Source organism: Lagopus muta, chromosome 5 (assembly GCF_023343835.1).
Source record: "Lagopus muta isolate bLagMut1 chromosome 5, bLagMut1 primary, whole genome shotgun sequence".
In the NCBI taxonomy this organism is placed as follows: Eukaryota; Metazoa; Chordata; class Aves; order Galliformes; family Phasianidae; genus Lagopus; species Lagopus muta.
In genome coordinates, this window is record NC_064437.1 from 11,713,922 (window position 1) to 11,786,010 (window position 72,089).

Genomic DNA, 72,089 nt, shown 5'->3' on the forward strand with positions numbered 1-72,089 from the left:
AATATATTTGACAGAAACCAGCAAAAAAAATGAGAAACATGTTTAAGACAAGACACAGAAAACCCTCACAAATGTCCCAGGTCAACAAGACAGCTCAGATCCTCTCAGACAGAATTCAGCTTGACTTCCTCATAGTAAAAGAACTAGCATTATCACATTTGTGGGAAACATCTAATGCTGCATTAAACTGGAACTAAGTTTATTAAGGCCATAACTAGGTAAATCTTTTCCATTAAATAATGCACTAATCTTCAGTAGCATAATAGAAAAGCACACATTCACTGTTCATAGCAAACACCACTCTAATTACAACTTTTTTTCCTAATATATAGAACTGTGATGATGGTCTACGTATAGTAGTGATGAATGTGGTATCTGTTTTGTGAACTATAATTCACAAGTGTTCAATAACCTCCTACACTAAAACAATAAAAAGACTTGAAGAGATAACAAGATTTTTTATTTTTTTTTTTTAACCTAGGTGGAGCCAAAGAAATGTTAGATGAAAGACAAAATTTTAATTTAAGGAAATAATTGAATGACCTCTGCCTGGAAAACTGTACCATAAATTATCTTTGCACTCAGTGGAAACATTCTCCTTTGTCTTTAGAGTAAATCAGACAATTTTCAGGCCAAACCAATTTTCTAAATCATAATTAGACAAGAGGCTAAAATAGGTCTTTGTAACAGAAGTGGGTTATAATTTTAACATGATATCCATAACTCATCCCTAAAGAAAGATCCTTTATGTTCCAAAAGCTTGGATAATATAACTTAAAAAACTGGCCTGCTGAATGGTGTAACAGTCTATCTTGCTTAGTTTACTTCAGAACTTTGATTCATTCTGTGCTCAGTCCTTTTCCCAGTGGGAAAGCTAGATTCTTAAATCTCTTTCTCACACTTATTAAAATAATTCCCTCCTCACCAGGACATCAGCCTTGGGCATACTCAGAATTTTTAGCTAATAAATTTGTCTTTTTCAGTCGTTAGGTGAGTTCTGAATTATAACTGACCAATAAAAATCTTAATTTTTTTGTACATGCACATACAGATGCTTAAAGTCCTTTGCTAACATATGAAGAAAATGCCCACTGCCATTCAATAAACACATTAGGCACTGATAATGCGAAAAGAAGTAGGAAATAACAGTTTTCATGGTGACAACAGATGTGGCAGTAGGCAAGTATAAGCTTGGCAAAAGCTTTTTCTTAAAAAACGTGAGCAGTAATATATGTAATTTACATAGCAAAATGAGAAATGCTTGATATTTCACAAAGTAAACAAATGAATTTCAAACATTTTCAATATCAGGTAAACTTCTCATCAATTAACAGGAAAAACACAACTTTTTATTTTCTTATTACAGTTTCATTAGTTTTTCAAGCCAGAAAAGAAAAGAAAGTTCACCATAAACAGTTATCATGAATATTTTCCAAGAATTTTGGGAAAGAATGTTGTCTCTGATTGAGCCACGCTTTCTATCACAGTACAGAATTTTATTTTCCCCAGCACTGCTTCAGGTACCAAAGCTCCTACAGTGCAGATCATAGACAGTTATCATGAACTAAATCTACAAACTGTTGTTCAAGGCAAATTTAGTTGCATTTGTGAAATTACATAGGTACTGAAGTTACAAAGAGTCTCTTTCACAGTAAACTTCACAGCTACCATTTAGGCAAATTTTGCACTAGTCCTAAATAGGAAATAATTATGCTCTCTAACACTCTAATACTACTGTACCATCAAACAATCTGCTCATAGGATCTCTGATGATATGTCATGTTTAAAACATTTGGCCAAAACCACTGACCGCTTGCTTTGCTCTGCTCTCAAAATGAGTTTCCTAAGTCCATTCCTGCTTTGACCTCATTTTCAGAAACTTTTTCATCATTTTGGTGTGATACTTGGCCACAAGGAAGTGTGGCCTCCTGCCAGCATTGTTTGTCTCACTCAGAGCTGATCTGAAAACACTGAATCAACATCTAATTGAGCAGACAAGCTGTCTCTATTTGCCCCTTTGTATCCATTTGTGGTTTTCCACTCCTTTGTTGAGACTTTCTCATAAGGAGCTTCTCATTAGATTGCAAGTTCTTTAAGTCATATATTGTCTTTCTATTAACTGTGTGTACAGATGAACTTTAAAAAGGTCTCGAAACTTGTTTGGTCAGTTCTGTGATGGCAACAGATAAGTTTATCCAGCTCCTGATTTTCAGTACTCCTGTTTTCTGTCTGCAACATACTACTGCTGCATTTCTTTCTTTCTGCTGTAATTGCTTTCTCTTGCTTATATACTAATGAATAATATATGTTCACATTAGAGCGTTTGTCCCCACGGGAGGACCTTCCAGTCACCTCAGTGTTTTTTCGAACGTGTGACTGTATGTGACACTATGAGATAAAGAAAGTAAACAACCAGATTGCAGCCTGAATGGGTGCCACAGCTCAGATCTAAAAAACACCTAAATAGAATAAAATATCCTTTCTGGTTAGCACTGTATGCATGATAATTGGAGCAGCAACTAGCACTTACTTTGAGTCTTTTGATTTAAAGAATTCATAAGATAATAAAATGAGGAATATTAATGTTCTCTGGGTATTTTGCCTATGAGCAAAGCAAGATCCTCTGAGGTAAGATGACTCATTCAAGGTCACATAACAGAACTGCAGTACAATAGGATTGCATTGCTATCTAGAACTAACTATACAATACAGATGAATTTCAGTGAAGTCAACAGCACCAAGATTTTACTTGCAGAGCAGGTCACAAAACATTAGCCACTTTGTCAAGGCATAATACCTGTTAAAAAAAAAAAAAGTTATGTGATTACATGCTGCCTATGAAGGAAGGAATGCGTGCTTAGGCCTAGAAGAATGGAGACTCATGATTACTAATACCCAGAACACAATGTAGAATGTGGCACATAAGTAAACAACCTTCCCTTATGTCATGCACTGTATTTGCCCCATCACTGGAGGAAATACACCCAAGGACAAAGAGAGCAATGAGTAAGCCACTTGGAAATCTTATCATGTAGCTTCTGCAAAGTATTTCCTGCAGTGTAGGATTGTTCAAAGTTACACATGCTGAGTGCTGCTTGCTGAGTGAGAAAACTAGCTGCTGCTCACTGAGATAGATAGAAAGGAGAATGAAACTTGGTGACCTGCTAACGATGTGCTGTGTGTGGTCTCTCCTGGCTGTAAGTCCACATATTAGTGATCAAATGTATCCTTTTCAAACAAGATGCTATTTACATTTTTACCGATTAGTGCCATGGTTTTTAAATGTTTCCCAGTAGCAAATGACTCCTGCAGGTATCAACATGAATAGTTTTCTTCCTGCTTTATTCCCTCTTTTCATTCTTCACACTGAAGGTACATACGCATTCAGACAATTAAACCAAACACTGCACTCCAGCCAGTTTTTTTCCTCCAATGCTATAAACTATGAAACTAAAATATGAATTTAAGATTATTTTTGTAAGCTATACAATACCTTGTATCTCATAAACAGCCTAGATTTTTTATAGTACTGAAAAATATTTCCACTAAAACCAGGCTGGATACAGTAGAACTGTGCTTTCTCAACATCTTCTAAAAATAGAAAATCATGAACTTCCAGGGAAAAAAAATAGAAAACAAAACAAAAAACCATAGAGCTGGTATTTTACACAGGCACACACTCTGAGACCATCCAAGAGAATTACAAAGGATCACAAGAAATATCCACCTGTAGACCTGTTATTAGGACCTCAACTTTCTAGAGCTTGGTTTTCTTACCAGTCTGAAAGGCTATCAGAGAATACAGTGATGTGTGCAAAGTGCTGTTGGCTACACCACAGAAATATCTTCAGATTAATAGGTGGAGAAAATACTTCACTGCCTCAAAGAGATCTGTTTTGGTCCTTTTTTTTTCCATTCAGTTTGGATGGTTGTTTAGGTGGGAAAATAAACTAAATTTTAAAATGGTAATATAAAAAATAACTAACTGGAAAATTGTAGATTGACTAAAAAAGATTTTTTAGAAATAGATTAAATGCATTTTTACACTAATGCACTTTTAAATTCTTAAAACATATAGTTCAGTGAACATAGGGAAAAGAATGGATTAAAGGGTACATTTTGAACAGAAAATATATCACTGTCTATTTTTTTGTATACAAAGAAGTCACATAAAATACCTGGCAATACGTCACAGAAGTGTCAGCTACAACTGTACAAAAGGACCAAGAAAAGCACAAATGAAACTGCTTTTTGATATATGACATCAGTACAAAAACTTATTTAGAGCCATCTGTCTTTCCTCTCCAAATTATAAGGATCTCAAGCTTTAAATAATCTTAATATTTTTTATGGAAGAAGCAACTCTGGTTGCTTGGGGAAGACAGCACAGCACAGTGTGAAAAATAACATCCTGTGACACGCTAATAGAGAGTAAAATTTAGTGTTTATACCTTTTTTAATGAGCCATAGTCATTTCCTGTTTTGCTCATTTCAATGTCGCATCATAGAATTTTATTATGTTTTTCATAAAATAATGTGGGGCATTTTTGATATTTTTAATAATAGTGTGCTGAATTTGGATAGTTTCATTTGCAATTTAAGTAATGCTTTGTTCTGATGAGATCTCTGGAGGTGGTTTTGACATTTAAAAGTGATGTGAAGAGATTCAAAGTGATTAAAGCTGTCAAATGTTACCCTAATTGTGTAACTGCAATCTTTTCAGCTTCTTTCAATGAGTGTATACATTATACACGCTGCACAGCACTTCTGTTTAGATTGAGGTTTTTTTTATTAATACCATCCTGATTGACAGAAATTATTGCAAGATCACAAGTGGAACTAAATTAGTTTGCCACTACATTCAAGCAACATGCATAGCCATGAACTTTCAAGATGCAGTTATCTACTTCACATAGTCCTTCTTCCTTCTTTCACCCCTGCATCCCCTCCTCAGTAAATGCTATGGGGGTGGCAGATTATCATATTTCACATTTGTACAAAGTCATATTTGCTTATAAGAATAAGAAGGTTTTGCCCATATTAGAAATATTATGATGTTCAGTTTATGTTTAAAATTGTGCTTGACAGGTCATTTTTTTTTGTTTGGTTTTAGCTAAGAAAAAGTACAAATTAATGGTGAATAAATGAATGTTTTGCTATTTATCCATAGAAGCTATAACACTTATTGATACCTTCTCTATTAGAAACAAGAAAGCTTCTAAATCATGAGAGTCCTCATACTCATGTCATAGTTATTTGGATAGGAGAAATGGGAGTGGAAGTATTCCTAATATTTGAGAGTTGTTTAGTGTTGAATATCGGTTGGACTGGATGATCTTTTAGGTCTTTTCCAACCTTGGTGATTCTGTGATCATTTGTTTTTTTGTTTTGTTTTGTTTGTTTATAGTTTTCTTAGAGCAACCTTGTCCAAATCCAGTGCTGCCTTCATAGATTTGTCTCCACGCACTTACAGGAATAAAGGATAAAAATCTGCCCTCAAATGAAAATGTTTAATGATTTTTTTTTTCTCTTGTTGAACAATTAATTATATTATTGGTGTGACTTTAAAAAGAACATGTCAATTGGAACAAACAATAAAATGCATTGTAATTGCATATATCAAAATGGTCTGCAACATAGAGCAAAACTTAGATGGGTATAACTATAATTAGAAGTTCTGTTGGAAGATTAACTGCAGTGATAGTTATGTTTATAACGATAGGTCTGTTTAGACAAGAGATTCTTTAGACAAGAAATGAAACATCTGCTAGCTTCCAGATTCCAAATGACCACACAAATAGTGGAAGCCCAGATTTCATATAGCTTGATTAGTCATGCTGCTAGAAGAACTAAGCAAACATGTAGATTCAAAAAGAAATCAAATTGAACCTCAATACTGATGATGACAGCAGCAATTACTGTGACAAGATTATATCAACTGAAAATACAGTAGAAAGTGCAGCAAGAACATTTTAATGACCTCCAAACTCTAGATCAAAAATTCTTACAGCAAGGAAACAGCATTGTTTGTTAATATCATAAAAAAGTAGCAAATTAAATATGAGAACAAGTTTGCGGGAAAAAAGCTGTAAAGATGCAAATACAACTACCCTAGATAGATACTCAGTTTAACTTATGAAGAGTTAGAAAAGATTAGGCTGTATTTTAAGTGAGCATTTTCTGGTAGGTAGGATGACCATAATGAACACATGAAAAGGTTACAATCTCTTTTATTTTTAAAAAATTATTTCTATTTTCATTTAAAAAGCCCAGATAGATAGTTATGTAGTGTAATCCTCAGTAGTACTAATTCATAAGGTAAATAATGTTTTAAAACTTGCTCAACAACTGCTACAAAGAGATAGGAGGTAAATTCTCCAAAGGAACTGTTTTTCCCTTGTGCTGCCCAGTTAGATTTGCTTGCAGCTTTCTCAAGCTACATGAATCATTGTTATCAGGGCTGTGGAGAATAAATGAATTAACATTTGAAATGTTAATTGTTTTAGTAGCAAATTACTATATTTCTTACCCATTGTCAACGATTTATTTTTGGCCTATTTTAAAGCCATGTTTTGCATTGAGGGAATTATTTGTGTCATTGGTACCTTTGGAATATTGCACACTTTTCTGTCATGTTGCAGTCTCTTGACAACAGTGTTAAGAATTAATTATAATTCATAATTATAACGGTTAACAATAAAGCTCAAGTTTTGATGGCTTTAATGCCTGATGAGGCTAAGTAATAGAGTTGGGTGAATAATTCATAGTCAATAATTTATTCAGTGAATTTGCCAAATCATGTCTGCAAATAATTTGTCAGCTTGTTTGCAAGCAGTTCACTGTGAGTATTCCCACATTTGAAATCTGAGCTCATTAAAATGGACACATGGTCTTTATTATGTTCTTCTGCTCACTGCCCAGATTACAATTCTCATTTATAGAATTCATCATTTGTTTTTTATAAAAAGTTCCCCCATATTTTCTTTAATTTGACCAATGACAAAAACATCAAGGGATAGCAAACATTAATATCACATTACTTCTCTTTCAATGTAATTAATATTTTCAGAATTAATTATTTTTAGAATTTCCTTAATTGTTAGAGAATTACTCTGGGTTTTTCAAAGCACAGTTTTCTCACACACGTTACTTTACAGTAGACGATACAGTTGTTTTTGGCTGCATTTAACTTCAACTATGGTGGCAACTGATATCAGAAAATTTTCAAAATTCATCATTCAACTGTTAGATTTTGTTGCATTGTATGGAACAGAACAGTAATCCAGTGTGATCCAGCTAAACTCACACAAGTGGCGACTTTGATCAATATTTAAATAACATTTTCACTCAGCTACATGTTATGGTGGACATACTTTCACATTATTTCACGCTATTGTAGTAAATAACTTGTGTTACCACTGCATATGTTAATTTATTTCTGTCTCAGCCTGCAGCACTGGCATTATGTTATTTACTCTACAGTGACTTTTGAAAACAGCTCATATGCAGTTGGTGGATGCTGCACACAAATGAAGCTGTACACAGCTCTCCTGAGGAAGAAGCTGCCTAGCTGTTTCATAGCAGAAGCTTATGTTTGGTGGCCAGGGGCAGGAGTGAGAGAGAGACAGAGAGAGATCCTTGGATTTCCCGTTTTCTTTTAAATGAACATATATCCACAGTGAAATTCATGTAACTCCACAGTGACAGAGCTTGCATTTACCAGCCATATAAAATGTAAGAACTACACTGTGTCATACCAAAAGTCCACCTTGCTTAATATTCTCTCCTCACCAACATTAATAGCAGATATTCAGGGAGGAATATAAAAAACAGATAATTACAAACAGATTAATCGCATTTCTTATAAATCTAGCTGCCACAATTTCCTGAGCTGAAATTCCATTGAAAACTGGTACTGGTGATTTTATTAAATAATTACCCAGTCTGCCAAACAACATATTTATGCAGTGACAACTGTTCAGTGTTCAATGAAATTACACCCTCCCCACTCTCAAGTTTACAAATCACTTAAATTTATTAAGCATTTTTCACTCATATACCTGTTGCAGATCACAGAATCATAAAATCATAGAATCACAGAATGGCTTGGATTGTAAGGGACCTTAAGGGTCAGCTTATTCCAAGCCCCTGCCGTGGGCAGGGTTGACAACCAATAAATCAGGCTCTAGATTAGGTTGCCCAAGGCCTCATCCAGCCTGGCCCTGAACACCTCCAGGAACTGGGCACCACAACTTCTCCATGGATTTTACAATGCAGTTACTTGGAATGTGAAGACATTGAACATGGAACAAACTCATGGGATTTTCCTCAAGTAGCATCAGAATGTTTAGGTTTTGGGCACTATACATTTGAAAAGGTACTTGCTCAACTTTCTTAACAAAGCTGGTCTCTTACTATCAAACTCGTTAACTGCCAAAATTGCCATCCTGAAATAAAAGTCTGAGAAAAAAAAAGTGCATCCTTCAAATGATATTTGAGAACATTAAGAGTTCAACTTTCGTCAGTCATTGAGAGATTTCCAGATTTTAGCATTGTCCATCACACAGAAGTTTAACATATTGCATATCCTGCTTTATGGAAGAAAAGATCCCTCAAATAAAATGCTAGGTTGGGCTGAAATCTGACTTGGAAAAAAAAAAAAAAAAAAGAGTCTATGTGCTTGAAAGCATAATTCCTTAGAAAAGGGGGCAACTGGACAATGATCAATGAAGTCCTTTTAATCTATCCACAATTATATAGAAAATTTGATTTTTTTCTAATAGGGAACTAGCATAGCCCCTTGTCACTCACAGCACAAATCGCTTCAAGAATGTGAAATCTATTAATTTGTCCATTTAAAGCAAATTCACTTCTTTATAATCATGCTGCAGAAAAAAGGAAGAAAGCCTTTACTGCATATTAAACTCACTTTCTCAGAAATATTGTTTCTCTGTTAAATATAGCCGGTTAAGTTTGAACATCTCAGATTATCAGAATGCTTTGACAATCTTTAAATTTTAGCTTGTTTCAAAATGATAGCATTTTTGTGCATCTCAGATCTTCTCTTGGCTCTTCGATTACAGTGAAACAGCCCTTTCCAAAATCTTTGCAGAGAAGAATTTCCTTTAAGCTAGAATCTAACATTTGGGAGCAGTGAATTGCTCCCAAATTTACTTCAATGATTAAGGTTTTTTTAACATGAAATATCCTCTGTGACTCTGAACTATCAAGATGTGCAATTTAAATAAATAGCATTTTGCTTAGACTCAGCTTGACACATGAATTTGCTGGCTGGAGGCTACACAAGGCCTTAGCCTTTATTAGCACCTCTGACTTCTCCATGTTTTGTCAAATTCCTTTTGTCACCTGTGCCTTTCTTCAGCTCTACTCCTCACATCACTCTCAGCTACTGCAGCTCACTCCTTCTGACACTTAACAGAATTATTCTCTCCAGAGTGGACTGGGAAGTGGCTGAGAATGCTGCTCTCCATCTCTCAGTTTTCTTTAGATTCTAGTCACAAGAGAAAGACCTGAACAGGAAAAACAGGATGATGGGTATAAAGAGTAAGACAGAGAGTCTCAGAATCTCTTGAGATACGGTTTTCAAGATATTCTTGCAGATAGAGAAGAGGTGATGGTGTTAGGCTCTTTCTTTTCAAGGAAGGAGATTGTAGCCTCTCATGATAAAGATCATGAAGAGAGTGAATGGAATCTAAAAAGCAAAGATTTTCCATGTGTGCCCTAGTTCAGTAACTCTGAGGAAGGATCCAGCTTGAATGTAGCAGGTTTTTTCTGCTTATTTAGTAGCAGAAAATCAGTCTATTGGCATGGGATATAAAGCCATGCTCTTAGGTAATAATGAGTCAGTCCTGCAGTACAGAGTAGATTAGCTAGTGTCTCAAATATTTCTCTGATTAATTTTGTGATAGTGGGAAGGAAAGCTTTGGAAAGAAATTTTTTTTAGGATTAATTATAAATTTCAGATAAATATTTCTCAAAACAATGGATCTTGCATCTTGTCAGAAGTAAATTCCCTGCAGCTGGGAATCCAGGTATGCTGTCCAGATATGTCCCAAATACATGCTCCAGTGTTACAGTAATACCAACAAAGAAGAAAATAAAGATAGCCTATAAGGCTGGAGTAGGACAGTGAGTCTGTGAAAATATACCTAAAACTTACAGGCAGCATCTCATTTTCAGTGCACTTCACAAACTTTGACTGATTAATAAATAATCTCACAGCAGTACACTGAGGCAGGCAGTACCTTTGCTTCCTATTGTTATCCCCAGAAAAAAGTGAGGAATGCATAGGAACAAGATGGTAATAGAGGGGATACATCAAAATCCTCAGAGGCATCCCATAGGATTTTTTTCCTTATTATTTTGATTTAGGCAAATTCAAGCTTTTAAAGTCAGGGTCCAGAGAGTGCCTCATTAACAACATTTTGTTGACAGTGCTTCCATTTTTTCATTTCCAATTACATGGCAACAAGTGATTTCTTTGTGTACAACAGACATGCCAGTCATCCATGGTTGCAATATATCTGCTGTTGTTTCTGCTGGTGGGGATAAGGAAAGAGGCACTGAGAATGGCAGTGAGTGGTGCGCTCCCAGCAGCTGTCACTGCTGTCAATTACTTGGTTTTCATTTATAAAAGGCAATATGGGATCTTTAGCTTTTATAGTACCCAAGGAAGGCTGGTTGGTGATTATTGATTTTGTTTAGTCCAGGGGAGCTGCTCACACACAGACTATAGTGAGTTGTGCGCTTCCTGCTGCTGGCTCTCCTGCCACTTATTGTTTTCAATTATTTATAAAATCCAAGTCACATCACAGAGCAGTTCAGCACAATCTCTGAGACAGGCTGTTATTACAGTGCTCCATCCGTGTGCCTACCGCTTTTATAACAGGAATTGACATGAGCAAATTGCCCTAACGAGGTCTGATGCATTATGAAGGCCTGGGCAGTCAAAAACTATCCAAAAGCTGGTATAACCATCATAAACTGCAAATGCCATAGTCATCACTTTCTGCAGTAACCACCACTATGTCACTTGCTATCAGCAATTTAATGTGCTCTTCTGCAAATAACTCCATCCATTTTCTGTTTGTCCTGGCTTCTCTAAGTGCCTTGTGTGGATAACGATATGAATAGACCTGTTTTCTTTGGTGAGAGAGACTACTTTGAGTCTCCTTGCTAAAAATGGCTCAGAAAACTAAAGAAAATCTGCTTGTCTACACTCAAAAGATCCATGAAAAAAAATGCTAGTAAAGGCTTCAGAAGTAACTTAATTGTAGGCACATACTGGGAAGGGAGGGAGAAAGGGAAGTCCGTATGGGGGAAAGGAATAAGGCATTCCTGGTCATAATTGTTACTCACTTAGAATAGATTAGAATTCTCATATTACTATCACAGCATTACTATCACAGTTCTTATAATGACATTTAGCAGTGATAATGCTGAAGGTGAGCACAATGTGTTTTTCCCATGTGATACTATTAAAATGTCTTCTTAAAGTATATGACAAACAACGCATTTTTTGTTTTGCATTTTCTCAGAATTGTAACACTAAATCCATAACTTATAATTTAATTCTGAGAAATGCGTACAGCCAAGCGCTTAGCTCTAATTGCTTCCTGAAGTTTGTGCTTTAATTAATATAGATTTGTTCATTTAAATGCTGTTTTTACTTTCTTTTTTTTTGCCTTAGTATACCTGTATCAGAAGTAATGCAACATTAAACTATATTTACATGAAAATGTCTGGAATTTTTAAAAATAAATTTTATGCCTGCAGATTAGAAATTACTTTTTTTTTTTTTTCCAAACCACGTTCTTTGAAGATAGCCTCTGTGGCTTTTGTGAAGATTCACACCTAATTAACATGGTCAAAGTGATGCCAAGAGATCTGATGAGATTTCTCTTTCAGCAATCTCTTTTTCTGAGCAGGTAGACCTTATGCTTAATTTTTACCTTTATCTTCATAGACTGAATAAAATTTAAGCAATCAGCTTCATGTCAAATTTAATTCTTTTCCAAAATACTTGAAAACATACAAAGACCAAAAGCTGTAATTCTGTTAGAAGTATAAGAGAGTTGCCATAAAAAAAAAAGAAACAGTACTCGGAATGAACAAAAAATGTTCTACATTTCTATGTGCGATTTTTATTTGTATAGTATTTTGGTTATTGTGCTTGAGATAATAATCTTATAGGACATAAGGGAGTTTTTTGATCCATTTTATAGCATTTGTTGCAAGTGAGTCAGTCAAAATATCATATAGGAAAGATCTGTTTTGTATTACAGTTTACTATTACTTCAGCTTCTAAAGCTGGATATGTGATTCATAAACAAAATCATTTCTTTATTTTTCCCAAAATGCACTAGTACACTTAAGATAAAATGATTCTTTCCCTTTGAAGAACAGTTTGAGCACAAGGACATATAATATTGCAAGTGTTTTGAACTTAAAATACAAATGGAGAAGAGGAAATATTTGAGGATAATTATTAAAAGTAGCTTCAGTCATTAGCATATTTATGCACTGCAACACACATGCATTCTCATTAGCACAAGCAGAGTAGAGTCAATGAATGCATGAATGCACTGCACACAGCCGCATGTACCTGTGTGGATTCAGCTGTAGAACTGCAGTTTAATTGCAAGACATATGCATTAATGTGCACAGAATGAACACAAGGTTTAAAGTAAAACAGAATATGAAAGTGATGTACTTTCTACTAGTACGTTTTCAGATGAAATAATCTAGAACAGAAGAAAAGGAATACTCCACTATAACCATCAATCCCATCTGCTCCTACAACTCTAGTTTTTAAAGAATTCAACGGTGGCAACAGTTGAATTTTTTTAACTGTCCAATTTTTTTCCCTGCAAAAACAATCTTTCAACTCAATATTTATTTGATCTTTATCTAAACATTAATAAAATGTTTTCCATTTTTCCATTCTATTTTGGCTTACTTCTTTACTCTCAAAATATAAACAGAGAATGAAGAGGAATTTTCTGTATATCACATAGCAAAATTCATGTAGAGGTCTCATGTAGACATGTAGGAAAAGTACACTTGAATGGCAGCCAAGTTTTTTTAATAGTGTTCTAGAAGTAGTTTTGGAAGTATCAAGCTAGACATCTGTGATATTTATACATCATAATATTAGCCGTCCTTGATGAGCAAAAGTGTCCTATTATCTGATTTTAGAGTAAGCTGAGTACATTAAAAGTGAAATTCTTGTCCTGTTAAAGTCAACGGGAAAGTTAGTGGGCCAAGATTTCTTCCTAATAGCTGAATCCATGTCACATTAATCTATTACATGAAAAAATTTTCATCTGAGTTTTTCACTGAGACAAGAACATGGGCTGTGCAAATGCCTTGGTCATTTGGAAAATGGATGTGAAAGTTTCTTTTGAGAACTCATTGTTTATTTTACCCTGAATTCAATCACTCTTTCAATTTCTGAACATCTTGAATGTGATTGGCCTTTGACAATAGATTTAACCACACTTGCTTACTCAAGCCCATAATTGAATAATACATGCAGAACATAGATTTAATTCAGTATGCATGGTTTCTTTTTGAGGTTAATTATTTCTACAGTTTGAAAAGCTGGTTTTTAATAACCAGCCACGGACAGAAATAAAAAAGTTATCACTAGGAGTGATCCTTCTAAAGTGTTCTAAAGATCATCTAAAGTAAACATGGACAAAGTCTGATGAAAGTGCTTTCCCACAAGCTCTCCACTTGCAGACAACAAATTTCTAACATCTTCAGAAAGATGCTTTGTAATAAGTGAATAAAGAAATTCTGCTGAGTTCTAGAATTTCCATAAATTAAGTGGTCTTTCAATCATTCTTTATATAAGGAATTATATGGCACTTGATTAGCATACCTTCCTGTGGAAATGATTGAGTACACATCTAAACAGGACATCCTTTCTTTCATATATATATATACACACTATAATAAAATGTTACTTAAACCATGTATACACTGACAGGTGAAACAGTATACTCACATAAAATCTGAAATGTTAACTTGTAATTTAATTTTACTGGTAAAATTATTATACCAAGTTCAGGATTTTATTTAAAAACCTTATCAAAAAACTTCTTAACTCTTGTAAACCAATGAGCTCAGTTCAGTGTCAGTGTGCATTGGAGAAAGTCTGATTGCTAATAACCATGTAGTTGAAGTACTTTTTTTCACTCATCTGACTTTCTTGTTCAGGAAATTAAGTAGGAAACATTTCATTAACATTGAAAGAGAATAAACCTAGTAATAAACAAACCAGGCATAGTCACAGGATCAGTCATCAAGTGGGTGAAAATTAGTATAATTCCATTAAAACTAATGCCACTTTACACCAGCTGAAGATCTGGACATTACTTCTTTAATTAAAGTTGATTCCAAGATATTAAACAAGGACTATTATCAGGCTTTTTGGATTATTGCATGACTCTTACCTACACTATTTTTAATCAACTGAGACCAAAATGGTCTTATTAAACATAGATTAGCATTTATCAATGTAAGGAAAGAGCTTAACATAGAACAAATATACCGTTGAAGTATAAAACTATTATTTCACTACATGCAGAGGAAATGTTCAACAAAGTTAGATGTCCTATTTAAAGACTGGTGTGATAGTGGAAGCTCAGAATACAAAAAATGCTTTTATTAAGACTATTGTAAAATCCTTTCAGCAACTGGAAATGAGCTCCACAACATTATTATAAGTAGAAGCAGATATCTGGGGGCATCCCTTGTTCCTTTTCCCCTCCCCTCAATCAAAACTCTGATTGACACATTGAGCCTTTTAGTGCAATGGAGCTAGCTGTTGGAGCTTCTCACAAAGAAGGCATCTATTTAGTGATGGCAGCACATACTTTTCTGCAGCCTGATGCCCACTTCCTTATCAGGGAATGCTGGCTTGAGTTATTTCTCCCTCCCCACCAACTCTGCATTGCTTATTTCCACCCACCTGCTGGATATTGCACACTTGGTTAGCAGTCATTTGTGTGAACACTCCCATGTATCTTAACAGTAAAATTAGTTCTGTTAGCTCATGCTATACTTAATCAGTTTAAATAGACAGTTAGTTTTGCAACCTACTCCATGGTGCAATAGTGAGACCAATGATCTTAACAGGACAACAATCAGTAGCTACAGGTGGTAACATGTTAAAACACAACAGCTGCTCACAGAATAAACATCTGTCCATGTCCACCCTTCTGTGGCCGCCTTCTTTTCTCAGTTCACAGGCCTCAGGTCCATTACAGCCACTGAGCTGCCTGAACTATTTAACAGATTATGCAATTTATTTTTTTTTTTAAATAAATGGAGAGATATAATGCAAAATTTGTTTTAAGCTGTTCAGGATAGATATCTAAAGTTACAGAATTCAGATGGACTATGCTCACTGACATGATTTCAGGTGATTTCTCAGTAAATACTGAGAAAACTATCTGGCCTGGATCTGTATCTCATTAGAGAGGCTTTGAACCAGTCTGTAATTAAAACCAACCTGTTCTTATGTTTTTTAAAGCAATGCCAGACTCTTTTGACCTAGGAAAAGATCTAGATAAAGTGCACAGTAAGTTATCTGTTTCTGGAAAAAGTCTACCATGAAAGCCTACATCAAGTTTTACTAAGGATAACTGAGATTCACAAGGGAGAAATATAATCTCAAAGTCTATCCTAAATACTCTGAACTTCTTTCAGAATCTGTTTGGGATATTACATCCGCAATCTACTGCTTTTATTTTCCTTGTCCTTTGCTGTGCTTGATGCAGTTTTAATGTACGGAATCTGGCTTTATATTGAAGTCTATAGGAATTTTGCTTTTAAGTACAGGAACCCTTGGTTTGCCTTAACTTATAAACTCTTCCAGATTGAAACATACAGAAGCACCATTTTATTCTTGACAGAACACAGCTGGAACATTTTCTCTATTTGGGCTCTGTATTAAAGAGAATAGCCTATTCATTCCATTCAGAGAGCTATTGCAGTGTAACAGTTTAGGGATAGGGAATTTTTTTTTTTTTTTTTTTTTTGCTGAAGTGAACACTTAGTTAACACCCTCAAATGATAAAGGAATAAATGAAACTTCCCCTTCATTCTACTGAACAAGGAGATTTTCATTCCAATGTATATCTTCCCATAAATTTCATGTAGCAGATATCATGAATGCTCCCAATAAAACAGCTATTTTTCAGCTAGAAAAATACTTGTCACAATTTATATGGTTCAAATAAGAGGTAGACTTGGCAAAGGCCAAAACAATCCAATTTTAGCCACAGGTAGCTGTAACTCTGGAAATGTATGTTTTTCATTAGATGACCTTGAGGGTAAAAGTCAAGACTGAACAGCTCCAGACTTGCGAAGATACAACTTGAGATAATAATAGAACTATTCCTTGGCATATTGTGATCTCTGATGTTAATGGGACATAGATCATAGATAAAAGAGTAAGCCCTGAAAAATTAATATATGAATATGAGCTGATAAGCTAGAATATTTTTTTCTCCTTTCTTCAATATTCCCACTTAAACAAGTAAATAAACAAACAAAAAACCCTATAAGTAGATTTCAGTCATTCTTTTTTCTTTTTTTCCTTAAGCAGTTAAATATAGAAGTGGAATTATAATAGGTCTTTTAACATTCATTTAATTTGTGTTGTTAAACCATCTTTCAATGCAGACAAGATAATGCATTCACAGGAATAGAACAATATTTTATCCCTACTTAGCTATAAGATATTGCAGTCACAGACTAGAGTACGTTTCTGCAGATCTCCATTTGAAAGTATATTAATAAATCTGAAGAATAATATAGTTTCTCATCCTATAAAATAACTTGTTAACTTACACTGTGGAATCTGAAGTGTGATTTAAATAATAAATACCAGCTACTAAGCTGCCCTCGATAAAAGACTAAGAAATACCCGTTCTTTCTCTTTTTGCCAGCATACAGAAGGTTGATAAGGCCACAAAGAAAAGTAAGAATTGATTCATCTATAGAATAATTTACTGCATTTGCCTTTGCATAAACATCATTGGAATACACACATGTATTCACCTCCAGTAATTAATTCACAACCTCAAAGCCATTAGGAAAAATATCATAGGATCAAGATGCTGACGGGAGAGGAAAAACACACACATCAGAACAAGAAATTAAGTAAAAAATAACGAGCAATTCCAGGTTCAAGAAGACTTTAAAAGCTAAAAACCAAAATTTCTTTGAATTAATATTCAAGAAAGTGCTAAGAAACAGATTTTTTTTTTCTTCTTACAGAAATTGCATGACTTTTTAAATCCTTGATTTGAAAAAGTAACCTTTCATAATCATCCTGCTTTAACACTTGTATAATCAATGAACGTACAGATGCTATAATTATGAAATAAACCAGAGAGTTTGGCTAAGCAGTAATTATACCTAAATAGAATAGATAGAATGCTTACCCATATCCTGCACTTGCTATGAAACTCCAGAAAAGGGGATCTCCAAAAGAGAATCTTCCCCACTGGTGCTCAGCTCTTAAATGGGTCTTGGAGTGGTAGAGCCAGGCTCCACCCCTTCTGGCAGCTCAGGTGAATTGCCTTCACCTGTGCTCCTGTGGCTGACCTATTGCTCACCTCAGGTGATCAATCAGAGGTTCAGGCTGTGATTTAGCAGTCCCCATACAACACTCGTGGAAGAAGATAGAAAATGTAAATTTCTGGAGAAGAGAGAAATTCTAACACCATACTTGGCCAAGACCCTAACAAAGAAATCAAACTGGTTAAAAAATAGACACAACATTACTTCTAAACTAAAGCAAATCTTTCTATTTTTATATATTATTGTAGAATTTAAGTTTCTAAGATAGCATGGTTTATCATTTAAAGATGGGAATATATTAATTTCTCTTTGCTAAAATATGTATAGAACTGTAAAGTTAAACAGGCTCTGCTACATACTTTTTTTGAAAATCTGGCCTTTCACAGTTAAATATGCCTCTTGTCTGTGACACTAGACAAGACACTAAACACAAATCATCCAAATAAAAATAAAATAAATGACTATTACCAGGTCAGTTTTCACAGGCTATGTGAAGGCTGCAATGAATTATTTGCCATGATCTGTAGGTGCCAAGAGGTATACTACATTAATTAACATAGCATAAACATTACCGTTGTGTTTGTTAATAATGCATATTAATGAAAAAATCTTAAATTACTGCTAATAATTTGACCTATAAGGGAGATAAAAACATAGAGCTTGATGAAGCACTTTGGCATTTAAAGTGATGATTAAGATGAAACAAATTTGATGTTTTCTTTTCAAGCAAATGAATAACTATTTCACTTTAAATGAAATTATATTAAATCACAAAGGTAATCTCAAAATACAAAAGATTTGTCATACTATACAGTTAGCTTTGTCCCAGCACAGGTATGGATATATTTTGAACCAAATTACACTCTAATTTTAATGAGATTGCATGGGAATAACCTAAATTTTTTTTTTCTTCAGTATCAAATAATCTTAAATTGCTTCTTGTCCTAATCTGTTTTAGAAGTGCATATTTGTATTTTCTCAATGGATTTCCTGCTGTGTAGAGACAGTTAATGTGCATGCATGAATTAGTGTGCATATACGAATTACTCACTATCACACATTTGCTAGTTCAGACTGTCTAAATTTAAGCCTGAATCCAATCTGACACTCACTGGCACCTGGACAACCATATTAAAGCACATGTAGTATGATAACATCCAATTTGGCTTTAATTTTCCATGTCTCCTCATATAAATTCCCTCCTATGGATCAGATTCTATGAGCACAGAATAAAAGAGAAAAACAGGGATATTTCTTTGCTACCATAATACAGCATTGTGCATATAGATTATTAAAACAAAATGCAGGATAGATTATTTGCTTAGTTTTACTTGCTAATGTACAATACATTTTCCCATCTCCTCCCATTTAGTGAAATTACTCCAAAAGAAATATATCCCTTTTTATTGAAGTATACTGGATTAAAGTGAATTATTAAAATGCATAAAACAAGACAGTAATGTATAATGTGGTTTGTGACAAAATGTACTGTAACCTTAACTGTAATTATATCAAATATATTGATTTAAATTTCATAATCAAATTGTGCAGGTAACGATCCATATCTTCAGTAATTGAGTTGTGTGTGCAAATGTAATTATAGTAATGGTATAAAAATTTGATGATGCCATCTAGATTAGATTGAACTTTGGGTGTACTTTAAAGAATATGCAGGGATTCATAAAAAATCAGTTTATGTGGGACTATATCATAACACAGGACTGATGTGTTCCTGAGAATAGAGATTAATCCCTGTTAAAAATATGGCAGAAAAAGTTTCCAACAGAAAAAACATCTTGAAATTTTGCATTCCTATTAAAATACAGGATACAGTTGATGCATGACTTTTTGGAATACATCAAGTCTGCTTTGCATAGATGCAATTTTGTTTCTGGGTGGACTTTTGAATCTAGCAATGTTTCTTAGAGATGACAAGAGTTTCAGTGTTTAAAAGTATTCCACACTTTTAATGTCCAGTAAGATCATATTTTGCAGGATATCTGGGGATGCATTTAATTATTCTGCACAACTTCTTAAGAAAGAAAGGAAAAGAAAGAAAAAGGAAGATACTCCTTGACATAGTACCAAGTTGTCAGCTATCTGAAATGATATACAGAGTTCATTATCAAATTATTTTTTCTGATTGCTGTTGTAATGGTGAGAAATGCCTATCACCTATCAATTTACTGTAGTCACACATCTTTGCTTCAAATTGAAAGATGGAAGTTCTAAACAAATTTTTACTGATATGCAAAAAAAAAAGGAAAAAAAAAATATATATGTTATGTACATATATATATATATGAATCCTGTTTCCAGGGAAAATTGTTCCCTTAGCTATGTTTTTAAATCACACAGAAATTACTAATATCATAGAATCACCAAGGTTGGAAAAGACCTCTAAGATTGTCCAGTCCAACTGTCCATTTATCACCAATATTTCCCGTTGAACTATGATCCTCACTACAACACCTAAATATTTCTTGAACACCTCCAGTGTTGGTGACTCCACCACCATGCTGGGCAGCCTATTTCAGTGCCTGACCACTCTCTTGGAGAAGAATTATTTCCTAACATCCAAACTGAATCTGCCCTGGCGCAACTTGAGGCTATTCCTTCTATTCCTATTGCTAGTTACATGAGAGAAGAGGCCAACTCCCATCTCGCCACAACCTCCTTTCAGGTAGTTGTAGAGAACAATAAGGTCACTCCTGAGCCTCCTCTTCTGCAGACTGAATATCAAGAGACTCTATATGTAAGTTTTTAAAGAGCAGGTTGTGGCTCAAAAATCAATTTTTTTTTTTTATGAAGGCACATGCCTACAAACCTTTTAATTTACTTAATGGGAATTGCCTGCAAGTGTAAGACAAAAAATATTTATTTTCTAGAATAAAAATATCTCAACCAAAAAATCAACTGCAATAGAATTACCCTTACTGAAAAAGAAAATCCAGAAATATGTGGAAATTGTGCCCCATTTATGTCTTATTTTTCCAGTTATGCATGATTCTCACATTGAAATCCTATATCACATTTGCTGCTGGTAGAACAGTGTATTTAGCAGAATTTTAGTTGCAGTATTGAAAATGTAAATCTAGTTTATCTCAATACTTGAGAATGTGAATTAAAAAAATCTCCCATACAGACTTCTAGATTAATCAAAATTTTTTTTTATGGATTGGAAATTCAGAAAATGTAGACAAAATTTGAATACATCTTCAGATAGCACCATGTGATTATTGTAGGTTCAGCTAGTTAGTTTTCTTGTATCAAGCACAGGCACAGAAATTGTATGTTTCTGTCATATCTGATCATGCATAACATTCAAAAATGTCAAGGAGAACTATTCATCACAATTAAGGAAAAAGATCTTCACTTTGTAAGATAAAAAATGACTGTATACCAATATTAAGACATGAGGAAACAAAAAGAAAAATAGTTATTTTATTTACTTATTCAGATTGTTTGCTGAGAGAAGATGTTTTGAATATAGGAGAGAGAGGAATATGAATGCTTCATTTTGTTTCCTTATTATATTTTCTAGGTCATATCTGAAAGAATGGTAAATAAAGAAGTTTATAGAAAATTCACTGTTCCATAAGGACAAAGTATTACTTTTATGAAAAAGTTCATGAAGAAAACAAGCAATGACCTTTTTTTCTGAAAGAGCAGTAGAAGGGAAAGTGACAAGGAACCACACCACACATTATTAGTGTGCTGAAAACTGCAAACATGTGTCATAATGTTTTTTAAGTGATCTTTTTTTTTTAAGGTTTAAATCATTCCACAAAACAAACCACTAGCAATAACTACTAATACAATATCAATGCATCCCAAACAGATTAATGTCACACAGTTTAGTATGGCATGGCAGCATACCTATTCAATTGCAATTGCGATTGCTTTTAGCACACAAATCTCCCTGTAACAGGAGTACAAATTCTATAATAGTCACTTTCATGTCATGGGTCAAAAATATTGCTGAATAAGTCAGAGTGCATATACCTGTTTGCTTCAAGACCTTCTTTTTAAGGTCAGAGCTAGAGGTTTCAGCAAGGGAAAAAAAATAGCTCTCAGTGCCTGTTTCCCTAACTCCTGGCTGTGAGGAAACAAAACATGGGGTTACAGAGCCAGACAAAATCCCCTGAACTACCCAGGGAGCACAGCAGATGACACAGGTGTCATACTGCAAGTTGACTCCTGCTCCCATTGCTGATAGATAGGCTGAGCACTGCCTGAGGACTGTGCAGACAGACACAGAGCAATAAAACTGTCGAGTCACTCTGCTGTTAAGATGTTCAGGTCAACATGAAAATGCTCTACTGTTACCTCTGCTTTCACTAAGAATGTTTAGTGTCTTGGTCAAGGAAAGCAACAGTAGTCCACTAAGGAAAAAAAAAATCAGATAATATATTCGCTTGTATCACTATAGAAAAGTAAAGCACAATTCCAGGCACAGGACATACTTCTGCCATATATAAACCATGTAGTTAGTAGTCATGCTGTAGTGTTTGAATTTGTTTTTTCCTGTGTGTGTGTGTTTAATTATGCTCATTAGTTTGATACATCCTAATATTTTCCAGTTCAAAACAATCAAAGGAGAAAAATCTTCCCAGTTACAATCCCTCCACGTTTAGGTACAAGAAATTTTAATATCACGTATTTCATATGGAATACATCCAGATCACTAAAATCCAAATCACTAAAAATCTGGGTTGCTTGAATCTTGCCACAGTTGATTCCCCTCACCACAGCACCCGTGAAGAGGACAGACAGATTAATTCACCTGCTAATCCCACCTGTTTATATCAGTACATATTCAGAATCTGTAATTGTTATGTAGGCATGAAATGTCACCTAATAAATGGCAGAAAATGGAAAAAAATACATGCACAATAAACTCAAAAACACCTGTTAAATATTTCATAAAGTACTAATAAATAAGCAATCAGTAATTTTTCTAGGTGCACAAAAAGTCTAAGGAATAAATGTGTTAGTTTTTTGAAGGTGAACAAGAAGCAAGTTTATGTTTTTAATGGACGTTTATAATTAGGTTTTTAAACTCATATTTAGCCACTGGGTATTTACAGATGTGTTGAGAACTCAGACATTATCACAGAGGTCAATGCAGTTACACGACATAATAGTATTAAATAAGAAAAGCAAATTGTCTTATTCCTTTGATATGCTTCCTAGCAAAATATATTTTTACCTTTGATATTTCTTAAATATTATTCCTAGTTATATGGTAAGAAAAGAAACAGTTCATGAAACTTTTGAATAAATCCTGTATATACTAACACTCAAAATAAATAAAAATGTCCGCTAAGAACATAGAACCAGTATTCGCAATTTAACAAGAGTGACAACAATCAGATTATCTTATTCTTATGATCAAAATAATTCTGTTACTGAATTGATTTTTCAGCAAAATGAGTGTATTTGGCCAGAATTTCCTTATTTCCTTTTAACATAAACCAGTTCATTTAATCTTCACTGCCTCCATAAGTCAGCAGTTGTCAGAAGCAAAAAATGTTTTTCTTGTGACATAATACATCTGAATTTATTAGTTTCTCTTTGTTGATGTACTTATGAGTCTTAATGATGTTGAATTATCTGAATTTCTGTGAAGTAGTGGTCTTTTTTTTTTCTTTTTTTTTCTTTTTTTTTTAGAAAAGCATTCATTTTGTAAGCCAGATGTCAAACACTGAGAATAAGACTAATTGAAACTTAAAGTTATCAGGGAAAAGAATTATGAAAGAAAGAACACTGGCTCTCCAATGTTCAGAGAGAAGAAAGGAAATTTAAATGTAAAAATTTACATGAAAATATTGATCTCCTTCTTATTAAATACATTTTCTGTGTGAAGCAATTGTGCAAGTGAAAATGAAGTTTTTGCAGCTTATCCTAGAAAGAAAACCTTTCAATTAGGAATAAAAGTATAGCTCTTAATTTCTCCAGTCAAAACCTTTCTGAATGAAATTCAAGATGAGCTCTTTTTTTTTGTGCTGAAGTAGTTAAATGATTTAGCTGTTCATGATGCAGTTGTCTCCTAATTATACATTAAATAAAATGTTATTTTAACAGTTCTGCATGCTGCAGACAAATAAAAACTGACCAAATTATCTCAAATTTCTTGCTGATCCTTCAGTTTCATGAGCTTTTTTTTTACAGTAAGCTAAAATAGAAGTTACAATTGCTACCTTTTCATTTCTGTGAGATGTTTAACTTAGTATCAAACTCTTATTGCCCACTCAGTAGAAATATTGTGCTGCTTTGCACACCTTGTAAGTTTAAAGCTTTTGAAGAAGCTGTTCTTCAGAATACTGTAATCAGCTAGAAGACCTGGTTTCTAAAATTCATAGGTGCCTTTCTCAGTTGTGAATCCTACCTTTTGAAAGATTAATCTAAATTATTTAAACAATTCAGTAGATATTTGCACTTACTCATATTTGTAGTTACTCATTTGTTTCTACATTTTATCTCTTTAGCCCCAGCTCAGTAGTTCAATAAAATATGTGAGCACATAAGTGATCATCAACTTAACGGACCAACAAACAGACAAATAAATAAAAGGAAGAGACTGCAATAGCGCCTGAAGTGTATGAGCATGAAATCACTTCCCAATTTAAACTTCTGGGGATTGAGTCAAGAATCCAGTCAGTAAAAGATTCCTTCATATGGGATGTTTTGTGTTTAGGGCTGTCAGTATAATGACTCAACTAAAATGTGAAACATGTTTTGTTGCTCTATACACAGTCATAAACATTTTTACAGCTCACAAGTATGATTGCATATAAAATATTAACACTCTGAGGGAGTCTGAAAGAAGCTGAGGGTCATTAGAATGCTATCAACAAAAATCATCTAATATACTTTCTAGAAATAGTAAGAGAAGATAAACCTGGAATATGAATATCAAGTTGTTACTTGTTCAGAAGTCATGTGCATACTTATGGAGTCCTAGGAAATGCTAATGGAGAGTTACTAAATCATTATCTTAATAAAAGATATACATGCTTATATCCATAAGATATTTTGCAAGATATGCCCCCTGTACAATGATTTAACATCACTATTTATAAGCATTTGGGGTTTTGTTCCCATTTGCAAACTTGACTTCCATCTGCCAGTAAGAAAAAGCCTGGTTTGTAATAGCTTTAGTCAGTTACTAATTTGGTTCAAGCTACTGCCACAGGAGAGTCCCTAGTCATGACTAGTGGGAGCTTCCTGATAATTAGGGGTAATAGCTGCCATAAAAGTATTGAAATTACAGAACAGAATGGAAATGGAAGCTTGGGTTTTAAATATTGTTCCCAATTGCATATGTTACAATTCTTTTTTTTAAATTGTCATGTATTTCAGAAAATTCTTTATAGCACTCATCTGAGTCCTCATATACTCTGTCCATTTTCTGCATGATATTGCATGCCTACAAGAGTAAAGGACAGCCAACTGGAATTAATCTGAAGCTTCAATGATTAACAGTTTATTCGGTCATTTTTTTTAGACATCATTTTGTGATTACAACACATGGATAAAGAAAGATTAAGTAGTTGGGAAAGAATGTCACATTTTGCTAGCTAACTTTCCAGATCATAAACAACAATAAATATTTTCTTAAAGAAAAAAGACACAAAGAGATAGAAAAGTGATAGTATGATAAAATGGAATGACCAAATCCACCTATTTAAAACTCTATCCCATAAAATTTTATCAGGTGATTTCTGTGTTTCACAACATTCTGCTTCAACAGGAAACAAGAATATTTCTGTTACGTCATGTGAAATCTCTCCACTTCTTCCAATAGATTTATGAATAAAGTCCATAGTTATGAATTTCAGACTTCAGCAGTTGAATATTATTTATTAACCTAATTAGATAAAATCTTTTTTAAAAATGTCCAGTGTTGCTGGAAATTGAGGTGGATTGAATTTTCTTATGTATGTCAGAGTATTTGGTTTCCTTCCATTTCTGCAATAATTCTTCAGGTTCAAAAGTATAATCTTATATTTAGTTATTTATACAATGAGTCTCATTAAAAAAATCTGTGAATGAGTAGCAAATAAGCAGCTCAGAAATTAGGTCTACAGAAAAGCACGTTATATGAAAGTATATATCTGAGTTTCTCATTACACAGGAGAATACTGAATATATATATATATATATATATATATATATATATATATATATATGCTTGTTTTGATATTGCCAAGAAGTAAAAATGATCCATTCTAACATTGTGATTGTCTTTCAAAATACGTCAGACTTTTAAAAACAAAAGGTCTTACAGATGAAAATATAAATTGCTGAAATGAACCCACTCTAATACCATTTTTCAAGTAGCTGGATAAGTAAAACATGATTTTGCTATGGAAATGGGAATTATACTGCTGTAGGAATGGTTTCAGCAAAAACCTACCAATAAGCTACCATAGAGTTTAATTCAATGTTAAGAATTTTGAGGCTTTTCTGGAATGAAAGGCTGAGACAGCTGTAAAAATTGAGTCTCCATTAGTCTACCTGATTCAGCAAGCAATTAGCCATGCTCAGGAAGTCCTTTATAAAATGCCGCATTCCTAGGCATCAAACCATAACAATATGTAGAGCTACTGTAATTGAGCAGTGCAGAACACATGTCCACATATTAAATACTGTAGGTTAAACAGTAGCACAAAGTCTCTGCCCCACATTGGTGGCTTTGTGAACTGTGTTCCAATTGTCTTCAATATATCTGCCTTTACAGGCCAGTTTGAAGAAAGAATAAAGCCATGATTTATAAACTTTATATTCAGTTTCTCAAAAAGATGGTCACTGATATTTTGAGAACACACTAAAAGGTCATTTTCCGGCCTTCTAATGGTACAAAGAATAGGATGACCCTTCTCCGGGGTGCTTATGCAGAAATTGCAAATCTCATACTCCTTCTTCTTCCAAAGTGCTTAACCTTCTCTTCGCAGTTTGGCTCCAACATGTAATTATATACAATTATCAGCACTTTGATTGTAGTGTCCTCAATTATAGTATGAAAAAAATTCTAACCTTCACTGTTCTGGGGAATAAAACTAGAATGTATGAATGGGAAATGAAAAGTAGATGAGAACTTAAATACTATTTAAGTCATTATTTTTTATCCAGCTTCAGGAACTATGTAGGTATGGACTCATAGATTTTAATACTTGGAAAATAAATAGCCAAGAGACCACCAGACAAGTCATTTCTGTTAACACTAATACATTACTCTCCAGCACAATACTGCACAATACTTCATTGCGCATTGCACAACACATTGTTTTCACTCCAAGCTTTACTTCAAACTCCATGAAGTATCAAGTCTCAACATTCAGTAGTCACGTTCGATTTCTCTACAGTTACAGACATTTTCCTCTGGATCCATGTTTCCTGTATCCATCAGAACCATCTTTCTGACATAACTGTCATGACAGGTTGCTAGGAACCTATTTTGTGTTCACCAAAACGTTTATGCCTCCTAGGCTTGCTTCTTAATTCACTAATGTTCAGAAAGACGAAGAGCAACTTGCTTCTACTTGCTTACATTTGCTCTTCCCCTATTGTTGATGATGATTCTTTTAAATTTTGTTTCCCTAATTCATATGCACTATTTGTTAATCTTTTTGACCTCATATTTTATTTTAAAAAGTCACAGCAAAGTTATTTAGAGTAAGATTAGCTTGGTGAGTGGATTTTCTTCTTCCTATTTTTTCATCTTCATATCTGCATTTCCTTCTTCTCTGAGAGATATTAACAGAGGTATAGAAAAAGAACACAGCTCATGGGTACTGCCTACGAAGCCTGTTGGTGGTCCATCAGGCTCTTTCCTATATGTGATTACTCTTTGGTCATATCTGTGTCATTTAGAACTTTCTTCTTACTCTCCTACACATTTTCTGGGTCTTAAACTTAGAGGAAAATTAAATTAGGAACATGGATCATTTCTGGAATGTTTTTATTCAAAATCATTAATAAAATTTCATTTAGTAAAGACAAGTAAATAGTCACCTTCTCAAATCATTCAGGCTGGCTGAAAGTTAACAGAAGCAAAACCTTTCCATGCCAGAATTTAATATTGTATACTATACTTAATATACAATAATTCTTAAATAACTAACATCTCATCAATTTCCTAAGGACTACAGAGATTACAGCAGTGATACTATCACTAACATGTTCTCAATAGCTGCAGTAAAAACCGGATACTAGAATGAGATTTACCAGCAGCATATTTGGCATATACATAGTTGAAACAAAGAATGACCATCTATGCAACTTGGGTTTGCACATACACATGTGCAGCTTTGGTAGAAGAACAATAAGCTTTTGTTCCATCATGATGTTCTTTAACAGTTGTACATGACAGTATCATTTTTTCTTTGTAGTTTGTTAATACACACTATTTAGACTATGCAAATTAGTAAGAAAATTAGATTTTTTTTTTCCAACCTTTTAAACACTAGACATGCAGCAGCCCAAGGAATCACTGTCTTTTGATTCTTTTCTATGACATACCATTTTTAGGGTAACCTGGGCTCTATGAATTCAGCATAATTACTTTCAATTTACACAAGATGAGAGAAAAAATAAGGCCTTTAGTTACAGATTGCCCACCTGGAAGAATATTGCTGTCATATTCACATTCATATGTACAAACATAGATGTTAATGTGAGAATGTAAAAGTCCATTTTAATTTTTCCAGGTTCTGATTTTGCAGATGTTAATTTGCATATTTGGAAAAGGCAATTTTCATCCAGAAGCAGGGCAAAAAATTATAAAACAGACCTCATTTTATAACTCAAAGTATTTATTCTATATGTTTTTGTTCAACATCTGAAATAAGATGGAAAAAAAAATTGCTTCCTCATCTTTCTCTGACATAAGTGTAGGACTGTTCACAAAGTAAATGTTATTCCTGCTTGTTAGCAGGCTGTGAAAGTAAGGCTTGAAATGTCTCCCTGATTACAACCTTAACACCAACACCTCCTTAATCAGTATTGCTTAACTCCCTTCAAATAAGCGCTGTATGATGTTATGATTTATTATATTGACTATGGCTTTTTTCCATTTTGCTTTTTAGGATCTCTAAGAAAGTTGTAATTTTGTTCCTTCCCACCCTCTGGTTCTCCCTCAGTGAAGTAACTGCCTTTGATTAGATTTGCTAAGATTTAGTTCAGAGGGAATGAGGGAATTCATTTTTATTGAACTCCAAAAAAAAAAAAAAAAAAAAAAAAGAGAGTCCAAAAGAATGGGCATTAATAGGTTCACTGCCAAAGTAAACCAAAACAAAATCCACAGTATTCGATGTTTGATATCATTTCCTTTAATATTTTGCTTTCTACATAAAAGATAGGAAAATAATTTTTTTCTCTCCTAGTCTCACAATTTACTTTTTGAGGAAAACATTGAATCAAAAAGATATGATTTCTAGAGTTCTGAAGCAGAAGAGGCAATTTATTCACTACAGTACTTTTCGGAATGAACAAGTATTTCTCATGAGTTTTCAACCAATTATAAAATGAAACATGTCTTCTTATTTTGAACAATATATTCTCCCTACGTGAAAGAGATTACTTATACTAAAGGACATGTTTCTATTAATATCTAGTAGAGCCTCAAATGAGCTCTCCAGTACTTCAAAGTAGTATTTTAAAAATACTATTTTTGAAATCAGAGCATAATCAGAATATATTCCAGACAATTACAGTCTTCTGCAATACTTTATTAGTTGTAACCTTGATCTCTAACTCTGACATATAAAAAGTTTACCTGGTGGGCATATTATCAGCTATCATTTTATAGTACAATTTTTTCCCCTTCAGTAACCATTGCATGTATTGTTTTGATGTTTTTGAAACAGATACTCAGTTAGACACACAAATTATTTTCCTCCTTTCCTGCTAAGGATTAAAAATATGTTATGAATCTTAGTTGACTCACAACATAATTATCTAAAGATAGAAAAGAGGTTTTAACAACTTTTTGCTATTTTTATAACCATCAACATGATAAAAAAAAGAATTGTCATTTGCTGAAAAATCACTAGCATTATAGTGTAGCTATACCTAAAATTGGTACTTCAATTGAGAAATCAGCTTTATCTTAGTGTAATAAAATTTGAAGTGACAAATACAGTTAAGGAAACAATTAATTAAAATAAAGTGTATAACATGATTTAAATGTGCAGTTCTATTAGAGCAATTTTTACTGAAAGGTGGCATTATGATCCGATCTTTGAAACAGCTTCCAGCAACTACACTTCAATATTTTCACACTTTCCACATTCTCTTAAGTGTGGCTTTAAGGAAGCGGAAAGGTGAAAGTTCAACAAGATGCACAACTTCATTGTGAGCCAATGATGAACTGGCTGTTCCAATTGCTTTCAGGATTGCTTTTAAATTATTTGCTTTGATAATTATTCTGCTCATGAAGCCATCCCTGAAGACTTTTGGCTTCAAAGGCATGTTTGAACAGGGCAATGAATTAGAAAGAGATTTACTTCCCTGTGGGTCTCTGGCTTGACCTGGCTAACTACACTGGCAACCTTCAAAACTTCTTCAAAACAAAGGATTTTCTACAGTAACTTCTTAACAAAATTAGAATATTTTCCTTGAGGATATCAGTTCAAATCCATAAGGAAAAAAAAAAATCCAAAAAACCACTCTTATTTATATATTTCTTCTCTGTAGAAAGTGATGCAAGAACTAAATCAAACAGGCAATTGTTTCTTTTCACTAGTCTGCAGTGAGTCAGTTCCTCCAAGCAGAAAAAGGAGTCCCCTACCTTAGCCATGTATTAGAGTAGTTACACACCAGCCTGTAGGTAATCTTCCTGCATAAACATTTGTATTCATCATCTTATTTGCAGTTACTAATACTTCTAACTTCCATGTAAAGTAATACGCTCTCTCTACGTCCATTCTCATGTATATATAGTTAAATATATGTTTATTAGAGAGCTCTTCTGATATTATACATATATATAATGCTTATATAATATATATGTTATACTATTTTATTAAGTCAGTACAAAAATCCCAGAAAAAGGGGTGCTTATTTAGCACTTAGAATTAGCCAAAGGATTATTTTCTTTTACATTGAAAGCTTAAAAAGCATGCAGTCTTTGGGAATAAGAAATTATCCAAATTGAGGGAAGTATGAAATACTTCAGGCTTGATTCCATTTGTACAAAATTCTTTTTACATTGTTCTAATATGTGAGTCTTTCCAGGAGTCTGTAATAGTTTCAGTGCCATGTAATATATGGATGCATAACTGGTGTAATCCTTCAGCGTCTTTCACACAGTATTTAAACATATTGCATTTGATTCTTTTTGCTCTATCTTCTCTGGAATTTGCCTACCCTTTAGGGATATATATGCTATGGGAAGGTTTAATTAATTGCAAGTCAGATTTATAATGCAGAAAAGAAAGATATTGAAGCTTTCCTGAGTAAATTATATGTAAGTAGGTCAATTACGTATATTAGGAATAATAGTAATTACAGAGAAGAGAAACCTTCTCAATCTGGTTGTGATACAAGGTGTCAAAGCGACAAAAGCTAGAAAATTCAAAGGTACAGCACAGTCAAGATGCAGTGAAAACAAAGCCATCAGATTTTTAGGATTAAACTCCAATTATATGTTGTCTTTTGAAAATTCACTCACCAGATTCCTAGTCATTCACTTTTATGAACTCCCCATTAATACAACAGCCACTGTAACAAGGACTAGTTCCGTTCATGACAATTTCATTTGTAAACTGTTAACAATCTGATCTGTAATGGAGATTAATTTCCTTACCAAATGCAAAGATTTGGTTAAAATACTGCATCAGTAAGAATGAGATAAAATGCTATCTTGGGTGGAATGATCATCAAAAATAGATATTAACATATAGGTAAAAGTAAAAACAGTCTACATATTAAGATACTAGCCCCACAAAAGAGTCCTTCAAAAGAGTCCTTCGAAATCTTTATTTTTTTTTCTGAAAGGGAGATATTAGATGAAAGATTGTTTTTCTGAAGAGAAGGTTAAGATTATTAAAGGATATGATATTGAACAGAAGAATAGAGATCACCTTTCTTCTTAAACAAACTGACAATATTTTCTCCTCTCAGAAAGAGCCAGAAAAAAAACCACTGGGAAGATTTTAGGATACTAAAATGAGTTCTAATCAATAGTGGATCCTGAGAATAACTTTCTTGGGTGAGAAGGCCTATTAGTTTTTTTCTCTTTTTTTTTTCATCCTTGAAAACTAAATGAAGAGAAATAAATAAATAAATAAATAAATGGATTACCTGAATACACAGTTCTTTTACTTTAAAACATCAAATAAAGAATATTACTGTATTTTCTTTCTTCTTGACTATGTGTACAGATCCTTACTATATGTAGATGACAGAATATTTGTACTCGTTAATCATAGTAACTATTTAGATGGAGAAAGAAAGCAACTGATTTAGAAATTTCTGCTTTAATACTTTATATTAATTGGGACAAAATGTAAAGTTTCTTCCACCAACATAACAAATTAGTGATTTCTATACGCTCACTATTATCAGTAGGATTTCAAGATCACATAACTAATGCTTTTACATAATGTAAAAGATCTAAATATACTTTTTGAGAAGAATGTGATATCCTATTCATCATTTATGCACTTAGTAGACCAGACTGCAGCACTGAAAGCACCCTTACCTTTAAATCACTAAAAAAAAAAAAAAAAAAAAGGAAATCGGGGCATAAGATAAAAAATTCTGTCCTTCATCAGTTTAAGATGATACTTGCACTGTTGGTTGAACTGGTGAGGAAGACTTTAGTATTTACAGTGCCACATCTAGAATGCCACTTCTGAACTACTGCAAGTGGTCCCCATAAATTATTTTCATGTGACTGCTCTTCTGGATGCAACAAGACAGTGTCCCGCAAGCTAAGTCAGCAGATTCCATCTAAGATGGCAAAACTAGCACATCACCATATTTTCAGTAGTGTATTACTGCTGTTCTGGCAGTAGTACCATGTGCCTTTTGCTTCTGTTCCACACATCAGCCTAAGAAATACTGTGGGCTGTTGAAGAAAAAGAGCATTTGTAGAAATTAAAATCTCACTCTGAACACCCACCCAACACAACTCCTATGTATTTTTGGCATCTGGCATGAAGTTATTCCCAGTCATCATTCTAAATGGAAGGTGTTCTATGATATTTTTTTTTTTCTAAAACACTGACATTTTCACTAGTATGGGTTTTCTCAGATGATGCACTGGTGTAGTCTTTTATAGATTTTTTCCAGATTGTAACTATGTAGAAAAATGAAGATGGTATAATGTAAGCAAGGAAATAGACAAAAAACATTGCCACGTGATAAACTATGATGTGAATTTACTTAGAGCATGAGCTATTTTTAACTTGAAGCTGTAATACAAATAGTTTGAGATTAAGGTCCTTATTTTGATCATTTGTGTTAATGCTAACCGCCACAGTTCTATGATTTGACAAGGTTTGAACCAATTTCACAATTAATTTAAAAATTAATTATCAGTTGTAAAACAAACAAACAAACAAACAAAAAAAAAAAAACGATGGTATCCTAGATCGCAAATAGCGATGCTATCTCTAATGAATCAGACCCATTGTGTGTTTCACAGAGATGGTTTCATTGTTACAAGTACTTTACCACTGATGGCCTACATTTGCATTACACAAACTTTCATGATGAAAAACCACACCTGTTCATCTGCAAAACATGGAACAGAGATCACCTTTGTTTAATTAGTTCTGTGTTTGCCTAAAGGCTTTGGAAACTACAAAATTTGCAAGCTTGTTTTTACAAATCAGTTGTGAAGTAAAATCTCTTTTTTTTTTTTCTGTTCCTCCATCAAGGTAATATGCGTTGCTCACACTTATTATTTTTTTTTCCACTCCCCTAAAGAGCTGTTGCTGATAGTCAGCTGCTTTTTCTTCTCTATAGTTCACCGAGAGCATCATATTATCTGCATTATTCATTACTGGAGCTGCGGTATACTTTAGTTAGATCGTAAACACAAAACAGTTTCTAGGCATAACGCAATATCTTCTACAAAAACAATCATGAATTATGTAATGTACAGATCTCTCCACAATAACCTCACCACTTTCTCTGGAATGTCAGTTGGCTATTTTTATTAAATATTGCTCACCTGTCATATGGACTCCGGTATTCAAGTTAATTATGTAACTAAAATACAGCAATACCTTATGAATCTGTAAAATCATTTTCAAATTAAAACTATTTTAGAACAGTACATATACAAAGTAATTTCATATAATTATGCACACCAAGAACTAGGGATCTTTTTAATCGCCAAAACATTATACAGATACTTCCATCTCTAGTCGTTCAAAGTGCTCTACGTAGAATTGAACATGCCTCAGTGAACAAATTCTCAGTTTGAGGAAACCAGAACAAGTGCAGTAACTGCAAAGCAAACAAACAGAGCTTTTTATTCCTGATTGCTAGTTCTTGTATTCCTGGATTATTTCTAATGTTTCATATTTATGCTCTATGCAGCTGAAATGAATAGTGTGCCAAAAATGTTTTGAACTTTACTTTTAGATTTCTGTGTTCTATGACCAAAATTGCTGAAGTCAAGAAAGAAATCAGTTCTTTTCATATGAGCAGAATGATTTGCCTGTGAAAGGAAAATGCTTCTACAGCTAGACAGGTGTTAGGAATGATGAATTAGAGAATTCCTCTATGATGGCATCTAGCACACTTTATGCTGAAGCAGAAGAGCACAAAATGTAGAGTACTGAGGACCAGCATAAGCAATAACTGGTAAATAGCTAGTGCTTGTTGGTTTGTTATTCTTTCTCTGAATAGCATATATGCTTCTCCTTATTTTAATAGTGTGCCCCACTATAAAAAAAACAAACAAACACAGAGTTGCATTCAGAAATTTTCTCCACAGGGCACTATTTCTATTGTGTGTAAAATGCAGTTATCACCTGCATTTCATGTAGGTTGTTAATTCAAAGCTACAGGAGAAGTCTTATTTTCAATAGAGTGGTTACAAACAGTGATGTGCTAATTAAGCACAAAATTGCCCTTATGCTTTCCTATGCCAACATAAAAACTTGCATACACAACAGATCCTCACCGTTTTGAAAAAAATCCTGGATTGTAGGAGAATACACAATGATAAATAAAACTATACTGTCACAATGTCTGATAGTTCGTTAGAAACTGAGCTGCAATCTCTGCAAAGTTTTCTCCACATAATTGGCTATTCAAGATAAGACAATGAGAGCATAAAATGGAATAAGTGAGAGGATCACATGGAAAAAAGGCTTGTATTTCTGGTGCCTAACAATGACTCAAGTACTTTTCTTCATAATTCTCACAGTGCTACTGACTGAATTGTCTGTAAACAGGATAACTTCCTTTTCCTCTCTTGGGAATCCAAGGAAGAATATAATTTTAAAGTATTTTGCAAGAAACAGTCTTGGGAATGAAGGAACCTAGAAGATCCAGACTAAGTGAGAAATGTATGAAATAAGTAGTGCTGATATAATGCATTTGGTGATTTGTAAGATGTGGTTTTGTCACTTTAATCAAGAGGTACAGTATGAATACATTTAAATGTTGCTGTTAGGCTGCAAACATTATGACATATTTCTAGTGAGATGCTTATCACTGTTATTAAAACATTTGACCCATGAAGTATGAAAAAATATATGCAAAAAGCTTCTACAAATGATCCTGAGAGAATTTTTAAATGAAGTCACTGGCACCATGTATCCCTGTTTGCTCTGGAAACTGGGTATAAATAGTTAATATACACTTGAATAATACCACACATTAACAAAGAAGCATATCTAACAGAAAGATTAACTATCCTCTAAGTAGTCACTATAATAAAAAGGATGGGCAATATGACAGATAAGCAGCTGTACTTGATTTTACGTAACAAAAGGCAAATGCAGTACATACAGAAAGAAGATCCTTTGAACAATGTAGGAAGTCATTTAGCACTAGTCTTACTCCTTCAGAAACACTTTTTCTATTGTCAGCATCTTCAGCTAAGGAAGGATGTTAAAGACTGCAAACAGCACAGAGAAAACACATGTAAATGTTGTTTTAGCATAGTAAGCAGAAGTAATAATGTCTTTACTGAAGATGACAAGAAAAAAAAAAAAAAGCACTGTCATCAAACACACAGACATCAAACTGCACACAGCTGACAATACACTGAAGGTAAGGCTGCTCTGGAGAGAGTCCCTGACTGAAGAAGGGATGGCAGTTCATGAAGGTAAATGCCTACCCCAGAAACTGAATGAATAATATATTGGTACAGTCTGGAGTTCTATTGGATAGACAGCAGCTTTGGATGTTTGGAGGAAAGGAGGTGCAGATCCCTGTAGTCAGTGAGATGGACATTAATGTGTTATGTGCCTTGTGGCAAAGTGTAACCACATACTATGATGTATTAGCAAAAGCATTGCCAGCAGGTAAAGAGAAGTTGATATTCCCCTTACTCAACACATTTGAGAGTGTATCAGGAGTATTATGTCCAGTTTTGTGTTCCAGTCTGACTTCACTAGTCCTTGTATCTCAGAATTATCACAGTGTATAAATAATTATACAAGAAACCAAATGTCAATAGTTGAAGATAAGTGATGAGAGGAATGCATGGTAAGATCCAGCTTCAGGAAGCTGGAGATAGAAATTCAGTCTAGAAAAAACAGGTACATTTTAAGTAGCATAGGTAACTAGAAATGAGAACTAGAGCTGTATTGGAGAACCCAGCTAATGAAAATATTTAAATCAGGATTAGATTTTTTCCCCCTAAAAATAGCCTGCTCAAATGAGGATCAATTCAGGGAAATTCTATATTTTGCTTTAAACAAGAGCTCAGATTATTCAAGGGTCTTGTCTCTGGTTTTACAAAAAATGAATCCATGAACCTTAAGTCCTTCTCTAACATCATAATGTGTACAATATACATGTTCCAACTAAGCTCATGCTTTTTCAATGATCGCTACTGACAGTCTCAGGACAAAGATGAAGGCAGAGAAAGTTATTGAGCATGTTTGAATTGGAGCTGTCTCCTCTATTTTTAATATAAAGGAAAATAATTTATCAAGTATGTAGATCTGAGGCCAGAGAAGCTTTCTAGAAGCTAACAGTGTAGACATTATCCCTAACTTTGAGCCACTAGCATATTCAGCTATAATTATCAGCAAGGTTATTGTGCATTCAAAATGACAAGTCTGTATTTCTACCAACCAACATTTAAGCTGTAGGGGTATCCTAAATTAGCTTTTCATTCCCCTTGAGACCATGAGAAGTAGAAAATACTTCAGCTGATGAATGAAACATCCAGCTCAGAAAAATGTAACAGAAACAGTGAGCATATTTCTGTTGGAGAACAGAGTGACAGAACTACTATGAAAATCTAAATATAATTCTGGATCATATTCTGTTGATCTCTTGAGCATCTGCTATTTGGACTGAAGGCCCAGAATATTTTAGATGTTCAGCAGGCTTTCACCATCCTTTGAAATAAGTTTATGATTTTTTTTCCCCAGAAAATATAGAAGTCAATTTATATATTAATATGGCAGAATACTTACTGAGGTACCATGTGTCAATCACTATAATCTTTCTATAATATGGAGTGTGAATTTGTCATATGTATGTTTCACTACCTTACATGCTTTAGTACAGTTATATAATACAATGGATTTCATATTTATTTCTAGTAGATTGCACTTGCAGTGATAATGTCTATGCAACCTGAATTACTTGACAAGGAATTGATCAGGAAATAGTTGACCTCTTTCATCTCTATAAGAAGCCTGTAAGAAGACATAATGAAAAAGGGGTAAGACTCAACTTAGAAAACGATGTCAGACAACAATGAAATACATCTCAGATTACAAGTTCATGGTTAAAAATTGTCTGTTTCTTGTCTAAAGCCAATGAACAAAATATTAATCTGCTTTGATTACAAATTCTTTATAGAAGAGAGAAGAAAACACATACAACAAATGTAATGCAGTGTCAAATAAATTTTAAAACTGGAAGTCCACTAAGTTGGAAATCCCTTTGTTAATCTTCGCTATTCCAAAGGCGCTTGCATTATCATGTCTTCATGTTTTGAGCTAGTACTAGAGCAAAGCAACCGTGGAAGAATACAGAGTCCCCTGTGGCTGCAATTGAAGCTCTAAAAGCCTGTTTTTCATTTTTAAACTGTTCCTTTGGGCATAGGTAATGTTCAAAGAAACATTTTAAAGAGAAAATGAAACTTTAAAAGCTTCAAAACGCAGTTGTAGGAAATCCAAGATGCGATCTGTGACATCTCCTGACTTACTGATAGCCTTATGGGAAACAGCAACATTCAGAGCTTCTCTTGCTGCATCATAACACTTTAGAAAAGATTGGCCATGTTTTCCTTGAGGATCATCACAAATTTGCAAAATCAAAATCCTTACTATTAAAAAAAAAGATTGAAAGAAGTTTGCTTCAAAGGAAAGATTATACCTTTATAAAGAAAAAATAATAATAATTCTGGTTACATTGAATATGTAAAGCTAGAGAAAAAAGAAAGAACTGTGTGTTCTGACTGTGTTCTGTATCCTGTGAAGACAGGATGCAAGCTGGTGCCTCCCTGCTTCCTCTTTCTACTGACTTAAATTTGCAAGGCCTGGAAGACAAGAATAAAAGAGTTTCTGCTGAGATCCAAAAGCCAGAAGCTGACATTCCAAAAAAGCTGAGCCAACCACTTTGGACTATACATAACAGTTCGTACTGTTGTTGAAAGAGTCACAACCTCTCACAACCCATCACTACTGAAGCTCATCATCTAACACTAGAAGCAATGCTGGAACTGTGGTGGTGACTATATCTCTTGCTTTCTAAAGACTCCTTGCTTTTACTTCCTATATTTTTCCTATCACCTGTCTTCCCTTCCCCATCTCCTCTAAGCAACTAGGATTTATATTAAACTGGTCCGGCAAACATTTGACCTGTTGTGTCTTAATCTCACTGTCAGGTATACATATATATCAAGGAATCTCCTCACCCTCCAATAACTGGAGCAAGACACCTGGTCTAGTGAGACACCTGCCTATAGCCGGGAGGGAGGGGCTAGAGCTAGATAATCTTAAAGATCCCTCCCAATCAAAACCATTCTATGATTCTATGACATATTAATGATAGGACCACAGATGCCTCATTTTTGTCACCAGCAAAAAAGGAAAAAAAAAAAGTTATTTTATGGCAAATTCTGTTGAAAAATCCTCTAAAATTTCTTATGAAGTGATCTTTGAAGACTTTTTCTTCCTAAATATAATGTAATCTGTACACTAATACCTCTATAGCTGTAGGCATGTAAATGAAAGTTAGTCATATACATTTGAAATGGAAAGTTACCAGTCAAACTCAAAGACTAGACACAAATAAGTAGAAAGCTGGGAGTCAAAAGCAGTTTCTGCAAGGACACATCATTATAGGATAAGAATTTCAAACTGAGATAGAGGGGAAAAATCCTCTGAAATACGTTTATCAGCAAATGACCCTGATCAGCTGTGTTCCATCTGAGAAAGATCATTACTGTAGATGTCAAGGTAGTACAGGAGACAGGTTAAAAATGGTTTTTAGATTATTGACACTTTTTATTTAAGTCTATTTACAGCTAGGGACAAGAGAACATCGGCCCAGAATTATGGAACTCTTATAACATCTGAACTCTTACAACATTTATTTCTGAAAACTTTTGCAAAATCGTAAAGCTTCAATTTCTTGCATTAATCCTCTCTGGATGAATGTCTTTCAAATGCAATGCTCTAATTCTTTCCAATTTCTATATTTAAATGTATTTTCATTTATGATTTGTTTTCTGCTTATAATCCAGGAAAGACCAAGTCTTTCCTGAATAAAGAACATGTTTAAGGGCTTTGCTGTGAACAGGGAGAGAAATAAATAAGTGTAATCATTTAAGTTCTCTGTGCAGTCTGGATTTAAAGGTTTTATATATAGTACATAGCTACCTGTCTAAAGGACAGACTCTATTGGAAATGGGATTAGACTGGATGGGGCTTTGAGCAACCTGGTCTAGAGGGAGGTGTCCCTGCCTATAGCACGGGGGTTGGAACAAGACAATCTTAAGGGTCTCTTTCAACCCAAACCATTCCATGATTCTATAAATACACTTGTAAACTAACAGGTCACCTGCAACTATTTTCTTTTCCTTCATTAACCTGAGATTTTCACTGATGATTGATGCTTAAGGATGTGCATACAATTATAATACACCTTTGTATTTCTGAAGGAATGTTATTCTCTAAACAATTAGGAAAAATAGAAAAAAAAAAACCAAACAACATAAAGCTTCAGTTTCTTCAAAGCAGTTCTTCCTTTTGGAGAGAAAGAATTTATTTACCCATAGACTGGGCTCTAAGAAACACAAAAGATCATTTATGATGGTTATTGATTCAATAAGAAATCAAAAAAGGAAGTTGCAAGTACTTATTTCTGGAGGAATTTCTCTGCCAGCTGCAGCTGAGATTTATGTCCCAAACTTGTTTTTTCATTCATGAAAATTCAGTAGAAAAAAAATTTCCAGATGCAGAAACATTTCTTTTCTGAAGAACTGATGTAAGAACATACATATTTTTGGTCATTTCTGAAGATTGTTAAGAGCTAATGATAATAAGAGCTCTCTACTCGGCTCTTGTGAGGCCCCATCTGGAGTACTGTGTCCAGGTGTGGAGCCCTCAGTACAAGAAAGACATAGAGATTTTGGAAAGGGTCCAGAGGAGGGCGACTAAGATGATCAGGGGGCTGGAGCACCTCCCCTATGAGGACAGGCTGAGGGAGTTGGGCTTGTTCAGCCTGGAGAAGAGAAGGCTGCGGGGTGACCTCATTGCAGCCTATCAATACCTGAAGGGAACCTACACCCAGGAGGGGAGTAAACTCTTCAAAAGGGCTGACAACAGCAGGACTAGGGGAAATGGATCCAAGTTGAGGGAGGGAAGATTTAGGTTAGATGTTAGGGGGAAGTTCTTCACAAGGAGAGTGGTTAGGCCCTGGAACGGGCTGCCCAGGGAGGTTGTGGATGCCCCGTCCTTGGACGTGTTTAAGGCCAGGTTGGACGGGGTCCTGGGCAACCTGATCTGAATATGTATGTTGGTGGCCCTGCTAGGCAGGGGGGTTGGAACTACATGATCCTTGGGGTCCCTTCCAACCCGGGTGATTCTGTGATTCTGTGATTCTGTAATGATGCAAGATCACTCAAAACCAGATGTAGTTATACAATACTGTTAATCATATTAACACACTTATATCACTACCCTCCTGTTGAACTGTCCAGTTGCAATTTCTTTTATAGACAGTGGTGTTTTATAACTTGCATATACTTTTTCCTAAAGAAGTTTTTTTGTTACTACTTTCAATTAGTTATACATACAGAAAGAAACTATCAAGTCTTTCAAAATATGATCACGTAGAAAGGCAAGAAGATGTAGAGTATATCTGGATATAGACCATATTTCAGTTCTGAATTTTCAGATTAGGGTTCCTATGCAAAGCAGGTAGTTTCTTTACCTTACTATGCCATTTTCTTGATGAGCGTAGATTCTCCATTCAAAGCACACATGTAACAACAAGAACTTTTGTGAGTACTGAAAAAAAATCCACCAACAAACCTCCTTAAATATTAGACAACTCACTACTGCTTCTGTGCTCATTCCCTTGGAAGGCAGTTCGAGAAACACATTAGTTTAATAGCTTAGAACTGTCTCATTTCCAGCTAAATACACTCACAGCCATCACCATTTTGCACCCTTGTGACTGCATTGTCCTTTAGCATACAGTATCACTGCTCAGTATTTACTCCCACAAAGTGTTTTCTAGACAGCAATCATATATGCTCACAGACTTCAATAGTTTTACTCAGCTAAACAATTCATACTCTTTGAATTTCTTCTTGCAAAACAGTCTCCCAGTCTGTTAATCATCCTAGCAGCCCTACTTTGTACTTTTTCCACATTTGATGGTACTTTTTTTGCACATTGGTGCCCATAGAGAACCCAGTGTTGAATTGATGTCTTGCTACATTCTCATACTATGGTAACAATATCACAATTGATGTGGAAACACTCTCAAGCTCCAACAATTACAGCATCCCAAAGCTTACAGATATAAGGCTATCAGGTAAAGAAGTAGGGAAGGTTATAATTTTAAAGAGATGTAATATAAGTAGGACCCTCACTAGGGAGAACACAGCATCACTGCTGAAGTTGTATCTGAGTTGGACATATGATGTTTAAAATTTGAAGCAATGTTTCAAAGCATTTTGTTTCAACATATGCAGAAGTGCTTATGTCCTCATCCATAGTTCAATAAAAACTAACTGTTGTTGATCAGGAAAGTCTAGTCTCAAATATAATTCAGAAAATTCAAAAATTCAGATTTAATTTCAGGTCAACTGTAGGTTTTTTCTTAAATTCTATTATAGTTAAAAAAAAAAAAAGTTTGTCCTGTAAATTTAAAGTGAATTAATTAATTAACAGGAAATTGAAAGTTAAAAGGGAAATCTATTTAGGAAGACAAAAAATAAAACAACAAAATCTGACACTTATTTTCTTCCCTTGGAAGTAAATATTTTACTTCCACGGGAAGAAAATCTTTTTGTTCTCCTATAGACAGGAAGACATTATAGTAGTGTAGAACATCCAACCACGGTTCAATAAAGCATATCTACAAGTTCTTAAATCTTTAAGGAAAAACAGTATAATTGGTAAACTTAGAAACTACCTTTTGTTGCTGAATGTTATTGTAACTACTGGAGGAGAGCAACGTCACTATTTTTTTTTTCTTTTCCCCTTAAAACAAAAACAAAAGCAATATTCTCTTGGTAAATGTTGGTAAGTACTGATCTGACACATTAACTACAATTTGTCTTTTAAGACAAACTGCTTCAGCAGTATATTAAGCTATGCAGCTGAGACCAGGATGTTTTTATGCAGAAAGATGAAGGGAATAATTTTGATCCATTTCAAGCATTACTTGACACATTTCTGAATGAAGAAGAGGCAGCTGAGTTCTAAATTTCTCAGTTCATGCTTCCTATCAAATGAGAACAGGGAATTACTTATGTTTTCTTGAATTTTTTTTTTTTTTTTTTCATATCCAACCAATGGTTTAGCTTATCTGGTAGGACATAGAAATCAATATGATGATAATGTATCAAACATCTTCTGTGAATATTATCTTCCTGCTCTTTTTTGTTTGTTTGTTTTCTGGGGGCAAGTTTTTGCCTTAAGCAATTTCTTTTATTAATTTCATCGACTTTCTTTTTCTTTTAAATCTCTTTAATTGCAGAATCTTTTTTGGAGAGCACTGCTTGTTTATTTGCTTGGTAAGCTAGTTAGTAAGCATAGGTACTGTGTCAATAAGAGCCAAGAATACTTTCCTGGCATACTGTCCAGCAGTGCACAGAAACTTCAAAAATGTTGAGGGCCAGATCTTCAGTAAGCATAAATTGTCATAGTTCCACTGATATAAGTGTTACAGTGATAATACCTGGGGCTTTTTTTTTTTTTTTTTTCCTAATACATCATACCATGTATTTAGGTTACTGCCTGCATTATAACTTTACCTTATCTTCTCACTGCTCCTAAGGTTGCAGACAGTTTATAAGTGTTCACAGAATCAAGATCACAACATACCTATGTTGCACTTTGCTTTGCATCATTTCTTATTCTTATTCTTTAGTCCTTTAGCTCTACTTGGCTGCTAGGTCAGGTGTATTGTGGATCCTCAAGTTGCTCATTACCAAATACTATGGACAGGTCAAGATGAAGAGAAGAACAAAGGCGTTCTTTGGGGTCTGACAAAACCATTAAGGAATCTTTTGTGAGCCGTCCTTCTGTTGCTGAATGTATTGCTTTCACAGCTATTGCTCTTGTGAATCAAGCGGATACCCATGACCAGAGGATATGGAATTCCGGCATTTAACAGCTTTCACTAAGCAGCTTGGAGGACTTCTTTGTTATTCAAACCATGAGGTGAAGGACTATCAGCAAACCACCTGCCCACCAACCATGGACACCTTCAATGGACAATGGGCTGGTGTCAAAGGCTGCACCCCTGTGCATTCAGGACGATGCTTTCACAAATTAATCAATACATATAAAACCAAGCTCTCCCAAAGCTGCATGCCATTTCAAGGCTTCCTGAATGATATTCCATTTTGGACACTCAAATTGGATTGCTGATATTAAAAACAGATTTTCAGCTCACCAGAATGAATTGCATTGAACAAAAGAACTTGAAATAAAAAAAATGAAAACAGCTTCCTCATTACTTTTTCATAAAAATTCAAAAGATAAAGTATTTTGATAGATTCTGCAGGAGGAATGGTAACAGAAAGGCTAATTATTTTCAATAAATAGTGTTCTTCATTTTGGTTTTGCCTGCCTTTTAAGGGCAATAAATCATTCTCATATTAATGAATATGAACAGAATGAAGTTATTAGAGTAGGATTCGATCAATAATAATAAAACTATCCTCACAGTTGGAAGTGCTTTAAAAGTGATCCATTTGCTCTTTCACATATTCTTGTGAGCACTAAATCAGTACACATGACAATTTATATCTAGAATTAGTAGAAATAATTGTCTTATTATGAAAATAAGTAATTTTACTTATAAGAACTCAGGTTAGTACAACTAGTCACAAGGATGGTTAATCTCACACATGTAGGAAGATTCAGCTGTGATGGCTGAAATATGCATCAGTGTTGCATGGTTCAGGAAAGAAACCACTGTCAAACTATGTCTACATCTACCATTTTTCATTGAAAAAGTCAGTGATGAGAATTCAAGTGTTATTTTAATGTGATATATTTATTTGCATTGTATTTACTAATACCGAGCAGACACAATCACAAAATCACCTATTTCTTTCAGAAATCTAAACCTAAACACCAGTGTTTACTTTCTTAGTGCTGTTCTTCATTAAGAATTGGTAGCAGATTGATTAAAGCAGATTCATAAAGCATACAATTTGCCGTGGATTCTCTCAAAATTATTGGATTATGAGTATCTTCAAAGACTGTGTATTTCTTAAAAGATAAAGAATTTATAGTACCATCTATAACCGTGACATCTGGACTGAAATATACATATAGCAATTGTAATAATAGCTTCAGGCTAATGGAGTACCTGGAGTTTGGAGACCAACAAAGATAATGGAAGCAATTCTTTCACTTCTATCAGGAAAAGATGCCCACTTGCCTTTATCATTACCTCATAAAGGTATCTTAAATTTTTATGAATGGTGCCATGACTAATTGCACTATTTAATTGTCACATATATTTCGATATTTAAAAGGCTAAAAAGAAAATATGTGCTACAAAAAAATAGTGTAAAAATAGAAAACAAATGCAATGTTTGATTTCATTAACTGAACTCAACTACAGCTCTTTAATCCCTTTCTTTTCACTGTAATAAAAAACAACTTGAGCCTCTTTTGAAACTAGCACAGAGGGATCTGAGGAGAATGAAAAAACATTGATTGACTGTCACTGCATGCAATAATTTGAAATGAGCACAATCTTTTCATGTAAAAATGGAACAGTGTTCCATATACGTATGAATGAGGTACCTCCCTACTGCTTAGGGCAGACAGCAGAGTGAAGATGGACTATAACTAAGACCTAGCAAGCATGACAGAATCATTTTTCCCTCCCCACACCTCTTAAACTAATCTGTAACATTGGACACACACCACTCCAGTTTCTCCAGCTTTACCTAATCTGCTGTTTCTTCTGCAGCTATGGGGCTCATTCCCAGCTATTTAGGGCTGCACTCTTTCACTCTTTGGTGATTCCCAGGTGCCAAGCTGGGCCCCATGGGCCTTGGTCACCAGCCAATTCCCTCATAGTGCCCATAGTCTAGTGTGCCATGACCAGCACAGCTGAGAGATGCTGTTTTGCAGATGCTGCATTTTGGTAACAGTACAGATTTTAGGTTTAAAAGCCCTGGCCACATTTGTGTTTTCTCTCATATTAACATTACAGAAAAATAATGTGAAGGTGAAGGTCAGACATGAGCAAGATCTTTCATGTGGACTGCATGGCTGTGCCTTTGGCTTCAGCATCTGCAGCAGCTGGAATCCCAGCCTTTATGCAGATCTTAAAACACGGAGAGAGGGCTGCAGATTTTTCTTTTTCTATCTGTAGTTCAGTACCTCTGTATTTTCAGGTTTCACATTCTCTAGCTTGAAAAAACAGAGAAGACATTAAGTCTTGCATTTTTTAAAAGCAATGATAGTTATTTTTCTATGTTTCTGAAATCTCTTCTGAATAAGTCATTTCTTTAAAGTCCCAAATGTAAACTTCATCTTCACTTGCGAGTCAAAGAAAAAAAAAAAAAAAGCTGAGGAACAGGCATGGCTGTTCTATTTACCTGTTCAGTCACTGAAGTTACCACACATGACAATCTATTAAGTCTATGAATATATATATAATATGGAGATTTTCACAGCAGTTAACTGTGGTGCTGTAGAAACAATGCAGCTTCATTTCTTAGCATTTGAAACATTGCTTGCACTGAATCAAATATATATAAGCATTTAAGCAAAAATGAAGCAGAATTTTGAAAACTGCTTGAATAAATAAATTATTTAACACTACTTCATTTTAGAATGTACATAATTGAAACTATGAATGTAATTTTTCAAGGTTATATTTTGAACTTGAAAAATGAAATATTTCAGTTAAGAACTGTAAAAAATTTCTTAATTCACTATCAAATTATTGTCACAGTGGGAAGAGTTTGAAATTAGTTTGGAGTTGTAAAATCTTTTTATAACCCAAAAGTTTCAAGTTGCTTAGTTCGGTGAATTTTTGCGTTTATTGTAGAGACTTCACTGGTATAGCCCTTGGCTTTTGTTTTCATCCAATTAAGTTTCACAAGTCTTGTTGTATATTTTTGCATTCTGCAGTTCCAGAAATGTTCTAAATAACATATTGCCTTACTTAAGGGTTACTTAATTTCTTGAAGATTGTATTTTGTCCTCTTTCCAGTTTCACATTTATTTTCTACGCATATGTACTTTTTGCTACTGGTTAGCCGTTTTGAGAACTGTGTCAATATAGCTGATTTGTTATAACATATGTATTAAAAATGTTACATCCTTATTGGCAAGTAAAGAGGTATACAACAGGTTGATTATAAAGAAACAATACAAAAATATTTTGCTAAAATCAGAGGCTACTAGTTTCAGCAGCATCTGACTGTATTGCTCAGGTCTAAATCAGTAGACAAACAAGAGAGAAGATTTACTGGAAGAAAAAACATGACAGGGAAAATGTTTGCTCTGCTAAACTTTGTGAAGCTCATATTACAGGGAAATTGTTTTTCACCAGTCACAATCAATGCTATTCTCTTTAAGAGCTTCCAGTCTTACCCCTGGCAAAAATTTCTTTACAATTAATCTATTTAAATAGAACCACTGAGGTTTTCTTTGTCATAGGACTTCAGGAACAGGCCTTAAGGCAGCTCTCTGAAAGCCAAAGGATAATAATTTCACTTTCCAGTAGCATATTTCAATTATAGTATAATTAAACCAAACATTGAATCCATATCTTAGAATTGGTATGATGATTACCTTGGAAAGCTCAATCAGAAGGTTATCAGACATTTTAAATTACAGACCAAAAGCTAAGGCAGAATTCTAGACTCAAATCCAGTACTACAAGTAAAACTGATGTTACTGTTGTTAGAATCTCGTAGTGGAGGAACTGCTTGAAGATATATCAGCACTACTTTGTGAAGCACTGAATGGTTATCAAACATATCAAACATCCAATGATTTCTCAAAATGACATGTGAGAAATAGATCACCAACGGATGTTGAATCTACGAGCTACCGTATTTCATCTTCCTGCAGAAAAGCTGCTAGTAGACATGATGAAAGAGGAAACACTCTCAGAGATCCACCAGTGCAAGTTTTCTTCAACAGGGTTGTCAAAGTTTATGTGATCAGAGCTGATGCATAATTGTATATTGCCTTAATGAGTGTACACCTACATTTTAATAACTGAAATATAATTCAATCATGAACAATCAAAATGGCATTAAGTTATACTTTAAGATGACTTCCTTATTAGTGCAGTTGTAGTCTAATTTTTCTCACTTACAATTATTAAAATAGCATTGATGATCTATCTGAATAATCTCAAGTGATACAAAGATACCATTCTTAGAATTATTCAAAAATCCAGAACAAACAAAAAACACCAAAACCCTTGAGACAAAGACTTGGATTAATTTTTTTAAAATTTAATTAATTTCTGAAAAAATGTTCTACCTATAGGAAGTACAACACTAAACGTATATGTTTTTAAATGCTAATTCAGTTTACACTTAAGCATAATTAAATATTTCTGTAAATGGAGGATATGTTCAATGGACCTAGAATCAACCAACTTCTAATAGAGATTAGAAATAAATAATGTACTGTCACTCATACTGTCAAAGCAATTTCAGGTTTTGTAATCATCCTCTGTTAGCTTACTTCAGTTTTTAAATCACATTCAGTAGAGGATTATGGTCCTGCATCTCTGTAATTTATAATAAAAAGAAATAATTACTTTTGTAGGTAAAATTGCACTATTTGAAAAAGATAAAATAAACAGATGCTTCTAAAACAGCCTTAGAAAATAACTGAAAAATGGCTTAATATATCGAAAATAGCAATAATAATAAAAATACAGCCATAAACTGTCTAAAGTATTTTATGTACTTTTGTGTGTCTACCTATACTGTTCAACTAGCTACAAATAAACCTGGGAACAAAAAGCCAAAACCTTTTGGATAATCCCTTAAGCCCCCAAACAATAAACAGGAAGAAGTTCTGACGTGTAATTTATCCAGCTGTATGCTTCCATTGTTTTACTAGGTTTTTGCTCATAACAAAAATAAATGAATAATATGAGTACAATTTTGGGAAAAGTTGCTTAAAGAAAAAAAGATTTAGCATCCTTTCTTGAAGTATGAAAATCAACAGCATTTGCATTACATCAATAGAAAAAAAAAGTCCTAAATGCACTCAAATGAACATATGAAAAAAAATCTTTATTTTCCTTGAACATTCATGAACTACAGGAATAAGAAATTTTTTTTGTTTGACATTTTCTTTGGCAAAGGTTTTAAGCATTAATATCTACTCATTTATATGCATCTGAGAAAATGCCTGTAGCATTCCAGAATGTGAATGCTGTATTGACTACATTCTAAACACCCTGAAATACCACAGAATTATAAGGAACTAGGCTGCTCACATTTTTCAGGTATTTCTTTCCTACGGTATGTATAAGTGTTCACCTTGCTCATACCTTGATGCTATTTGTGCCTTGTTAAAAAGGAAAAGAAGAAACATGGGAATATTTGTCCTATCTGTTATATACTATCTTAGATACAGAGACCACATATACAGAATGAAGCACAGTAGAGCGCAACTTGTGAACACTAGAGCGTGTTCTTGTTACAAAATCTTTCAAGGAGCATTCTGTGTACCCAATAATCACATCTCACGCTACATGAAAAATTATGTATTTTACAGATTTCCCAGCGTCTTTCATTAAGATAATAAAAGTGTGGCTTGTTTTGTGTATTCAGACCCTGCATTAATGCAATATTTGCATGTCTGCTTCAGATTTAGAGAGATTTCTCCTAGTACTGCAAAATTACCCAAGTTAATTTCCCTGTAAGAACAATAAGCATGTTGATTTTCTCTCAGAGAAAAGAGCGTCAATAAATTCTGGCTTATTCTGAAGAAAACTATATAACTTTTTTTTCCCCCCCTTTTGCACATGCTCTAACTTATATACAGCTTCTTGAGTCAAAATAGAAAGGAAAAGGTAGTGCCTAGTAACAGCAAAAGGAAAGATTTTCTTTTACATTCTTAAGTGTAAGTGGCATATTATAAAAGATTTTACTAATGAAGGTTGCTGTCACAGAATTTTTGGACTGATTATCATTATGTGACATGCCACCCCTTCAAACTAATTGTGAAAGTATGTGTTTTGGTCTTGTGATGATTTTGCGCTAGTAGTGCTGAAAGTCACTTTCTTAGATTTTCTCTTTATGAAATGTAAGTTTGCACTGATTGCAATCTTTGTGTTAAGGCTGTTTTCACTTTTTTTTGTTGTTGTTGTCTTTTTTTTTTTTTTAATTATTACTATTATTTTCCTTCGCATCTGAAGTTGGTCGTTCAAGGTTGTGATCACAAGTTTTTACATACACAGCCAAAGGACTCATCTCGTCACATGCAACGACACGTCTTCTGAGAATTGCGTGTTTAGAGTTTCAAATAGTTTGTGTCACATCAAGCTAAGGCCTGTGACAGTTGCCATTCAAGAATACTTCCTGATAAGGAGAGATGTATAATCTCAGTGATCAGCCTTCATTATTTGTATTTAATTATCCTCCAATAGTTTTTCTCATGCCTTTTATTTTGTTATTACAAGGTCTGAAACTCGTCTCACTTGTATATTTCTAGCATCCTTTTTTTCCTGTTTTCTTTTCTCCTCAGTTTTTTCAGCCCTGAGGTAAACTGCACTCTTCCACGATTGACTTAGTTACAATTTCCTACTAAAATAATTAGTTAACATGTGGCAAGCTTTTGTAATAAAACAGATAGAAGTATATATAAATAAGGTTCTTGTAAAATCAATAACATTGATCTAGATTTCTCAGGTCATAAATTCCAAGACAGCAACTTCTTTTGAGTTGGAATTTTTCATCTAAATGTGAAACTGACTTTTTTTTTTTTTGGTCAAATATTGAACTTTGAACAGCTATATTTTTTGTCATTTAAATTTTGAGAGAATTAGAAAAATCAAAACAAATCTACATATTTAATTTTTCAGGGTTTTTTTTTTTTTTGTAAAGTAAAGAAGAAATACAATTGAGAAGGAACAGATTTTATGGATGCACTATCAGAAAATAGCTTCCTATTCACTGAAGTTGTCTACAGATCATTGATGTATCTAACCTCCTGTCTTTGTTACGTTTTTCGACCTGACGTTCTCAGGGCTGGTTTAAGACAACAAATTAGGGCACTGAAATATAACCTGCTCTTTTCCGGTTGGAGCTGCAGCTGCTGACACGTTCTTGGCAATATTGCTGCTCTCCTGTTGAAGAATTGTTCTCAAGAGGAAATGACATTTAATTGTAGGCTAGAGTTACCTGAGCTTAGTTTGATACATTCACTCTCCCTGCTAGCTGAACACATTCTTTTATAACTTTTTGAAGGATTTAGTGACAACAGGTGTTTGTTCATTAGCATGAAAACTGCAGTTCTGTCTTTGCAAAAAAAATCAAAGCATTATTTGACATTCATTAATATCAGTCTGCTCTATCTTCTAGTGGAACAAGTTCATGCACCTGTAAGAATTCCTCTTGGGGACATTATTTTTTCACATTAGAACTATCACTGATCACTGGTGCATATGCCATTAAAGAGCATACCTAAAATAAACCTAAAGTTACATGACCCTCATAGCAAATAAATACTCATCTTCTAGATCTAGTAGAAGTTGTCAAGCATCTACTGCAAAGTCACAGATACCGTCAGATCGCTAAGGAACTTGGTTAAAGAAATGCAATTAGAAACACAGAAATGTCATGTCTTTAATATGTTTTTAAATAAGCTGACCGAAATAGAAAAAAATAATAAACAATATAATAAAAAAGTAGGAAACCTTTCAAAATTATATCTAGTTTGCAACATAACTCTTAATCATTTTGTGTTTTAGGCACAGAATTTCTCTTTTCCAGTCTACTTAGCCTTTTTCTGCCAGTGCCTAAAGGCACCTATGCCTTTATTTACCAGTGGAAGAAGCATCATTCAAAGTAGATTTCTCACTGAGGCAAACACCAGTATAATTCTCCAGCCACCTTCTTGACTGGGGCTGGCACAGAAAATGAAGCCAAAGCTGCATTTTACCCTAAAATTGCTGCCATAATGTCTGTTTAGCATAATTAGTAGGCAGAATAATTTAGAAAAGTGTGCAGACTTTTTGAAAGCCTAGAATTTGGCCCAGAGTGTTTCTGGAGTAGGACACGAAGTTTGAGAATGCTACACAGTTAACTGTGAAGCCTGCTGCCAAGTTGAGTTGAGTGCATCTCAGTAGCTGATAACTGGAACCACTATAAACATTATAGACTCAACATGGAAATACAACAATATTCTGCAGATGGTTATAGTGTGAAGGAAATCAATCCTATTTAAAATAATTCTTAAATACTACATTCATCTGTGAAGGTTGGAATTTGTCTGTGCTATAACTTATGAGAAATTAATCTGACTCAAGACATGAACCTCATAGCACATATGCTACAATATGCCTTTGAATGTTCACGTACGGCAGCAGCAGTAATGCACCTTTATTAAGAGCTCACAGAAAGCATTTTAAGAACAAATTAGAACATGTATCCTTTTTTTGGTGAGCTTGTCACCTTACGTACTAATATGTGAGGAATCTTTCTCCTCTAAAAGCAATGATAACACCATCTTTGTGACTGTAGTAACCAACTACTATAACTTTCCCTAATTGTATAGCACTGAATACACAACCTTTTCTTTCATTGCTGTCTGAAGTATAGACTTTCTCCTTGATCCACAGTCTGTAAATTTAATATTCATGTTTTAACTGGAGCAGCTTCCAAACCCTACTCTGTAATGTTTTTAGAGCAATGACTCTCCAATGAAGACATACGCTTCAGCAGTCCATTCATATTTGTGTGGCAGAATGTAATGCCTGAATGGAAACTCTTCTCAAAAGCTAAGTAAAAGCAAAGTTCTTAATGTATTCCAGCCTTGTCAGATGATGGACACTATTCAACTCTTTGTTAGCAGAAAAACTCATGTCAATACTTTCCTAACTTGGAATCTTGACTGGTAACAGTATTTATTTTTAATTGGAAAGAAAATAAGTTGACTGGTTTCTGAAAGAAGTAACCGAAGAATAATGCAGTAGTACAAATGGTTGTTTTTGAATGTAATCTTATTATAGGAGTCTTACAAAGGAAATTTTTATGAGTTGCAGGATATATGGTGCTTTCTCTAATTAGTTATATACTATTTTCCCAGGTTTCTGTTATTATTTAATATGCACATATATCTAATGCACAATTAGAATAAGAATTGAAAGTAATCACTGTTAGGATGCCTATACATGAGTATGTAAGTATATATAGTTATACAGTTTTCAGTATATATATAAATGTATAAGTAATTGTCACGGATTTGACCAGATCAATCTATGTCCGTGACAGGGGCGACAGGCCTCTGCCCTCCCCCCCCCCCACCCCAGTCCCACAAAAATGGGAAGGAAGGAAGGGAGGAAAAGAACAGCGGCAACAATCTATGGAGGAAAACTTATTTTACTATAATATGGGAATACAAGATAACACAATAGATACAATTTAATTGCAATTGAGATTAATAAATCAGACAAGATGAGAGAGAGAGAGTTCCCGGGACCGATTCAAACCTGAAAAGCTTGGAACGGCTAGGAAAGCACCCTCCAGCACCCACTGCAAGGCAGCAAGAGAGCGCCCCCCCCACCCGGAAGGGCCAGATCCCGTGACTTCTGTAATGTACAGGGATAGGTAGCTGGGATTGGGCAGTGACACTTTAATGCCCCGTACACTACATGATGTTTTGATGTGGAATACTGAAACCCAAAAACAAAAAACAAACCAAAAAAAAAACAAAAACAAAAACAAAAAACATAGAACCATGACATTCCACCCCTTATTCTACATCGTTACATCATGCTTAAAATATATATACATATATACAAACAAACAAAAAATGATTAAAATGCACACATGGCTATATACATATACATAGAATTAGTAACTGCACTCCCCCGGCATCAAGTTTCCTTGTGGTACACACTGGACATCCCCATTCTTCTGCATTACCCACCAAGTGGATCCTGGTCCCTGGGCAAAAACTGTACCACGGAGAGGTTTGCCCTTTCCAGAAGCTGGAAGAACCCAAACTGCCTTTCCTAACATGTTCTTTACATGTACAACTGGGACTTTATCTCCCTCTACGGTATGTAGTGAACTGGATTGGTTAGGACCATCACGATTAATAGATCCTCTGGTATTGACTAACCAGGTGGCTTCTGCCAAATGCTTCTCCCAGTGCTTAAATGTTCCGCCACCCAGTGCTTTTAGCATCGTTTTTAACAATCCATTATATCGTTCAATTTTACCAGAGGCTGGTGCATGATAGGGAATGTGGTAAATCCACTGAATGCCATGATCTTTGGCCCAAGTATTTACAAGAGAATTTTTGAAATGAGTCCCATTATCTGACTCAATCCTTTCTGGGGTGCCATGTCGCCACAGGACTTGTTTCTCGAGACCCAGTATGGTGTTTCGGGCGGTAGCATGGGGTACTGCATATGTTTCAAGCCACCCAGTGGTTGCCTCCACCATAGTAAGCACATAATGCTTACCATTGCGAGATCGTGGTAAGGTGATATAATCAATCTGCCAGGCCTCCCCATATTTGTACTTTTGCCATCGCCCTTCCTCCCACAGAGGTTTCATCCTCTTGGCTTGTTTGATGATGGCACATGTTTCACAGTTATGAATGACCTGCGCAATGGCATCCATAGTTAAGTCCACCCCTCGGTCTCTAGCCCATTTGTATGTTGCATCTCTCCCTTGATGACCTGAGGTCTCATGGGCCCACCGAGCCAGAAATAATTCACCCTTGTTCTGCCAGTCCAGGTCTATTTGAGCCACCTCAATTCTGGCAGCTCGGTCTACCTGATGGTTATTTTGCTGTTCTTCAGTAGCCCGACTCTTGGGCACATGAGCATCTACATGGCGCACCTTTACAACCATAGTCTTTGTTCGGGCAGCAATGTCTTTCCACAGTTCAGCAGCCCAAATAGGTTTACCCCTTCTTTGCCAGTTATTTTGCTCCCACTGCTGTAACCACCCCCATAAGGCATTTGCTACCATCCATGAGTCAGTGTAAAGATAGAGCATTGGCCACCTCTCCCGTTCAGCGACATCTAAGGCCAGTTGGACAGCCTTTACCTCTGCAAATTGGCTTGATTCGCCTTTCCCTTCAGTGGCCTCTGCAACTCGTCGTGTGGGGCTCCACACAGCAGATTTCCATCTGCGATGCTTTCCCACAATACGACACGATCCATCTGTGAACAGGGCATATTTCTTTTCATTCTCTGGTAGTTCATTGTATGGTGGGGCTTCTTTAGCACGTGATACTTCTTCTGCTGGTGGTGTTCCAAACTTTTTACCTTCAGGCCAGTCCATGATGACTTCTAGGATTCCTGGACGACTGAGGTTCCCCATCCGTGCTCGTTGTGTAATCAGTGCAATCCACTTACTCCAAGTGGCATCAGTAGCATGATGGGTGGAGGGAACCTTTCCTTTAAACATCCAGTTCAGCACTGGCAGTCGAGGTGCCAGAAGGAGCTGTGTTTCAGTACCGACTACTTCGGAAGCAGCCCGAACCCCTTCATAAGCGGCTAAGATCTCCTTCTCAGTTGGAGTGTAGTGCTCTTCAGACCCTCTGTATGCCCGACTCCAGAATCCCAGGGGTCGGCCTCGTGTCTCTCCTGAGGCTCTTTGCCACAAACTCCAAGTGGGACCGTTCTCTCCAGCAGCAGTGTAGAGGATGTTCTTTATACCCTGTCCCGTCCGTACTGGCCCTAGGGCCACGGCGCGGGCTATCTCCTGTTTAATCTGTTCAAAAGCCTGCTGCTGCTCAGGGCCCCATGTAAACTCATTTCTCATTCGCGTCACATAATAAAGGGGGCTTACAATGAGGCTGTAGTTTGGAACATGCATTCTCCAAAAGCCCACTGCACCCAGAAAAGATTGTGTCTCTCTTTTGCTAGTGGGTGGAGACATAGCAGTGATTTTGTCGATCACGTCTGTCGGAATGTGACGACGGCCATCTTGCCACTTTATACCTAGGAACTGAATCTCCTGGGCAGGTCCTTTCACTTTGCTTCGCTTAATAGCAAAACCAGCACTCAGAAGAATATGGATCATCCTCTCTCCTTTTGTGAAGACTTCTTGTGCTGTATCACCCCACACAATGATGTCATCAATGTACTGCAGGTGCTCAGGAGCACTGCCCTGTTCCAATACAGTTTGAATCAACCCATGGCAAATGGTCGGGCTATGTTTCCACCCCTGGGGCAAACGGTTCCAGGTGTACTGAATGCCCCTCCATGTGAAAGCAAACTGTGGCTTACATTCTTTGGCCAAAGGGATGGAAAAGAAGGCATTAGCAATGTCAATGGTGGCATACCATTTGGCCGCTTTTGACTCCAGTTCATACTGGAGTTCTAACATGTCCGGCACAGCAGCACTCAGTGGGGGTGTGACTTCATTCAGGCCACGGTAGTCCACCGTCAGCCTCCATTCTCCACTGGCTTTACGCACTGGCCATATGGGGCTGTTAAAAGGCGAGTGAGTTTTGCTGATCACTCCCTGGCTCTCTAGTTGACGAATTAACTTATGAATGGGGAGCAAAGAATCCCTGTTGGTGCGGTACTGACGCCTGTGCACCACTTTTGTAGCAATCGGTACCTGTTGCTCTTTTACTCGCAGCAGCCCCACGTTGGGCGCCAAAAATCTGTCACGGATTTGACCAGATCAATCTATGTCCGTGACAGGGGCGACAGGCCTCTGCCCTCCCCCCCCCCCACCCCAGTCCCACAAAAATGGGAAGGAAGGAAGGGAGGAAAAGAACAGCGGCAACAATCTATGGAGGAAAACTTATTTTACTATAATATGGGAATACAAGATAACACAATAGATACAATTTAATTGCAATTGAGATTAATAAATCAGACAAGATGAGAGAGAGAGAGTTCCCGGGACCGATTCAAACCTGAAAAGCTTGGAACGGCTAGGAAAGCACCCTCCAGCACCCACTGCAAGGCAGCAAGAGAGCGCCCCCCCCACCCGGAAGGGCCAGATCCCGTGACTTCTGTAATGTACAGGGATAGGTAGCTGGGATTGGGCAGTGACACTTTAATGCCCCGTACACTACATGATGTTTTGATGTGGAATACTGAAACCCAAAAACAAAAAACAAACCAAAAAAAAAACAAAAACAAAAACAAAAAACATAGAACCATGACAGTAATATACAGCATTCAGCAGACTATTACTCCAAACTGCAATGTCTCCAGTAGCAATCACTTTGACAGATTACAGGGTCAGTACAAATCAAAGATATGGAGGTTAAGAAGAGGAAATAGGACAGAGCAGTTGTTCAAAGACCATCTTAAAGTGATGGAATGAGTTCATGTAGTAGTATAGAGCAATAGTAATGTGCCATTATGCTATCCTATTATAGGCATTAAAGCACAGTAACCATAGTAAAGCAGAATAATACCATCTTGCTTTTTTACTTAAAGGATTTATGCAACATAAAAATACAGTTGAAAATGATTTGTGCTCACAATAAAAGATAATAAATACTTTATTCATCCAGCATCATCCTTATGAGCATCTCAAACTCTTGGCAACATAAAATATTTTAAGCATCCCTGTTTCATAAGAAGTATAAATCTGTTTATTTTGCAGATTAGGAAACCAAGGCATGGATGAAGGCCATTATCATCGAGTCAGTTCATTTAAAGTTAAACACTTAGCGTAGTAATAAAAGAGCTGCTTCATTTCTCTAGCTTTCAAAAACATATTGACCATCAGCTTTCCTGAAAAAAAAAATTATGGTGCATAGGTGTAAAGAAAGGAAATGTTACTTTTTTTACAATTTTAAATAGAAGTATATATTAAAATATATATGTGAATAAAGCCTTCTAATTGCTTGTGAAACATATGCTGTTTTGCAATGGACCGTTGACCAAGATGGAAAAGGGATTAAATATTGATTCAAATAACAGAAGTTTATAATATTTCAGATAATGCTCCAGATACGTAATATGGTGCTCACTTCCTTGACTGCCTGAGACTAGGACGACATTTTTCCTGTTGTACCTGCCCTGGTACTTTCATAAGCAATTATTTTCAACTCTTCTTAAAAGATAAGGCCACCTTTCACTTAAGAAGATACTTGCTTTAAAGCATTATTTCAATCTTAAAATTCTATATTGAGTAGTTGTTTTCCTTCAATACACTATTCCACAATGTCTATGTGTCTAAGGAATTTGCATTCAAAGAACATATTTCCTGAAATTTTTCTTGAAATAAACACATTTTCTGGCAAGAAATTTGGAATTTTCTAATTTTTTGAAGAGAAACCTACTTTTTAGTTATTTCAGTTTCAAAATATAATAATGTGTGTATGTGCTATTCAGATGTTATGTATGGCTAGCAAGAAGATAAATTCATTTAAGAATAATCAATGCTCTCTAGTTTGTATTGAACAACTTGCTTCTCAAGCAATGTTTTACCTAGATTTGAAAATATTCTAACATATGGCATACAAAAGGAGTCAAGCAGAGTCAGAAAAGTATAGATATTTTAGGGCATTATTACAATTTCAGCAACATTTTTATCTCTTTAATGTTGACAACATCATAAATCAAGTAACGAAGGAAGAACATCAATCTTTTTCAAAATTCAAGCTTTAAATAGAACACAGATATCAAGATGCTAATTCACCTTTCAAAATTCATAGTGAAATAACAAATGCATCAACTAAAGAACTGATGAACATTGAGATTAAAACAATTTTTATGTATCAGTAAAGCACTGATTATTTTCTCACTGGTACATAACCGTGTTCATGACTTGGGGGTCTATTTTGAAAGAAAATAGGCAAAAGAAGGCAGAACAGTTTATGTCTCTTTACTTCTTCCTGAGCTTCCTCTCATTTTGATTCATTTCCCTACCACAAACTATTTCTCAACCACTTCATAACACAGAGTTCATTATAGGTTCATAACCCAGTTCATGATGCACTATATAGCATATAGCATGTGGTGCCTCCTATCCTTTTACAAGAAAATTCACCCAGTCTGTCACTGTTTAATGTTTCTCTGCTGTAATATCTTTATTTCTTGTGCTGATGAATGTAACTGTGACCATTCATCAACAGCCAGAAGGCAGTTATTTTATTTACTCAACCATTTACTTATTCCTTTTCTTGACCTTTTACTTTTCTCTTCACCTCTTTTTTTTTCCATTCACCCGCATATGAACCAGGTCACTTTCCCAGCTCTTACTGTCTGCATCCTATCTATTCTCATATAGTAACTTACTCCATGATTGTCAGCATGCATTTCCAGATCATATTACTCAGTAATGGAGTATCATCACGTCTTTCTGAATTACCTACATACTAGTGCCCACCTCATTTACAAATAAGCTTTCCTTTTTTCGTGTAACTATTTGTATATAGATAAAATTAATTTGAAACATCTGCAATATCAATCGACTAATGCATAAACATTCCTTACTGTAATTTTTGATTCAGTTACTTAATGAAAACTTTTTGGTAAGGTTGTTTTCTAGAGCCAAATAGTACTGATGCTTGCAAGATGGCCTTACTAGGTTCTATTTCTTTCCCATAGAGGAGTAAAAAAAAAAAAAAAAAAAAAAAAACCCACAAAACTTCACAATTCCAACTGGAATTCATATTTCTTCTAGGCAGACAGATTTTTTTATTTTGATATTGACACAGTGAAGAGCAAAATCTCATTTAATCTCCCCTAGAACTCACTTATTATAGCTCAGTCAGTTTGTTTTCATGGTGCTTGGTCTCATCAAGCTGGATTTGGGCCCACTTAGGTATCTTATTGATGAACTGTAAGGGCTGCTCTGAAAGCAATGCCTCCCATTTTATTATGTTGGTCTGCAACATCAGAAGCAGATCTCAGTGACAGAGATTGAACCTTCCTACCAATATTCCATTAAATTTTGTTGCCATGTGACAGATGGCAGCAGAGGAACAGTCTGACAAAATGGTGTGTGACATAGAAGAGCACACGAAGCAAAGATGCATCATTGAATTCATCCATGTGGAAAAAAAATGGCACTCACTGACATTCATCAATGTTTGCTGAACAGTTATGGAAATCAAACTGTGGATGTCAGCATAGTGAGGCAGTGGGTGGTACGTCTTAGCAATGGCAACATCATGAAAGACAAATCATGTTCTGGATGGCCACACACAGCTGTGTCACCATTAAATGAAAAGTATCTTGATCAGCTCATCCCTGTGAATTGACTAATGGTGGCGACTATGTTGAAAAATGATGTTACATAGCTGAGAATTGGCTCTATCAAATTGTGTTCTTGTGCTCTTGTATTTTTTTTTTTTTTCCTTTTTTTTTTCCCCCCCCAAGGCAAGAAACAGAATGCATTACTTTTGGAGTGAACTTGCTACTGTTTTCTAATTCTTGTCCCCATCCTCATGACACATACCCATCAGATTTGATAAAATAACATTCTTCACAACAGCAATTTGAGAGAACAAAACACTGGGGGCTGTACTGATTTCTGTTCTCAGCATGTTGAGCATGTGCTGGAAGCCCCTATAACAGTTACTTCTCTACATACCATACCATACAATTTAAGCAAGTTAGATCACAGGTAGAGTTTGTCAAGTAAGTAATTTACAGAATTAAATAGAATAACTGGGATATGCACAAAAGTATTTTCTTTTTTAAAAAATTAAGACATTCTCTAAAATACCAAGGAGAATTTCATAATAGGAGCAGAGGTAAATTAGCATACTTAGCAGAGACATTTACACAGAAACACAAAGTTTTGACTGAAGCTACAAATATATGCCTCAACTACAAGCCTGCATGACATAAATGACATGTACCAGGACAAATGTGAGAAACATTTTATGCAGTACGCAAGCATGAGCATAAAATGATTACAGCTCACAGGAAAACTTACGATCCATTGATTTTGATTGAATAATTTAACTTATGTTAAACACTTCAAATCAGGGATAACTTAAAAAGTTACCGTAAAGTCTCTTTACGATATCATTAAGTAAAAACTTAAATGTTTTATTAAAAGTCAAGTCTAAAGAACACAATAACATATCAGTAAAACACATGTATCAAAACAACAATCTTTGCTCCAACATTTTCTTTTTCTCCTTAAGTGCTATCAAAACATGACCACAAATAAACAACAAGGATAGAAATTGGATAAAAGCAAACAAGAAAGCCAGGTGATGAGGCTATAGTTTTCTGAGGTTGCACATAAATTGATGGAGAAGGATACTTCTGAGAGCTCAGGTCTGGATTTTATTGTTAAGATATCCCACTATTTTAAATACACAGCACATCAGCTTCGATACTGGGAAGAAAAGCCAACAATCTGGGCCACGAAGAAGTTGCAGTAGGAATTCCTCTGGCATGCCATCCAATGGAAGAACTAGTTGGGCACCTATCACTTCAACATATATACAAATCAAGCATATAATTTTGCCCATATAATCATTTTTCTGTTAATATTTTTCAAGTTCTCCAATCCAAACTAACTGGAATCAATATCTTCAAGCAAAAATATAATGAGGCATTACTTAGTATTCTAATAAAATATTCACATTTCAATCATTTAGCCGTTATTCTTCATTAAATATTAACAATCTGCAGAGTGCTCCAATATATATATAATGCCATTATATGATCATCTGCTCAAGAATTCTGAGAGAAGAGTGACTCAGAATTCGCTGAATTATTACTAATTAGAATTACTACTAGTATATAGCACTTGGAAGCCACTTTGTTGTGGCTTAACCCAGCAGGCAACTGAACACCACACAACTGCTTGTTCACATCCCCCCTCCCTCAGCAAAACAAACAAACAAACAAACAAAAACACCAACTTGAAACACAACAAACAAAATTTATGGGCAAAGGTAAAAGCTACTTACTAAGACAGAAAAAGAAAATAGAAACAGAAACATGATTAGAACTACATACATATATATCTGCAATATGATTACTCACCATCAGCCAACTGCTATCCACCTAGTAAAACAACTACATATTGCTGCTCTGCTAACAATCTCTCTACCTGCCAACTAACAACTGATCCCCAAACAGTAATACCCTTGGCCAACTCCCTATGGCTTTATAGCCTTCCTCACACCTAGTATGGAATAACTCCCTGCCTAATTCAGGCCACCTGTCCTGGCCCTGCCCCACCCCTGCTGCTGTGCTATAAAGGCAGTGGGTCACCCCCTAGCCTCAGGCATATTCTCATTGTTCAGTACTGGCTAAAATGTTAGTATGTTATTAACTTCAGGATATGGTTTTACATGCTATATTTTTAACACATTCTGTACCATGTTGATGCGTGAGCAGTGAGAACCTAAAAAGAACAGTTGGATGAATATCAAAAAACTCAAACTAAATAGACTATAAATAACTTAATGAGAACATTTTATACCAATATGCCTTTTAATTTTTTTTTTTAACTTGTATTTGGCCTCTTATCAACACATAAATTCATTTAATTCTTGAACAATAAATTTATAAAACTTATGTTTATGTGCATATTTCAATGCAGGCTGAGATTGTCAGAAGTAACAGCTAATCTTCTTTATGTAGCAGGGTGCTGAGTAGGCTTAAAAGTCTTGCTTCTAGAATGCAATGTAATTATAAGACATGATTACAACTGATTATAATCAATCAGCATAGTCTTAAGTGTAATTTATATTGCTGCAGCTGCAGTTAGATTAAATCATCATATAAAATACAATTTCTCCCAGATAAGTAAAATTATTTGAACAAACCCAAATAAAGTAAACTCATAATGCCATAAATATAGTGTAAAAGATGTCAATTACATAATGATTTGGGGCTTTGTGTACCACAAAATTACTTTCCCCACGCAGAGGATATTTCTGATTCAATACACTGAACTGTCCTTTTGTTGTAGTGACAGGACAATCTTTCTGGCCTTCTGAACTGTTCCTTACATCACCTGTCAAGTATAATGTGTCACTACCAGCACCAGAACTACCATAGGTAGCATGAGCTCTTTGAAACAGTAATAGAAGCTAGCTATAGGGGTTCACCGAACAACATGTTTTAGTAGGATAAGACCCATGCTGGCTGTCAAAAACTGCTGAGTTCTTGTTGCAAATCTGCTAAATGGCTTTGTTGATTTTCTACCCTCCATCTGGAAGTCCATGCTGCAGCTGGGAAGCATAACTGCAAAGATGCATCAGCCAGCTTTGCTGCAGTTTGTCTGGAGCCTCAGCAGCTATCCAGGCAGACACGGTTGAGGGTGTGCTGCAGTGGGCTGCCTGGTTCATGGCCAACAAGTACAGAGCATGAGTCACTGTGGCTGTGTTGCTCTCTGTACCCAAACATCTTTTGACTGTCTGTTTTTCAGTTCTATTTCTGATCTTGGTGAAGCGTTGACCTCACTGTTCAATTTTCAAAGTGGCAATAATAATGCCTTCTTAAGGGACACGTGCTGAGGGTTAATAGAACAGTTTCTCCCTTCTTTCTTTTTATGTAGATAAAATCTACATAATTAGGCCAGTGATTAATATCAAGTATAATAAAGAAGGAAAGCTGGTTAAAAATTATCCTTACAATATATGTTATCGTTCATCTGATGTTCCTAAATCAAACAAATTATATGATGAAAAAAATGACTATATGATTTTAAGAATACAGTACTAGAAAGGATTATTCTGAATCTTTTTGTTTTAAAAAGAAATACAAACATATGATGGTACATACAAGTAAAATGCACTCCAGATCCATATATATGTAGATTCATAATATACACAGAAATTAATTTTAATTTTATTTCTTGAAGCAAGTATATGAAAGCATTATATAGGCGAATAGAATTCTATGATTGCAATTAGTTCACATCTTGTTTCTCACTCCATTTAATTTTAAATTTTATTTTAATTAAGCAAATTCAAATTATTTCACATCAGGAAATCCAATTATATAAAAAATGTTGTAAAATATAATGCATTAGAGAAAAAAATTGTAATTCATTCTGTGATCTTTTATGATAAATGTTGAAACAATGACAAAATCCTAATTGTATTAGGCAGTTTTATTTTTTTGAGCATGAGTACGAAGATGATGGCTGATGATAATTGAAGTCATAAATGACTTTCCATTTCACTAGTGTCTTCTCACATCGCAGACAAGTGTAACAGTCAAACCTGCCACCCTAAGCTGTTTGGCCAGTGATATTAATTTGTCTTAAGGAATATTATTTATGATTATTTATTATTTGCTACACATGATAAAGAGAATATTGCAAATATGGCAGCTTTGCTGTTTGCAATCTTAATTACTACGATGAGTTTTCCCTACAAATCAAACCCAAAGAAGCATAACTTACATTCTTGTCTTCGCCGTGTTCTAGTGTTTGTTGATAACAATTAAACAGCTGATGCATAGCTACATTTTCCCCAAAATACCAAACTGCTAATGTGACAAGTGCATGAAACTTTTTAATCTATCTTTTCTCCCTTGTACACACATTTTTTTCTCACCAAGCAAAGAGATGGTCAGAAGCCCTAGTATGTCCAAAGCAAATAGTTATTTTATGAAATACAATAACTTATTTTTAAAAGAAGTGTATTTGGCCTTCATCAAATGATTCATAAGTAACTCACTAAACATGAACATTTTTGTTTACTTAAAAAAAACTTGTATAGTAAATCATATTTAAATTCATGTATAGCTTTATCAATTTTTGTAAGAAAAAAATGAACTTCACAATTTGATGATGAGCTGTTGTAGATACTCTAGTTCTCTGTAACTACTGAAACATATGTTCCTAATTTTTTCCTGACAGGTATCTTTTTAATTGACCATTTCTTTAGTAGGAAAAAAAAAAAAAAAAAAAAAAAAAAAAAAAAAAACCACAAAACTTGAAGACTATTTTAAAATGAGAAAGTAGATATTTAAGGACCAGAAGTAATACGGATTCCTTTGTATAAAGGATCTGATTACTGCTTCCACTTAATAGCAAGCTTTCTCATTTCATTTACAGCCACCATCTAGTACACAAACATGATATAATGGAGAATAAATAAGATGTTGATTGCATTTCACTTCCTAATTAATTTTCAGATGATGATCGGCATTCCCATGCTTATCTGAACAATGTACACAAGTGATACAATATTTTGGTTGGAGGAGACACTGCAATACCAGGGAAGATGGTACTGAACTGCCAGTGTCTTCCTAGAGTTTGTGTAAACTGGAAGACTGCAAGTTTCTAGGACCTGTATTAGATTAGAAATTTTAAAAAGTTCCTGGTTAAAAGGAAAAGCATGAAGGTTAGCACTACACTAAGAAATAAATTATTGGCAAACTGCCTTTTTTTCCCTATGATTCTTAGCAACCTCTTCACGACTGTACAATCTTTTCTTGGTTGAAGAGCTCAGTTTTTCTTTAATGCACAAACCATCTCTGTCATCTTCACTTTATGTCTGCCAACGTATATGGATGCCAAAGCTTAGCCCAGCTTGTTCCCCTGAGATAGAACCATTTTATAGCTCAGGGTGCTGAATATTTATTACAGAACTAAATTATTTTGTGGAAAGCCTTCACATTAATTCTGTACATTAACATTTCATTGAGGAATATTGGAAATCTACAGTAGAGTGCATATTCCAGCATGACAGTGTATTTTAGTAGCCGTACCAACCATTTCAGGAGACTTTGTCTCAGGAGCTTTCTTTTTTGAAAATGAACAGTGAGATCAGTAATTGCTGCAGGTTCCTGAATCCTAGGGTACAAAATTAAGGAATACTTGAGGGAGGAAATGCATCATGCAAAACTAAATGACAGGTTTTTGTTTTGTTTTGTTTTGTTTTGTTTTGTTTTGTTTGCTGTTTTTTTATTTCTTATTTTTTATTTTTTGCTTTCAAGCAGTTTTTGTATACAGAGTAATTCTAGAATATCAGTTTGATGTCTCAGAGCTCATGGTATCATGTCTTTGAAGATATCTGAATCAATGGCTATTAATTTAAAGAAAGATTGAATTTGAAAAGATACGAATAGTAAAACTGAATTAAAGCTCTGTTACTAGTTATTCAGAAAACAGCCTGAGTCAGATGTGTAATCATAACTTCAGTTCAGCACTGTGAGTAGAGACAGGATTTATGGTTTGTGGAGTCTCTTCCTCCCCCTTTTCCCTCCACCTTAAAAAGCACTTTCTGACTCATCTCTTTTCCTCCTGCTCTATTTCCGTGTGGAAATCTCTCCTGTAGGCACTAACTGGAAAAACAATGTTAAAAAGTTCAGATTTATCAGAAGTACAGTTTAAGAACACAGTGAAGGGGGCTGAAAACTCAAGGTTGCCTTGATCTGCCGGCTGCTATATGTGTTACAAAATTATTTACAGTAGTTATCAGCAAGAAATTGAAGAGACTTAGACATGAAGAAGTTCCAATTCTGAGCTACTAATGGTTAAGAATTTTTAATTCCCCTGCTTGCACTTAGATAAACATTTGAATCACACTGGTCCTCATTATTTCTTTTAGAATGAAATTTTCCATTGCAAGGTTTGACTTTTAGGTCCTTATTTATGTAAAATGAAAATAAATTGCTTGTTTCAAAATCACTGAACAGAAATGTTTCATTTAAATAACGTCTGTAACAATGAAAATTCTGACCAAAAGTTAACTTTATACTGATCTTTATACTGATTATACCAATAGCTGTTATCTCTACTGTCCCCTTCTACTTCCATAGCAACATCCAGTTCTAAAGTAAAAAAAAAAAAAAACAACAGTAAGATCATTTATTGTCATTATACTTTTGTAGAAGTGAAAACTCTGCTCTGTAGTTTATGAGATTCTTGGATAATGCCTTTCAATGCATTTTAATAGCAAGTTTCATTTTATCTCCAGGTAAAAAGTCCTAATATATTTACCTTAAAGAAGTAGTATACTGGGCAATCAGAAAATCTGGGCATAAGATGACTTATTTATAAAAGAAAAAAAAATATATCAAACAAACCAAGAACTGAAACTCTGCTCTCCTGGAGCATCTCCATAGGAAATGCACCATTGATGTTCATAAAATTATGCACTATATAACAACTTTGTTCCATGGTATAATTATGTCGCTAGTGACAGCGACAGTGGTTCTCAATGATATTTCCAAAATATAAACTATAACATATTCTCAGAGAGAGGCTATTTCTGCAGACTGTTTCCCCACTCCCAAAAAATCTCATCCTTGCCACATATACAATGCTGCATATACAAGTTTCAATTGATTCTAATATCACAATAAAAACATACATGGAAGATACTAGTCCTACCGTTTCAGGATTCAGTGAAAGGTTATCAAAAGTGATAGTAATCAGATCATGTCAAAAAGTAATCTGGGATAGAATAGAAAAGTGGACAATACGGATTTATCCTAAAGTCAGTAAAACATAAGTGAATGACGCTATCAGTATTTGCAGTCCTGATTTCTGGTTTGCATTACAGTATGCTACTCTTCCTGATATTTTTACCATTATGAAAACTTTAAAGATTACATACACTTCTTATCTTACAGAATGTTGTTAATGTTAATAGCCATAATGGTTCTGACTATGAATGTGTTTTTTCTTTGACAGACTTGGATATACACTGACATGTTTTACTAATTTATTAAATTATCTGGGATTTTCTACATGTAAATTCAAGTGAGAAAATAAGAATCAAGATCTTTATACTTATGTATTATGTGAAAATGTAGACAAATCATTTATATTTATACTGAAGATTGAAATAAAGGAATCCAATATTTTTTTCATATGCATATATTATTTTTGTGTGTGTGTCTATTGAGATTTGATTTCTGCAGTTCACGGACATGTCATCACCTTACCAGATTCAATCACTGAGTAAATGGGAAAGAAGCAGTGTGTAATAAGTACCTACAAACAGGTAGGCAGCACAGTGAGAGTATGCATGGCTTACGTGAATAGAATTTAACATAATCTCAGAGCTTTGGGATTCTTTGACATATTTGAAGAGAGATCTGTGGCAGAGAAGCTATAATCCACAGCCACCTGAAATGGGTCATGTGTTTAAGAAATGCAACCTCTGACCAAAGATGTGATCCCTATTTCCTAAATGTCAAGTGCAAAAAGTGAAAAAAGAAGCAAAAATTATTCTATTAATACGTACAGATAAAACAAATGAGTAGGGTCAATTATTTTCCATAGATTACTAACAGTAATGTCTGTTTTTGATTTCTGACCCTCAAAAGAAACAGACAGCAAATGCTGACTCTGCATATAATTTTAACATAAAAAATGAACTTACATGTGGAGACATATATGTAAGTAACCGTGGACTATTAATAGAAGTATCTTGCTCTGAAAATTAAACATTTTGCTGGAGCTGTAATTCAGCTTGAGAATACCCTCTAGAGGCTTTCTGTGGTGTTTCTAGGTCATGACTTTAGTGGCCTGAACTGACCACTGATTCTAATGTAAACAAAGCTGCACCATTCATTACTAGCAGCTCTCTTTGCTACTCCAGCAGTTAATTTTCCAGCAGACATAAAAAGGGTGTTTCTTAGCCATCAAACAATGTTCTGTCAACAGAGGAAAATATCCACAAGGCTTAAAACATTTCCAAAGACATTGAGAGTGTCTTATATTATGTTAAATTTTAATGTGAAAATTGCTGTAGTCACACATTCTGTTCAGATTAATATTAATTGCAAAATAGCATAGACACTGACATTTAATTTATAGTTATGCTAATTTAATATATTTAAAAATACCTGAGTTTAACAGACAGAAATAGGGAAGTAAATTATTTGAGGTGGAAAACAAAACAAACAAAAAGCAACAAAGAAAACACTCCCCCCCAAACAAAAATCTAGAAGTGTTCAGCATTTTAAAAGTCTTTCATTTTATTACTGTTGGTTAAGATAACATTTCAAAGGAAACATGAAAATACCTGTATGGGCTAGTGTGCTAAGGTAAAAAGATGGTTGCTCTTGATTTCTAATGCCTGAAGCCAGGTCAGGAATACCACTGTGATAAATTGTAAAGCAAGTATGTACAGTTTGACAAGCCAAGCAAGGATTTGCTTTCTGGAGTGTTTAAAATCTTTTGTTCTTTAGTTCTGTCTCTCAAAATCTTAAAGATAGCTAAACTGAGCCCAAGATCAGGCATGGGGATTGCAGCAACACTAGAGCTTGTGCTTCACTTTGTATGCACATTATTTTCATCCTAAATCTTTAGCTGCTGAAGCTAAACAGAAACTCTTGAACTCTGTAATCCTGATTAGGGAGGAGGAATATGAATGCAACTAAGCAGTAACACTATATTACCAGTAACTAAAACATTATTTCCTCTCAAAAATATTTTTAACATCTAAAGATAGATTATAATAATTACAGTCTATTAGGTTTCTTTTATTATTTAAATCTTGCACTGATAAAAGAATAGAATCATTAAATGTAATTATGAAGACTCTAGATAAAGAAATTATTTGGAAGCTATCATGTGCTTCTGAGAACAAAAACACTAGTTTATCTGAGTATTTTCCATATGAAAAGAAAGCATTTGTGTCATTACTGTGTTTAGTAATGTTACACCTTATTATTACCAGTACTACTTCTAATTCTGTATTGTAGTGTAATGCTACCACATCCTTTTGAAAGGATAATACGTTAGGAAAGTCAGCTTATAAAAAGTTTAAATTAAAGTTTTTAAAATATATATGCAGTTGCACGAAAAAAAGATCCCAACTTCTCATGGGAGGCTTATAGAACTAGATAGGATTAATTGTTTGTTATGTTAACCACATTAGCATCCAAGCATTCAGAAAGTACATTATTCCACAATAGGAAGGCCCACAATTGATGGCCTGTTCTAGTATGCTGTGGAGAGAGGATGTGGGCCCTGCACAGGCACTTAATGTCCCACACACCACTTCTGGGCAAAACCACAGTCCCAAAGACCAGCTACTGGAAAAGAAGAAAGAGAAAGCTCTGACACAGAGACCCTAAGTAATCTTAGGCAATCTTTATGTAAGAATGCCTGACCAAAGTTTTGAAGTGCATCATATGTACACAGGATTCTAAAGATCTTCCTAATTTTAGCATCAGGTTTTTGCTGCTGAATGTTGACATTATTTTAGAAAAAAAGCTCTGTAAACCCCTTCATCAACTATATGCTTTTGAAAAATTCACTCATAAATCTATATGAAAAACAAAGTCATCTGTAATTAGTCAGCTTTCATAATGCTGTTATTTTTGTAACATTGGGTTTTAAAAAGTAATCACTATCTTAAGGTGTATCAGGACTGTAAAGCTTGGGATAAACCTGGACTTCTAAAGTCAGTGATAAGAAAGTATTATCCTCTTAATGGTACCTAAACTTGAGCCAAGTCTGAGAAGATGCTCTACACCTCTATATTTTAAGATATATATTAAATAAGCAAATAATATATTTTAATATTTTAATATCAAAATGAAGGTGGTTTTTTTTTACTAAATAAAAATATGAAAAAAGAGATATCCAGATTTTTACCCAAGAAATGAAACAACTTCTGGAAGACAGAAATAAGTAATTCGCTTCTCCCACCTATTGCACTGTCTTTAATGCCAAAGATATGTTCTCAGCAAAATAATTTTTAAAATGAATGCAATCTATCCATGTGTGTATTTATCATCCTTTATGCAGTACAAACAACTGAATATTTTAAAAGACCATTTTTAATGACAGAGTGCTTGCACAGCTCTGGTAAAGCATTTGTAACATTTTATTTGTGTTATTACATCTGGAAAACCTGAAATTACATCTGAAAAAGCTACAAAGATCTGGGACCTGAAGTACGTTCATAAAATATTGTTTCTTGTAGAGTCAGGTCATTTTTTTGTGTGCTTTATTAATTCCTTTGTTTCATTCATTTAATCTCTTTACAGGTTGCTCTCTTGATTCTCTCATGCATTATATCAAATTTCATGTTTTTTCATCTTTTCATGTAGTATCACTTGTTTTAATAACAAGATATAATTAATTTTAAATTACTTAGGGATCTACAAAAAAAAAAACCAATGAAATAAGGCTTAATTAAAAGTGACTTTTTCCTCCCAGATTTCATCTGGGTTTTTTTTGGTGTCCATTCTACCAGGCTTAACATAGTTACCACCATATTCCCTGATACAGTTTCTCAGCACAGCCAAATGTACAAGGAAACTGTGATGAGTGCACAGAGAACGCAGCATTGTGGTGTTTAAAAATACTAGTCTTAGTTTTACCCAGAGAGTGGTGAGGTACTGGAACAGGCTGCTCAGAGAGGTTGTGGATGCCCCGTCCTTGGAGGTGTTCAAAGCCAGGTTGGATGGGGCCCTGGGCAGCCTGGTTTAGCATTAAACGTGGAGGTTGGTGGCCCTGCATGCGGCAGGGGGGTTGGAGATTCATGATCCTTGAGGTCCCTTCCAACCCTGGCCATTCTGTGATTCTGTTTTCAGTGCATCTTATCAGTAAGTGAAAAATGCAGATTTTAAGCATCTCTTTCAGGACCTCTTGACACTTTCTAAACCTCCTAAAGCTCTGTACCTCCCTGCAGCAGTCTCTGTTCCAGACAGTACCGCCTTCCATCTGGCTTGCCCTGCTGCAGGGCTTCCCTCTCCACTCACCTTTCTGCACACCAGTCCTATGAATCATTGTGCACAGTTGAACCTGTTGGTGTAGATCCTTCTGCTGTCATTACCCTCTGACAAACTTTGAGGTCATTTTAAGTTGGCTGCTTCTCCAATGCATGTCTCAGGTATTTTTGTGACTGATGTGCCAAAATTAAAAGACAAATTTTCCTTCAAGAAGAAAACGATGGGATATCTTTTTGGACAAAATCAGCTGCCCAGAGACTAAATATAGCTTAAAGTATATAAGAAGATTACACTAGACTGAGGAAAGCACAGAGCAGTGCTTGCTACAAATACCTGGCTTCCATAGTCAGCTTTAGTTTCCATTTAACATAAATTAAATGCCTCAGAGACATTTAGGTGTTCACCTCTGGAGGGTTCCAGTGAACTTGGGAGTGGTCTGGACGAAATCCCTGAAGACTTAAGATCAGTGTAAAGTGTGTTTTATTAGTGTGGCTGGCATAAGAAAGTAAAGCATGGGGCCAATGATTTGCCTAGCTGGCACAAGGTAAAATCCTTTTGGCTTTCTTAGATGAACACCTCTGCTGCAATCAGCAGGATTTATTTATTTATTTACTTATTTTTGTGCTTAATATTACATAGATTAGTAGTGCTTAAATCCATGCTCGTAAGCACATTTGGAAACTCCTTGTGGCAATGCAGCATTTTGCCATCTTTACTTCCATGCTGTTTTGCTTGCATTACTTTGATTACTTTCCTGAAGATCAGTCATTCTTAATCAACTGTATTTATATGATTATTCAAATGATACCCAGTTATGCAATTACTAAAAG